General features: G+C 44.4%; 2 protein-coding genes across 2 annotated transcripts; both read left to right on the forward strand.

The window, feature by feature from the left end:
• The first annotated feature begins 2,110 nt into the window (after nt 1–2,110).
• emilin1a (elastin microfibril interfacer 1a) lies at nt 2,111–35,342 on the forward strand. The gene is made up of 12 exons (XM_085372010.1): nt 2,111–2,406; nt 22,649–22,765; nt 24,591–24,757; nt 25,083–25,182; nt 25,409–25,517; nt 25,601–25,771; nt 30,335–31,609; nt 32,121–32,535; nt 32,782–32,898; nt 33,677–33,694; nt 33,794–33,928; nt 34,027–35,342. Exons 1-12 carry the CDS (start codon nt 2,294–2,296, stop codon nt 34,344–34,346), a joined length of 3,057 nt encoding a protein of 1,018 aa, XP_085228136.1. The 5' UTR covers nt 2,111–2,293; the 3' UTR covers nt 34,347–35,342.
• Nucleotides 35,343–39,003: 3,661 nt separating this feature from the next.
• ankef1a (ankyrin repeat and EF-hand domain containing 1a) lies at nt 39,004–49,914 on the forward strand. Its single transcript, XM_085373275.1, has 10 exons — nt 39,004–39,193; nt 39,938–40,099; nt 41,954–42,153; nt 42,241–42,390; nt 42,582–42,705; nt 44,806–45,622; nt 45,860–46,086; nt 46,350–46,489; nt 49,463–49,618; nt 49,792–49,914. The coding sequence occupies exons 1-10, from the start codon at nt 39,004–39,006 to the stop codon at nt 49,912–49,914; spliced, it is 2,289 nt and encodes a 762-aa protein (XP_085229401.1).
• The last annotated feature ends 22,175 nt before the right edge of the window (nt 49,915–72,089 follow it).

Here is a 72,089-nt window from a genome sequence, read left to right on the forward strand (position 1 = left end):
ATGCTCCTCAGCATGCCTGGCTCTGCTCTCAGTGGGGAGTCGGCAACAGCGCAGCTGGGAGAGCTGATCTCATTTGTGGGTTGATGGGAGGGCTGCTGAGCTGGGCATTCTTCTGTGGCAGCAGTGGAGGAGATGCACAGCTTTCAGTGAGTGAAAGAAATAAACCAACAGACCAAGAGAACTCCTGGGAAAGAAAACAGCCTCCTACAACCAGTCTCACAAAAGTTGCTCATCAGGACACAGAAACTGTTCGAGGCTCTCTGAACATGAATAACCAAACGCGAAAAACAAACCCAGTGTCATGAACCGAAAGGTTTGCGAGGAAAGTGGAGCCAAAAACGCAGACAAACACGGGCGAGGAATGCTTTACAGCGATATTTATTTGGAACAGTGACCTAAAGTGACGAGGGAGGCCCAATAAGGCTAGTTGCAGGAATGGGGAAGAGGTCGGAGAGCCGGGGGAATTTTCTGTAACAGAGGGGGAGGGAGCTATAGTCTGAAGAGAAAACTGGAGCTTGATAACTAGAAACTGGAGAATTGTTTGCCTTACTGTGCCAGTCCGGGTTAGTATCACTGAGGGGAGGGGAGAGAGGTCCGTGGAAAGTGTCTGGAGGGTCTCAAGCTCAAGCGTGGAGTTCGGAGGGCAGGCGGGTGAGCAGGCAGGGAGACAGAGACTGTCCAAGTAAGGTGAAGCCAGGGTTGGAACTCCACGGAATGAAGGGAAGACAGAAATTACTCCAAGAGATAAATCACACGAGGAAAACCACGAAGGGCAAACGTCATTTACCACCGAGAAGAGTAGAACAAACTGGCGAGGAGAAGCAGTCGAGTCAGCTTAAGTAGGTCTCCCGCTGATTGCTCGCAGAAGAGGCTCAGGTGAAGCACTGCAGTCTCCGCCCCAAAGGGATGGCTCAGCAGCCACAGAAGGAAAACCCCTCCGGGTACTCCCACGGACCATGACAGCCAGTGTGTCCTTTCCCCCCTCTTTCGTCTGAATCACAGAGTGTGGACAATTAGAGTTCAGCAAATGTTTCCAAATACATTTGAAAGCACGGTACAAATAAAAACGACTGTTTTTAAACCGACTTTGGACACCGTGTCACTCACAGGAGAGCTGCTGAGATCGCAGCCATCTATATTTAACTGTTGGGCATGTTGGCCCACTTTGGATACGTATAATAGCAGGAAGAGAACTGAAGCAGGAAATGAAGAGCAGCGTAAATCATGGCATGAATAAAAGCTCTCTCTTGGCTCAGAGAGCACAAGAATATCCACAATGCTTCGACTACTTGCTGTCTGTGTGCGTTTGATTGGAGTCGCTCGATGTCATCTGCTTCTCAGACTGAAATCTGACATCAGCCTACGATATAAAATCCTTACTTTGAGTTAATCGATTTTCTATTCCAGGCTGGCTTAAAAGATGAGACTAAAAGTTTTACAGTTACAGCGTGTAAAACAAAGTAAAATAAGTAACTGGGACAATATCAGAAATAAATAAGCATGTTTCATGCCTCAGAGCCTTGACTTTAGCTCAGTGTGATTTATTTTAACGTGAGCACATATTAAAATAAATATACTTTAAAATGTGTCCAAACTGACACATTTTAAAGTATATTTTTGGGCGGTTTTAATAGTTCAGAGACAGGTTGTTGTTCTAACTCATCCATCTAGATAAGTTATGGCCATCTTTTCTATACAGTTTATCCACAGTTATATTTACACTGTGATTTTGGCGCAGGGCCTGAGAGCAGAGGAGTCTACTTCGTATTCTGACGATTTAGGTTATAACGTTTATTAAGTAAAGTTTAAAAATAACTTTACTCTGTGCGTGTGACTGTCTGTCTATGAAAAGCGTTTAATAAATCAACTTTACTACTTACTAAAAAGATAACAACACACTGAAAAGCGTCACGCACGTCGACATGAGTACACTTGGGAAGCAGAGTAGAAAGCGAAGTGCACTTCCAGTAAACTGAGTATCAAAGCGAAACAGACAAACGGGGGAGGGTAGGGGGCATGCAGGGAGGGAGGGAGCTGGCATGGGGCTCACTGAGCTCAGCAAACTTGCTTCTTGTTCCTTCGCTCTTCAGCGGAAGTCTGCCTCCAGCACGCTCGCAGTTTAGCGTCTGAAATGCACTTGACTGGACTCTGCGGGTCTTCATCATCCTGTGAAGTCATGGCTCTGCGTCTGCATTTACCGACTGTGCGTCACTGAACGGATCCAGCGGGCTTTTTCTTGGAGAGACTTTGGACCTAAATGACTTTCATTTGTCTTTGACTTACATTGGATTTAATGATGGAGCATTTATTTTACCTGCTTACCTTCTTACTAGCCCGTGTGTGTTCGGGTCTGGGATACGCGGAGTCTACAGTTCCAGCGGGTCAGAGAGCGGCGAGCAGGCACAGGTAAGGTCCACCGCGCGCAGAGATCACCAACCTGTGACTCGTTCAGTTTAAAACGTTTGTTTACCTAAAAATAGTTTCAAATTAAACTCTTTGGTTAAAAAAGTTTGCTTTGTTATTTTTTCTTCTCCAAAGAAAGGTTCGAGACCTGTGAATTTCCCCACTGGTCCGTTCATGGATGAACTCATGGATGCAACAATCTATTAGTCAACAACTGTTTAAAGTTTGCTTGTATCTGTTTAAACCATTCAAGCATCAGATGAATGGGCCGTTTATAAGCAGCTCACACGTGGTCTGAATTCTCATTTTCACATGAAATGTGTTATTGGTGATAAAGTCTCTTACGCAGCAGAGAATCGGGAATAAAGCGTGAGTAAGTGAGTGAGTGGGTGGGTGAGTGGGTGGGTGGAGTGTGATGATTCAGGGGCCCCGGAGCTGGACAGAGCTTATAGGAATTACAGACATTTACTGTTCGAGATCCCCAAGTGAAAATTTTTCAGGAGGCCCTGAATCTCTCACAGGCTTCAAGTGTCAGAGGAGGATTTATCATTCTGCTTTGGAGCTTGTTAAGTAGAGGTGAAAGGGCTCACATTGTTCAGGAGCTGTCTGCCATAAAGGATGTGATACAACCAGGGCTGCTAGGGAATGATGTGTATTCCCAGACTGGTTGGCAAATGGTTCCTGGAGGTTGCTGGCTCTGGCTGTCTGAGTTTACAAAGAAAGTGCTGCACAAAAATCTCCTAGGAGTTGCTTTGGTTGCCAGCAGGTTGCCACAGTTGCTGCTAGTTTTTATGTTTGTCTGCAAACACTGGCTAACTACTAATGAGCTGAGTAAAAGCTGACAAAGAGCCATGAAGAAGGCTCCTTCAGAGTAAAAGTTGTGGCTCAGCATTGCAGCTAGCATGTTTCAGAAGATGCAACTTACTATGTTATCTTTAGCCAGAAGTCACCATATTAATGTGAGAGGGTGGAATGCTAGGCTATCAGCAATGGCTAGCAAGCTTGGTTAGAGGTGCATTTCTGAACAGTACTAGTGCAATACCGTGTTTCTCAGTGTTTGTCTTAAGTTACAAATACTAGCATTTCTATTACTAGAACACAAAGATGATTGTCTTAAAGGGCACCATCACCTGGAACAAGGTGCTGTATAGTAGGTGGCTGTTGGCTACAGTGTAAAACGTCAGTCAATTCAAGCAGCCCTAGCTAGCTTCTTTAGCTTGGATTAACTTTCAAATGGCCGTGAAACTTTTATAAAAGGGAAACTCTCCATTAGGGCTGCCACGAATAGTCGACTAGTCACGATTACGTCGACTATCAAAATCGTCGACGACTGATTTAATAGTCGACGCGTCGTTTGAAGCTTTGTAAGATCCCAAAGGACGCAGGAATAAGTAGCAGGATTTAAGAGTGTAATAACGGACTGAAACAAAAGATGGCAGCACTGCATGTACAAGGATGCCAGCTGCCGTTAAACCCCGAAGAAGAAGGAGCAGTGTCCGGTATCGTAGCTGTCTCCAAAGTTAGCGGCTGCATCCTTCGGAGGCCGCATTTGTAGACCAATTACGTTACAGCGACACGGCGAAGCCTGTCCAAATTCGAAGACTCCACCATGCCGAAAAATGCATTCTTCATTTCCCCAGATATGAAGGATGGGTCGGGCCCAACCTATCCCAGAATTCATAGCGCAGCCCAGCTCAGTTTCCAACAATGGCGGCAGCTAGCTAGTTTTAATATTACTCTTATTATTCTTTCTGGGTCACAAAATACACGTTTAACATATTTTCAGGCGAGAATGTAGCTGTGTAAACCTCAAATATCTGCTCAGTTTATCAAGACACCGCATATTTTCAAAAGGGCTCCGACGTTTTCGGAGACGTCTGTTACCCGTCTGTTCTATCCTGTAAACATGCTTTGTAATTCCGTTAGTTTTTTTTTAACCTTTCATGTTGGCTTCATTTTTCAGAACTGCTGGTTCAGCTGGATTTGCACCATTCCCGTTTTGATCCTAAGACAGCTGCTTAGTAGTCACTGATGGCGTCCCAGCTCAGACCCGGCCAATGATATTGTTAGTGGGCGTATAATTTTTATTATCCTGTATCCACCCCGTAGGTTGTTATTAGCATGTAATTGATCGCCTCCTTCAGGGGCCCGTGTGTGGACGACCCCCTCAGACAATGCGAGTGACTTGTACGGCTGTAAATGGATGAATAAAGAACTGATCTGATGATGTAGGTAGTCGCACATGTGTGTGAATAAAAAGGTTCACTGCACTCACATGTGGTGTGGGTCTGCCTCGAGGCCTGCATGTGTTTGTAGTTAGTGTGTATGTGTCGGCAGGATAGGCCAAGCTTCTGGGAGCTGAGCTCCTGCGACAGAGGTTTCTATCAGGTTTCTGTGCTGCTGATGCTGTCTGTGACGAAAAGCAGCTGTTCACGTGTGCATTCAAGTTGAGCTGTAACCACAGACAGGAGGACACAAGATGGAGATGGAGAACGAGTTGATTGGTCGAGTGGAAGCAAGAGATAGGAAGCTAAAAGAAAAAAAATCAGACGGAGACAAGTAGGCATAAAACGTTCTCTGTCTCTGCAGGAGTAGAAAAAGTGGTATAAAAGGCTATCTGGAGTGAGACCAAGCAAGCGGGCATGGCAAAAGAGAGTGAAAGAGTGACAACAAGGCAGGGAGGGGAGACAAGACAAGAAAAAAGACAGACTGACAGGGGCAGAGGGGGGGCTTTGCTTCTTAAAAGGCTTCCTTTTGCTGCAACCAGCAGGCTATGAAGGAGTCACCATGGTTGGCCTGTGATGGACACACACATACGCACACACAAAGTGACGTATCAGGAAGAAGAATGTATTGGCCCATGACGGTGCAGTTTGCCCCTCTGACATCTGTTTGAACTCAAGTGATCTGTTTTGACAGATGTGTGAAGTATTCCAAAAGCGGCAAAGGCTTTGGTATGAACTGGAGACATCCAGCAGAGGTTAGATTGCGGGATCAGGAGGACCCAGAGCTTTCTGACACATCTCCTGCCAAAATCTCCAAGCTGCAGATATTGACTGAGGAAGAGCGGAGGAGATGTTGGAGATGGATGCAGGTGGACTGCAGACCTGTTTTGGCTCGTTGGTAGTTTGATGGACGAGGCATTAGATCACCACTGGAGGGTAGCAAGGAGCAGAACATGCTTACTGTCACCGTCTGTTAGTTATCACACTTAGGTTCCCTTATACATGGGTCACAAAGGGAGACAAATGCACTGTACACTTATTCAGACACTGGAGTAATCTGGAGCAAAATGAAATGAATGTGTAACTTTGTTGTACCTCCCTGTGCAGCAAATGGCTTTGGAATAAGTCGGTCGCCTCTCTCCGTACTCAAAAGTCTAAACTTTTTATTTTGGTGTCCTCAAACATGACACTGAGAACAAAAGTCTTGAATGCGGAGCCCTGATGGTTTTTGGTACTTACTCCTGTGGCTGAACTGAAACGTCAGTCGTAAACACCGAGATTTGCTGTCAGTCCTTCATAACTGAATGACAAAGGCTTCTTTGTTCTGGGCCTAAGGTTTAAGGATCCACTGAAAAATGAATCAAATGTGAAATTTCCAAAAGCTTCTTGACCAAAAGTTACCGGCAGAACCACAAGACTCTGTTTCACTTTCTAACCTTCTCATTGTGGTTTTCTGTTTAGAACGCTCTTCTTCTGTTTAAGGAATTATTAAGGAAACAGGAGCAGATTCGGATTGTTCAGCAATGTGGGAGCTGCTGTCCACAACTTAGCTTGTCTTAATTGCGTCTGAGCAAGCATCCGTTCATTAAGCATCGCAGAAGTTTAAAGGCAGCGTTCGGTGGTTCTAGTCCTCTTTATTTAACATCAATGCATGCAAAACCTAACTGACCACATCTGCATAAATCTACAGGGAACTAATCCTTAGATTCAACTAAGCATTAGCCCAAAATATCATGTTCACAACTGTTGTTCACCCACATGTGATCCAACACTTTGTGCTCTTCGTTTATAAATTATAAACACCTCATAAAGTGCTCCCTCAGCCGATCTTAATGCACGGTGAGACTAAACAATGAGGGGGTTGAATTTCTCACACACTCAAGTGCTTAAGTTTGGCTGTGTGGATGGTAATGCCTGCCAGCTGATACAGGCTGAATGATCTCAGCATTCGTGGTAGCTTTTTTTTCTTTTAGGACCACCGTGGAGTTCAAATTTGTGGTTTTGAGTGAAATGTCTCAACAACTTTTGGATGACTTGCGATGAAATTCCAAGCAGAAATTGATGTCGCTCTCAGGGTAAAAAGTAAACAGTGTTGTTAAAGAGATGTTTGCATATGAATGTGCAGAATCAGGGGGCATGGGTGCAGGAAGCTTTCACGTTTCTGTCGTAGTCCAAGAATTGTCGACCTGTAACATTTGAGTGAGTTTGTCTGTATGCGGGCAAACGGTCTGTGTGGCTGAAATCCAATCTCAAAATCACCAACTGTAGGCCTACTCAGATATTATTGCTTTGTATCACTTTATCAAAGCTGATAAGCATCCATAGTGTGAATGGACAATGATCTGTACACAGACTAAGAACCGGGCTGATGTGTTGGTTATCTTTATTTAAACCTGGTGGCTGACACCCACAACACAAGACAACACTGACTGTTGTCAGATACTGAACCCCAAATTGCTCTGAAGTGTTGTGAATGTGCATAAATCTCGGTGGTTACGTGAACGTAACATGTTGTTTGAATGCTCAAGTAGATTTTTAGGCCGTTTACCAATATGAAGCACTTTGGGGCAACCGTTGACAGTTTAAATTGAAGACTGTGTTAAATATCATCTCATGTAAGCAGCAGCTAAGAAGCTCCAATGAGCTTTCTAGTTTTAGCATGTTACTATGGTAACATCTGCTAATTTGCACTAAGCATGGCTATTACTTTAACTCTTGTTGCAACAGAATTGAAGAACATAATTATTTGATTTGTCTGACTGGCACAGAAGTGATTAGCATGTCCTCTATTTGTCTTTTTGGCACGTGTTTGATCAGCTCCAGCTCATCTCTGTCAGTGTAATATTTCCCTAACAATCACCCATCTATATGACACATCTACCCACAAAATTACTCAGAAGTGAGGGGCGTAAACTTCATTGTAAATTTAATAGGACTGCACAGTTAGAACATGTTTAACGCTGCACTATGCAGCCGGTGGATCAGGCTGTTTGTCTCCTATTGAACCAAAACTTGGAACGTGCTCAAATTCACTTTATCCGTATTTTCTGCTTCCTGTTAATTAGGTCAGTATAAAAAACATCTCCTTAAATATGCTAATGCCATGTGGGAACAGGGATGCTCTCCAGGCACAGCCTTTGTAACCTAATTACCATAGTTTCAGCGCGCATCACATATGAGGAAGCCGTCCTTTGTTTACATAAACCTACAGAAAGTTATAAAGACTGGGATTTCTTCCCATCACATCCCCCCACACAGCTCAACAGCTGAGACTATGAGCCTCGACTCGGGTCACGGATGCCATGACAGGACATTTGTACTACAAACAGCTTGGAGAGCTTTACCTTGCTATTCTGGGCAACTGTGATTTTAAGGCTTTGAGCACTTATGCTCTAAATGCGCACGCTTCCATAAATGGCTAAAATTCAAGTGGGTCACCAAAAATCCCCCGCAGACCTCCGAATGCTGATGTGTCTTAGCAATAATATTAAAGCAAATGGCAGAATCCTAGACATTCTCAGTATATCTTGGTGACCGTCAGGCTAAACAATCAGAGAGAAGTTTACATAGTCACGCACGTCCTGGTGTGCGTGCCAGTAAAACGTGTGCAGAGCCTGGAAATATGCGTGCGCCTGCCTTTTCTGTACGTTAGCCTCTCCAAATGGGATCGCTCAAGCATGAGTGAGTGCACTCGAGTCATCCGTGGCGATCCGTGTGCCTTTCACTGTGTGTACAAGGACTTCATAGGGACGCTCGACCTCCGGTTCACAGTTCAAATGCTAGCCTACCCCTTTCAACCCACTCATTCAGGTTGCTGTCGAGGCCTCTCCTTGAAGATAAGTGAAAGATTCCTCAACAATAGACGCCGCCAAAGGATTTCTTTGTTTAAGCATTAAACCTCAGCCCACTCTTTTCTTTCTTTCACTCCCTCTTCCGCCCACTCATTCGATGCGAATATTCTACTTTACCCGCACGTTCTCTGTGCAGGTCCCATGCAGTGATGCTGCTGAATATAATGAACCTGGAATGCGTGGGTAGAGATGTCAGATCACAACTTCCTGCTTGGCTGTGAAGTTTCTGTCTGCTGTTTTACAGGGAGCTGAAATTTATTGGGCATTAAAGCAAGGTTCAGGCAGGTGTAAGACTTTCACTCACGCTGAGTTATAGCTCTGTATATAAAGACAAGACGCATACGTTCAAAGATTCCCTGCTCTGTGTCTGCCAGAGAGCTAATGAAGGCATAGTTTGCATGTTTGTGACTGTGGGAGACTGACGACGTGGATGTGAGGATGTGAAGCCAGCATTCAAGGCCAATCGTTTGGTTACTTTCTTGCATTGCAAAGGCGCGGCTTTCCCGTTTCGTTGACTTAAAGCTGCTATAATCATTAACCTTCTGGTAACAATGACTCACATTACTGTTTACAAGAGAACACTTGTTCATAGCTACAAACTCTAAGCAATTTCCTGGTTCATCCTTAGAAATCAGCAACATCTTAAGGCGGCAAGGCAGCAGGTATGTCTTATCATGTTAAAGTAACTTTATACTCACCTTCACTTTACTCACCTTTACTCTACTTTTTAGCCCCTTTCAGTATTTTGTTTTGGTTTTGTGGTCTGTAGCTTTAGTGTTTTAAGTGAAATTGAATTCAGCTTTCCACAAAAGTCAAAGTTAATTTGTGATTTAACAGCTGGTAGCTTTGAACCCAGGCCCGACTTTACTGTGCCACCACATGAGTTATGAGCTAATCCCCGATAAATGGGTGTTTAAAAAAAGTTGCTAGAGAAAATCTTGGACATTTTTTTTAGTTTTTGAAATGAAGTAAAAAACCTGTCCCGCCTTTCTCATGCAGATGCTGATTTTCTGCAGTACGACCGGCAGGTCGACAGGTGATGGAAATTACTGTAGATGCTGTGAGTTTCTCAATCCCAGAACATTTCCAGTGTGCCATCGCTAATCTCTTTATTACAACTGTCAATAAAAACTAATCGGCTCATCACATGACCTCCTGCCTCGAAAAAGAAAAAGCCAGACAATACTGTTTGTGCAATGAACACCTCCAAAGAGCTGCATTTGTACGTCCTCTTATCTGACAGAAGTCTCTGTTACTGCTGATGGTTCAAAGCTGTGAGAACAAAGTTACACTTGTAAATGTGACAGTGTCTGAGGGAAGGAGCGGCTCAGGAAATACTGATACAAATGTGTGGATTTAAAGGGTTTTTAGCGCTATGATAAAAAAAAGGTTACATAATGCAATTTAATAAATGGATGTGGATTTTTGAAATGCCTTCTCTGTGTGTCCATTTGGATTACTTCCACATGACCCCAGCCTCAGTCACACCTTCTTCTGTAATTACCTGAACCAGTTTGTCCACTTCCACTTGAACTCTTTCCACTTGCACTGGCACAAGGAAAGCGTCTACAGACTCAGCCTACATAGTGAGTTTCAACTACAGTTCAGCAGGTTTAACAATGTTTGGTTGCACAATAGATGTTTGAATATGGATTGAATATCATTGTACTTTAGCTTTACATTTCTGGCTCTATCTACTACTGTCAGACAAGCATCCTGAAAATACACAATGTAGCCATAAACATCCTGAAGCATGTGCAGGAACTGCTCTGCACATGTGCAGTATTATACTGTGGAGCTGATATAGTAAAGGAAACGTTGCTGAATGGCCCCTGATGGGAGGCAATAGTACAGACCCATACATGGAGACCTGTGCATTTCAAACACGAGCGCTTTAATTCTCAGTTGCCTGTAATAACTCAGATTTTTAGCTTTTTAGCTTTACAAACTTCTCCAAAGTCCAAATGTCTTAATGTCATTTACTCTTAGACATGTTTAGAGTTTCAGTCGGTGAGTTATCTAACGGGATGTGAGTATTCGGAAACAATCCAAGTTTTTTTAATGCTTTATTAGTTTATCGAAGCAAAGAAAGGAAAGCTTTCTCATCATTAAAATGCATTAACAGCAGTAAAGCGTAAATTATGTTTATTGTAAGCAAACTGTAGAAAAATGATTCAATACTGGCAACAGCTGTGCACTTTAATTTGGGAGTACAGCAGCGTACTGGGATTCATGTGAAAGGTTTACTTTAAGAAATTAATGTAGCCACTACAGTGACCATCAAACGATGAAACAATATTAATATAAACAGTTTATTTTACGACACCACGAAACCAACGATAGCGTGATAGGACACGATAAATGTTTTTATATCGTTATATCGAACAGCCCTCGTGTAGACCTTCAGCTCTGATTCAAGGACATTAACAAAACTAATGCATGAGCTGTTTATGACAGCGGGACTGTGACCAGCATTTTAGGTTTATTTACTGTTTTTGATTCCTCATGATTTATTAGAGTAATTGGTAAGTTCTAGTGTATTATTAGTATGTCTTAGTTTCATCCATGCTCCCTTGTTCATGTGTTGCTTCCTGTTTCTATCTTCCTCTCCTTGTGTATCGTTCTGTCTATTGTGCGTTTCATGTCTGCGTGTTCCATGTCCCGTCGTCAAGCCTGTGTTGTCACAGTCTACGTCTTTCCATGTTTCCTGTTTTGTCTGAAAGTCTTGTGTTTCCATGTTCGGTGTGTTTAGTTTTGCTTCCCCTGTGGCGTCGTGTTCACTTGTATCAGCTGTGTTTCCAGGTGTTTCCACTTCCCTTGTTACCCTTCTGTGCATGTGTCCTCTGTGTTCCTCTCTTCATTGTTGGGTCGTCTGTTTACTTCACGTCGGGTCGCAGAGTCTTGCTTTCTACTCTTCGTGTTCGTGTTCTTGGCAGGTTTAGTTTACTTCATGTTCAAAGTTTTGCATGCTGCTGTTCAGTTTACATGTTATGTCTCACGTCTTAGTCGTCATAGTAAGTTTAGCTGCTCCCAGTTTAGTTTCTAGTTTAGTTTTGCCCCAGTTCGCCTCGCCTTTGTTTGGTGGTTTTTTACTATCAGCCAAATAAACGGCTTTTTGTTAAACCTTCATTTTCTCTCTCCTGTGTCTGCTTCTGCGTCCACTCCGCAAACACCCCGACTGTGACAGTTTATCAACTACAGCCATTTTTACACAAAGCCAGTTTTTTTCAGTAGCTCAAAAGTAACTGGACGACTGACCGACAAGCTCTTTTATGTCCAGGCGAAACCTGCTACTGTATTTTTCTAATGGTAAATGAAGCAGATCCTGGAGGTCTGGAGCTGATTCTGAGTGTTGAACTTGGTATGTTTTGGTGGTACTGTCCGCTCAAGCTCTCAGTACGAGGTTGAAGGAGATGTCAGTGCAAGTGAACATGCCCATCATTAAATCCAAAATAATCCCATGAGTGTAATAGCAAAAACTTAAGGAGCGATCAAATCGACAATCTTTAGTTGGTTACGAAAAACAAGTTCATAGTTGTGAACCGCTGGTTACACCCAGGAACAGGAAGCACAGGCTGGCCTTCACGGAAAAGAGCCAACACAGTTTGGACAAAACACAACTTTTTGGAAAGACGAAACAAACGAAATGTAGCAGATAGAAGGAAGAGAAAAATATCGTTGGAGGAAATGTTCTACACTTCACTCACTGACTTTCAACCAAATATTAAAACCATTCCTTCTATTTAAAATTCTGTTAGTTTGTCCAATTACTTTCGACCATCTGAAAATGGGGCACTATGTATAAAAACATCTGCCAATGCTGAACAGTTAATGGAGCAATTTTGTTAAACGGCCTGAAATAACGCTGACAGTTGGCTCTTCAATCACATCCTGCTTGTATGATTTAAAGTCCCCCATCGTGCTGGTCAGAGGCAAAACTACAAAAACGTGTCACTGTCCAAACACCGGCACTGTGAAATCCAAAGCAAGTATTTTAGTATCCATACGTCACGGTCTTGACGGTGTGTCCACGGAGGAACACGTGTTCCTGCCGTGTTATGTTCTGAGCAGTGATTTTAATGATGATGTTCACAATAGTAATGTGTGTTTGTGAAGAATGAGCAGGTGACACTCGGGTTTGCGTCTACCTTTGTGCGTGTGCTAGTGCTTGTTTAGGAATGCACAGCTGAGTGTGCGTGCAATTGTGTTTCACACTTATGGGCAAAGATGCCAAGTCTAGTTAGTGCACTTTCATCTGAGTGATTTCTCTGCAGCCGTTTGGATTATTGGGACTTTATTGGATTACGGCTGAGAAAGCCTAACTTCATGCTGATTAGCCAGAGAGGAGAAAACGGGTTTGCTGAAACGTTTCAGATGTGTCATCTATGCAGCACAGAGCCTGAAAACTTCAACAAATCCAGCAAAGTCTGCTTTTGGGACAGACATGCACTCAATGAGCTTTGCGCTTAGACTTCGTCATCATCTGACAAATATAAAGACGGCTGTCATCCCATGATGGAAAGACTGGAAAATGAGCCCACAGTGAGGGCGGTGTGTACACTAAGTGTTTGAAAGCTGCCAGATCGAGGCAGTTCTGGATGTATATGGATACGAATGCGTGTTTGCACATCTGTGTCTGCTCAGAAGTGAAAAAATGATCGATGGTTACGTTTATTTATATGAGACGTTCTGTTCTCTGTCAGAGAAAATCGGGCGGGGTGTTGCCAGCTCTAAGCTTTATCTGCTGTCAGTGAGCGGCAGCGCTGTCCCACTGAATCCCTGTGACGAAAACAAGTCAGCTAAAGTGCGAGAACAGGAGGATGAGCGGTGACGATTAACCACGGCTGTGTGACTTGAAACGCTCTCTTTTTACTCTTGCTTTGATGAACATGTTCGATTCCCATTTCTCAGTCATTTTAAGTAGAAGAGAGCAAGACCAGCGGTAACCCAGCAAACCACCACGAAGCATAATGCAGTGCAACCGACCACCAGACCGAGTTTTACAAAGACATTAAACACAATGTAACTGAGGAAAATGTAATATATTAAAAACAGCAATGCACAGCTAGTGGAACAAATCACACGAGTGTCTGTGCTGCATCTGTGGAAGCATATAGAGGCAGCTCCAGTGCTGTTTGGACGCATGGGCGCTGGGTGATTTCAGCCAAATATCATTCAGCGGTGCCGACTCCAGGCTGAAAGCTAATAATAATAATAATAATGGATTGGATTTATATAGCGCTTTTCAAGGCACCCAAAGCGCTTTACAATGCCACTATTCATTCACTCTCACATTCACACACTGGTGGAGGCAGCTACGGTTGTAGCCACAGCTGCCCTGGGGCAGACTGACAGAAGCGAGGCTGCCATATCGCGCCATCGGCCCCTCTGGCCAACACCAGTAGGCAAGTAGGGTAAAGTGTCTTGCCCAAGGACACAACGACCAGGACAGAGAGCCCTGGGATCGAACCGGCTAGAAACCACTTCACATCAGTGTGAGGCAACGTGATATGCTGTAAACGGACCAAATAAGCCACAAGTTTCTGCGCACGGCCTTTAACTGCCATCAATATTTCATGTGTTTTTCCCATAACCCCTCCACTCAAACTCCATGTCTTATTGGTGAAAAGAGAAACAACCATCACATGTATTATTAGCCTTTTACATGAAGGACCACGAACAGTGAAAACTCCTCTTTCAGTCTAAAGATGTTTAACTACACATTTAATCCTTGAGATGTGTCAATATGAGATAAAGAAGTAAAATCTCAACAGCACGTCTGAGTTTTTCTGCTTGCTGTGGTACCCTCTGTCTGAAACATGCTGTTAGATGTTAGATGCCTTACTGATCGATCTAACCCGCCACAGGATGAGACAAAGATCGGAGGTCAGAGCAGCTGTTGGGTTATTTCAGGTTGAATCAACATCTGCACAGTTATTTTCTATGGGATCAACTCGATTGACACGCAGATACAAAAGCTTCACAGACAGACACTAAAGATCTAAATAATTAACAAATACTTTTTGTGTTCACTGAAACAAAATGTATTATCCTCATGAAATTTCTCACCCTTCAGCTGACATCAAGCATCGAGTCAGCAGGAAACTATGGTTATGATCCACAGAGCTCACTTTCATTAAGCCACTGCTCTACCAAAACAGTGCGCAGGAACACTATAAATAATAATTCAACATCATAGCACACATCAGAGGGAACGTTAGGACGCTCCCTTCAGCCAATCCGAAAAGATGTTAATGAGGGGGAATCACAGGCGGATTTAACAGATGTAACCACTGTTTTTGACCCACTCATACATGTCAGTGATAATCTGTCATCACATTAAGTAAACCGTGGCTGTAGAGTGAGTGGTTTACACATGCACCTAACAGAAGACAGAACAGACACAGGTCAGTTTGTGGCTGCGTGAGGAGGGAAGCTGTGAAAACAAAACTAACAACAGCCTAATCGGTCACGTAGAGCCATGAACGTCTATGAACATCTATTATTGTGGACAGAAAACATAAAGAAGTCCCATTTAAAAAAGAGAGTAACAAATCTTACAGGCTGTTTCCATTTTAAATGAAACTTTAATCCCTGTGTGCTTTAACTTTTCTACTCTCAACAGAAGTTGTTGAAAAGCCTTTTTGTAAGTGTACAGTGAAAAGTAACAGTAACTACTTTAAAGCTCGGGGCGCTGAGCGGGCGGCCACGTGCCGTACGGCTGAGAGCATCCATCCTTTACCGCATGTCTTCCCCTCGCTCTGCCCCCGCCCTCCTGTCCTTTCTTCACTGTTGGACTGACGTCATGAATTTAAACCAAAATGTTGTCTGAGGTGCTTCTTTAACCATCACCTGGACCTCTTTGCTTTCTGCAAGAGAAAATTATGCTCAACGGTTGTTTTTAACTGTTTTTATTGATTATAATTAAATGAAGTGGATGCTGCTCCACATCGAAAGGAGCCAGCTGAGGCCGTTCGGGCATCTGACAAGGATGCCCCCTGGGCGCCTCCTGGGTGAGGTGTTCCAGGCATGTCCCACCGGGAGGAGGCCCCGGGGCAGACCCAGGACACGCTGGAGAGATTATATCTCTCGGCTGGCCTGGGAACGCCTTGGTATTCCCCCGGATAAGCTGGAGGAGGTGGCTGGGGAGAGGGAGGTCTGGGCCTCTTTGCTTAGGCTGCTGCCCCCGCGACCCGGCCCCGGACAAAGCGGATGAAGATGGATGGATGGATGAAGTGGATGTCTCAGATTCGCGACCTTGGCATATGTTACGGAGCTGATGGGCTCAGCGTTCGTATGTAACGCACAGGCTTTGGCACCGCGATCAGGTTGATGGGGTATTTGCAAATGTCCTGACCCAGCAAAGTTTCCCGAAGCAGATACAGTTTTTTCTCCAGAACTTTGGGAAAACCTTTTGGGAAAAAGCTCCAACAATAAGTAAAGTTTTTGAAAATTGACATGTTTAAGGTGTGGATGTGGTTGATTCCATCCATCTGTAGCATATGTTATGTTTCAGATCAACAAACATTAACAGCAGTCTGACAACTAATTAGTTCACTTTCCCATGAAGAGAGGTAATAGGTCATGGGGGTCAGAACATGATAAACTCTTCTTGTCAATGAAACAAGCTCTGGAATGAGGAGGGGGACAGTTTACGGGGTGAGAACGAAGGCTACAGGAGGAGGAAAAAAGGAAAGGAGACGAGTAGCAGATAATAAACAGAGATGGACAGAGAGGCGCTCGGGTGCCAAAACCTGTGTGAGACTGAACAAGACGGTAACACAGAGAGAAAAGTGACAGACGTGAAGACTGACAGACAGACGGATGAAAGGACGAGACAGAAGAGGGACTGAAGCTGCTGACTGACTTCCCAGGATGAAGGAGCTCCTTGTGTTCTCCAAATTTTATCCATACAACACTTCATAGTTCTGCGTAGATGACTCTGGGAGTGACACTAATTGGCCGTAATGACCACTGGAGAAATAGCCGCAGATGGGGATTGTGGGTAATATGAAAATGATGATAGAAAGTGACTGAAGGACGTCTGTGTCTCAAATCTATCTGCAGCCGTTATCAAGAGAGACATCAGAGGGTCAAGGGCGATAAGGCAGACGAGGACAAACGGAGTAGCCTGCAGACTGTGGGAGTGTGTGGGAGCGTCGTGCTATGAAAGCATGTTTATGGGGACGTTTTTTTGCTGTTTTAACAAATGTTTGACCGTCCACTTCATGGGAATTATTTTAGGATTAATATTTGAGTTGGCGTGAAAAGTATGGATTAAGTTAAAACCTGAACCTAGCATTAGAAAGCTGCTATAATGAGCATTATTTTATCAACATTGGATTTAATTTAGTGTGAAAAGTTCTTTTCAGTTAAGCAGCCAGTGTTATTTGAGCCACAGCGGGCAGCTGTTTCCACTGAAGTCACTGGCAAACAAAGTTAGCCACCAGCTCTTAGGAGCTGCAGTATTATTTTACTATTTTACTTATTTATTTACTTTTAACCTTTTATATTGTGTATATTGTCTATTTTGTTACTTAACTGTCTGTTTATTTTAATCTCTGTGTACAGCGCTTTGTGACGGCCTGTCTATGAAGAGCGCTTACAGTTTTTCTCGATTGCTAAAACACATTTCTTGAAACTATGCCTCATATTCTCACAACAGTAAACACAAATCCATAACATCTCACTCAATTTCCCAAATATCCTATTTTCAGGTCAAAATGAAGCTCTACACTCAAAACTATTCACTCTTGCTGAAAAACCAAACTTTGCCCTCAGACATCAAACACAAGCCCTCAAAAACACACACACTACAACAGAGTTTTGCACACTGGTACAATTAATTCAAAACAATAGTTCCAAAACAAATAGGTTGCTTATGGTTCTCCCCTTCAAAACCCTTGTCACATGATAAACACAAAAGACGCAACCAATGTATGTACAGTGGCACATTTTTATTCATGTACTATACAGTACAACACACACCAGAAACATTATCCCACCTCAGCATCTTGTCTTTGGTCTGGGTCAGGCCAGAGAATCTCATCCACATCACAGGCTATATTGGCCCCAGCCAGGCAGCGGGGGTAAAATCCTCTTGCATGCCTGATCCACCCCTGGCATGCATCTACTGATATGTCTAGGCAGGCTTCTTCCATGGCCTGAAGGAGGTGAACACGGACATAAGGTTCTCGGTCATACACTTTCCACCGCCATGCCGAAAATAACTCCTCTATCGGGTTTAGAAAGGGAGAGTATGCAGGCAGAAAGATATTAGAAAACCTTGGGTTATTGGTAAACCAGTCACGAACCAGAGCAGCGCGATGGAAGCTGACGTTATCCCACACAACAACGTAGTGAGGCTGCTCTGGCTGTGCTGGTTCCCTGTAGTCCAGCTGGAACATATGTTGTCTTAAACCATCAAGAAAAGCAAGGAGAAGCATAGTGTTATAGGGTCCTAGTACGGCATGGCGGTGGAGTACCCCTCGTTGGCTGATGGCTGCGCACATAGTGACATTCCCTCCACGCTGACCAGGGACATTTACAATAGCCCGATGGCCAATTATGTTCCTCCCCCTTTTCCTTCTTTTGGTCAGGTTAAAACCTGCCTCATCCACAAAGATTATTTCATGGGGAACAGGCCGTCCTTCAATCTCAAAGATTCTCTGCAAAACACATAACACAGTAGAGTCAATCGGTACCCTGAACCACAGTTCAAGAGTGCTGAAATGGCAGCATAAACTGCCATGCTGTGATGGTACACAATACTTTATACAGTATCAAAACTCATACCTGAACATATTCCACACGTTGGTTTTTCACTCTGTCAGAGTTTCGTTCGAAAGGGACTCGGTATGCCTGTTTCATCCGGAATTGATTCTTTCGGAGGATGCGGTCAATTGTGGAGAGGCTGATGGCATTTATGCCTCGAAAAAGATGATCATCCTCAATCACTCTCCTTTGAATCTCTTGCAGGCGGATTACATTATTTGCAATTACCATGTTTACAAGTTCCCTCTCTTGCCCCTCCGACAAAAGCCTTAACCTGCCTCCACCAGGTGGTCGTCTCTGTGTCCTACAAAAATAGAAGCACTCATTACTGTAACTGTCACACATTCTTTTTACAGGAAAATAATGGAAACATACTGAAACTCAAGAAACATAAGTTCAGTAACTTAAAAGTTACTGTACAAAGCAGTCTTACTGCAAGTACACCTACCTGTTTTCCTCCCTGAAGGTTCTGATGATGGAGGCAACAGTGAAGCGACTCAAATTTGGTTGTACTCGTTGCCCAGCCTCCCTCATAGTCATCCCATGGACAAGGACATGGTCAACTAAAGTGGCTCGAATTTCATCCGAGACTGACTGTCTTCTTGCCCTTGCTCTTCCCCTTCCTTGTCGCCGTCGTTCTCCACCTCCACCTCCTTCACCACGTCCTCCTCCTCCTCCACCTCTCCCTCCTCCTCCACCACCTTCCTGTTGTCCTAGACCACCTCCTCCTCCTCCTCTTTCACCACGTCCTCTTCCTCCACCACGTCCTCCTCTTTCACCATGTCCTCCTCTTTCACCACGTCCTCCTCTTTCACCACGTCCTCCTCTTTCACCATGTCCTCTTCCTCCACCACGTCCTCCTCCTTCAACACGTCCTCTTTCTCCACCACGTCCTCTTCCTTTGCATCTCTTTGGATCCATTGTTTCAAACCTGAATGAGCTGACTTTGGCCCTTTTATCTATCCATCGAAGGTTCTGATTGGTGTGTGATAAATTTTGACTCCTAGTGTTTCCACCTGGTTAATTGTGTGCTAATTGAGCTCAAGCTATGCTGACTTAAGTTAACATTATTGAATGCTAGTGCTTTCTAAATGACTACATGGTGTAAGCACTGAAAAATGTAGGGATTTGTGTGTAGAGTTTTGCAGTAACAGTTCACCAAATTTGACTCATGTGTCAAAGCAGGGAATAGTGTTTATAGTTCAGGGAAATGGGTGAGCTTTTTGAAAAATAGCGTTACGGTTTTGAAATTTTAGTTTAAAAGCCTGGTTATAGTGTTTAAGCAATCGAGAAAAACTGTAATAAATAAACTTTACTTACTTACAGTCCCCTCAGGGCTCAGTGAAGGAGGGGAAGTACATGACGCGAGTGAATACTTCACCGGGAAACATAACTCTAGATGCATGCTGCTGTTGATCTGTGATTTTGCTCTTTGCAGCCACTTTATGCTTGGTGTTGTGGTTTTCCATGTGTGTACTGTAGGATCAATGAACATCGTGCTTCCTTGAACAGGTGGGAATCGGTGGTTCAGAGGGTTGATCAGAGGGCTACCCTGTCAGCAGTGACACGTGTGTGCACCATATATAGTACACCTTGTTAGTATTAGGTCAGATTGGTCTAAGGAGCTTGGAAAGAAAAGCGTCTGGACTTCTTTAAGTTGCTTGAAGATGTTTCACCTTCAGTTTGAACTTCTAAGGAGCTTTCCAAGCTCCTTATACTACGATGATGACTGAGAACCTTCACAGACATTAGGTCAGATTCCCTTTAGCGTTCAGAACTACTTTCATTCTCGATGCTATAGATTCAATCAAGTGCTGTAAAGATTCATTGAAGATTCATGTCTATATTGACATGACAGCATCACACAGTTGCTGAGATCCATGATGTGAATGTCTTCTTGCACCAAAGGTGACCCAGTAGGATTGGGATCCGGTGACTGTGGGATTTGAGTGCAGTGAACTCATGAAACCAGTTTGAGATGATTGTACCTCTGTTACATGGTCCATTTTCCTGCTGGAAGCAGCCATTAGGAGATGGGTAGGTGTGGTCATAATTGGATGGTTGTTTAAATGAGGCTTAGTTCGTAGTAAGCGGCCCAAAGTGGCATCAAACGCAGTTTTATCACCAGCAGCCTGACGCATTAATAGAAGGAAGGATGGATCCATGCTTTCATGGTTTTTACACCAAATTTGGACTCTGTTTGAATGTTGCAGCAGAAATGCAGACTCATCAGACCAGGCAATGGTTTTCAAATCTTCTTTTTAATGAGCCTGTGCCAGCTGTAGTCTGAGGATCCTGTTCTTAGCTGATAGCAGTGTTCCTTTCTATCAGCTTGAAGTAGTCTGGACACTCTCTCTGACATTAACATTTGATCACAGAAAAATCAGAAAAAGTGTTCATGTGCGATAATCCCAATCAAACCTGTCTGGTTTAGCAGTTTAGCAGGTCATGTTGACCATGTCTACGCACCTAAGTGCACTGAGTTGCTGTAGGCTCAAATACAGTGAAACAACCAGAGAGAACACCATGTGGACAGTGAGGTTACTATCATAAACTAACTTCAGCTTTTTGTGTGATTCTTGTGTGAAGTCCACTAAGTAACCCAGTATTAGCACAACCAGCTTGTAGCTTTGGAACATCAAAGTTAACAAAGACAGGAAATATAGTTATGTTTGGAAAAACTGGAAACTGATGTTGCTGATATTTGTTTGCTTAGACGAAGCGACCTGCATCCCCGGGTTAACATTATGTGCTTAACTAGGCTAAACGTTTTCTTACTCTTATATTTTGTTATATATTCTTCCTGTTAAAAGGGAGTTTTTCCTTCCCACTGTTGCCGAAGTGCTTGCTCATAGGGGGTCATATCCCACATAGCAGTCAGGTCTGGCCCGGATCTGGTGTCAAGCTGACACTGCTGGCTGGCTTCTGGCATAGTAAGTGGTATGTCATCCAGATACGAGCCAGGTGTAGATGGCACTGTCTATGTGATGGCATGCCATATCTGGGCCGATTATGGTTTGGGTTATGTGGCCCAGGCTCATAGAAAACAGGTCTGGCCCAGCATCAAGCTGGCACTTCTGAGTGACTGGTGTCATGGCAGAGTGTGTGTCAACCAGATGTGGGCCAGGTCTGGCAATGATGACACTGTTTATTTTCCTATTTTAGGTAGAAGACCCAAATGTCATGTTGCAATACTATACTGCTATGGTAGCTAATGTTTCAAACGCAGGTTTGACAGGTTTGTGAGTGTACACTTTATCCAAAACCCAGTGAGGTTTCACTCATGTTTGCCGCTGGGTGGCTGTAGCTCAGCAGGTAGAGCAGGTCACCTACTGATCGGAAGGTTAGTGGTTCGATCCCTGACTCCTCCAGGATGTCAAGAGTGTGAATGTGCATGAATGTAGTTAGGAAGCACTTAGCTTAGAGCGAGTGTGTGAATGCTGTATGGAGCACTTTGAGTAATCTGTGAGAGTAGAGAAGTGTTATATAAGAATCAGTCCATTCACTGTCTGAGCAGAGTTTCGTCATGTTACTTTTGCACTATTATGTTCCGGCACATGTAGTTATTACATGGGTCGATTAAGGTACACATTAGGCTGACATCTGTTCTGGGCCATCACAGGGCCAGCAGCGTGTCTGCTGCTGGCCCATGCGTGGGCCACCTTTGGCAAACCAAATCTGGGCCACCAAAGGGCCGTCATTCTTTGAGGTATGTGGGCCAGATCTGAAATGAATATTTCTTTTATTTTTATATTGTTATCTGTAAGGAAAAACGCAAACAGGCGCTTTCATACTTAAAGCACATTTACAGTGTATCTACCTTCATTGGTTTATGAAGGTATTGCTTCATTTTTTAAAACTGATGTAATGAACTGAAAACTGTTTGCAGAGAAAATCTAATTTACTTTTGCAGTTACTTTCCCTGGTTCACGACTTCTCAGATTTGTGGAAAGAGATCATGCATCTGACAGGCTTTTATAAATGTTATGCTGGGCATTTGTGAATAAATGTAACTCTGTGTTTACTGCAAAGAGATGCAGTATAAATACTGCAGTGAACTTGGTGTGTTGCAGTCATTGTTAAATTCATGTACTTATCATACATGATCTGACTTTTGCACCAATTTTCCTGGAGTGCAGCACAGAACAATAACTGCAAGTCTAAGGTCTGAGATATTAATCTACAAAAACTCCAAACAGTGGAGACTCACATTCAACGTGTGACCAGAGTTTTGATTGTCATTCCTTCCCTGTTTTCTGTGCCAGGGAACGTAGAGCAGAACTGGAGTGAGGGCGAGGTGCTATGTTTGTGTTAACGCCTGACTCGAAACTCTGAGCTAACCGATAGCCATCACACACTCATTCATCTGCCATTTCCTTTTCCCTGCTTCAATAGGAACTGGTGCGCTTATGTGGTGACGCGCACGGTTAGCTGCGTGATGGAGGATGGCGTGGAGACGTACATCAAGCCGGACTACCAGCGCTGTGCCTGGGGACAGTGTCCTCGAGTAGCGTGAGTATCTATGCCTCGTCTCCGTGTTTCCGGATTCTACCCCGAGTTTAGCCTTGCCGTCTTCAAAGCCGCAGGAGTCCTGCACCCTGTATCCATCATTTTGTTCTATTTCCTGTCTGTAGACTTCACTCAGCTCTCTCAATCTTTTGTCTCCAACCACGAGGTCAGGAGGGCGCCTGGTTGAAGCTGGGCTTCCACATGATTGCAGCTCCGTACTGGTCTCTGGGTAATCTCAGTGATAAAGTCTCTTTGGTGCAGACGGGTGAATATCTACTATTACAAGTAACGGAGCACATTTACTAGAGATAGGACTCGCTAAATGGGTTTTCCAGTCGTGGATGTAATACTTGGAGAAAACATTAATCGAGCATTGCTGATGTTTTCCCTCCTTTGAAGTTTTCACTGTGTTGTCTAACCCTGGCCTTGCCGCTTGATCCCGATGCCTGCCAGGGGCCTCAGTCTAAACCTGGGCTATGCTAAGAATGAAGCCAACAGGAGTTCCAGGCACCGCAGTCTCGTCTCCTACCCTGCAAAAACAATCTTCTCTTGCTCTCTGTTTCTTCCTTTTATGATTCTCTCACTTTCACTTGCTAACTCTGCCCAGCTCTTGCTCCCATTTCTTCGAGCCCTGTTTTGTTTTTCTTCTACGAGGACCTTTTTTCTCACGCTCACAGAAAAGGGAGCTGGAAGACGAAATCTTTTTTCTGTGTTACCTACAGTAAAGTCACGAAAGGAAAAAAACTTTTGCAGCCGCGGCTTGTTAACATGCCTGTGATGGTAAATCTTTATGGAGTGCTTTGGCCAATTTCTGGTCTATTTATTGCGTTAGGACTGCAAATAAGACCTCTTCAGAAGCAGAGCTGAGTGGCACATTAATGATACGACTCCAGCAAAGCTTTCCAAATAAAACATGCTTTTCTTTTTTTGCAAAGGAATGCTCTAAGAACGAGATTTTGTACTGGCTCAGTGCAGTTCCTTTGGAAAATGGGAATTTAAAGTCCCTGTAATCTCATTCATCATCAGTAGATGATTTGCTGTGATTTTCCTCACATATAATGACCTTTGCACATGAATATCAGTGTACAGCACAATGATGATGTCTCATGCAGGGTTTAGGGGCCGCTGCAGGTCTTTGACTTGGTTACATTGCAAATATTAAATCTTGCAGTGTCATCACCGGGAACAAGTTGGCTGCAGTTTTTGAAGGCAGAAACGTTTGGTGCTGTATTAGTGATCTGTGAGGCTGTACTCAGGCATGGCTGCACCTTGAAACCAAACACAGATGATAGCATGCTGACAGGCTAATACATGTATGCCTATAGATTTTTTTCTAAAATCTATCCTGACTTTTCTACACTCCATACAATGATACCAAAAAAAGAGTAATATAAAGCTAAATCTGGCCATAGAAAATGAAACAATTTTTGAGCCACCCCATATGGAAAAGATAAATATAAATCTTATAAAGTTTGTATCTGTCTTGTGTGAAACTTGTATGAAAAGAGAGTGAAAACAGATATAAGATCCTTAAAAATTATAAAAATGAAACTTGTATGTTTTGGATACTTCCTAAAAGAATATATGAAAGTACTGAGAAAGTGGCCACGTTCATGACTAAATCATATCAGCCTTATATGAGTCACTATATGAAGTAGGCCACATCTGATGCAAGTCTTTTATAAGTTTATTCTATTTCTCTTCCATATGGGACACTATAAAGACGACCAACACAAACTAAAAACAATCGAGATGAAAGGGTCACGGGGTCGGACGAGTGAAAACACCAATCTGGATGTCGTTTCACAAACTCCTTTTTCATCCTCAGCTATCGGACGTACAGGAAACCGAGATATAAAGTAGCTTACAAGATGGTGACAGAAATGGAGTGGAGGTGTTGCCATGGTTACTCCGGGGAGGACTGCCACAGTGGACCACAGGGGACACCTGAGACTGGTGTCGCGGACACAGGTGGTGGGCAGCGGGGAGGAGAAGGTGAAATTACAAACAAATCATAAAATATTCTTTATCTTCTGAGTTTTGATACCTCAAGAATGAAAGAAGACGTGTGGCCTCTGATAAAGTAAAGGACGACTGCTTCAAATGGTCATAACATTAAAAAAAGAAGCTCAGGCTGCCGTATTATGTGCGTCACACGTACTGAACCTCAGTGAGCTGTGTGTTTCTGCAAAATGGTCCAAATCTGGAAACATGAAAACAGTCGGTATAAGTAGCTGACTGAAAAACATGTCGAGACATTTAGCAAATAGATTTACAGCATTAAGCAGCACATTTCACACCTTCCTTTCCTTTTGTCCAGGAGACACAGAGAAGATCAGACAGCTGGAGAACACCATTCATGGCCTGACCAAAGACCTCAGCAACATGCAGACCACCATCAATGGCATAAACCAGAGGCTGTACGTCACTGTTGTTTTTAACACACGTGCACGCTTTATTTCATGGACTGAGTTGAGTGTTAGTGAAACGCTGTTTAGTGGAAATAAAGAAACTAAAGTGTTGTTAGGGTCACGCATGGACGGCACACTTTCAATTCCTGTTTATTGCACTGGAGATATACCTCAGCTTTGGAGTGGATGAAAACTTCTCACACGCGAGGGAATCAAAACTGTTTCTATCTCGTAGGCACGGGCTGACTGGGGCCATTGTCCCTGCAGATTCAGCTCAACCACACATGAAGGAAACCATCAACAGCATCCAGACAAAGCTGGATCATCTCTATAACAGAACACAGGTAACTGCGGCTGTCCAGAAGTCTGCTGTTTGTGCACGCAAGCATGGATGATGCTCATTTCTGTGACTGTTGTGGTCGTTTAGGCACATGATCAGACGCTGCTCACGATCAACAACCACCTGGTGAATGGAGGAGGTAATGAACTGGATGGAGCAGACCGAGGAGGAGGTGGAGGTGACCAGCTGAACATCCTAAAGGAAGAGATACTGACAGAGCTGGAGAGGAGGGTGTCTCTGTCCTGCTCTTCCTGTCAGGTAAAGTCCAATATGTCCTCATTCATTATGTCATAATTATATCAATATGGCAACAATCACCATTATTTCCCCACCACCAATAAGACATGAAGGCGTACTTGTGGTTCGTTTACTAGCAGTTCGATGTTCATGCCTTTGCCCCTGTGGGAAGCGATTTCTTCTGCCCAAAGCAGTAAAAGATAATGGCCCCATGCTGCAGCATAAACCGCTGCACAAACAAACAGTAAAAAAGGATTACTGAAGAAAAAGATGAGAAAAGTGCAGCGACAATAAGGAAACAGTTTACCAGCTGCATTATCAGAATCAGAATCAGAAACTTTATTGTCATTGTCATGAGAACAACGAAATGAAGAATGGTCCCCGATCATTGCATCATCCCTAGCAATATCAAAATATAAATAAAACAATAAAATTCAATAAATAAAATAGATAGAATACTTAAAATACTAATAAGATATAACAGTAAAACATTCACATACATTCCCACACACATGCTTCAGGCCGTGCATAGATTAACACAAGAGTGGCGTGATGGACATTTTTTTGTAGTATTCAGATGTGTTATTGCAGTTGGATAACAGCTGTGTTTGAGTCTATTAGTCCTTGCTCTGATTGCCCTGTACCGTCTGCCTGAGGGCAACAGTTCGAACAGGGAGTGGCCAGGATGTGAGGTGTCTTTTATGATGTTTTGGGCCTTTTTAAAACAGTGGGCGTTGTGTAGAACTTCCAGTGTGGGGAGAGGGCAGCCAGTGATCTTTTGGGCGGTGTTAATGATCCCTTGGAGTGCTTTCCTCTGAGCCCCTGTGCAGCTAGTGTACCAGATGCATATGCAGTAAGTTAGAACACTCTCAATGGTGGCTCTGTAGAAGGACACCAGCAGTCTCTGTGTGATGTTATTCCTCCTGAGAATTCTCAGGAAGTACAGTCTCTGTTGGGCCTTTTTCAGCAGCTCGGAGGTGTTCACACTCCAGGAAAGGTTCTCCTCTATATTGACTCCCAGGAAGCGGAAGCTTGCCACCCTTTCTACACAGTCCCCATTTATGAATAGTGGTTGGATCTCTGCCTTTTTCCTTCTGAAGTCTATTATGAGTTCTTTGGTTTTTGAAGTGTTGAGGAGGAGGTTATTGGCCTTACACCATGACGTCAGCTGCTCCACCTCGTCTCTGTACGTAGACTCGTCTCCCTTGGAAATGAGCCCCACCACTGTGGTGTCATCTGCAAATTTCACAAAGATGTTGCTGTGGTGGCGAGGAGTGCAGTCGTGTGTGTAGAGAGAGTAGAGCAGTGGACTGAGCACACAGCCCTGGGGTGAGCCAGTGCTGAGACTCAGGGCTGAGGATGTGTGATGGCCAACTCTGACTCTCTGTCTACGGCCCGAGAGGAAGCTGTTGATCCACATGCAGGTGCTGTATGGAAGCCCCAGGTCTTGTAGCTTGGCCACCAGTTTGTGTGGAAGGATGGTGTTAAAAGCTGAGCAGTAATCCACGAAGAGCATCCGCACATAGCTACCATGCTCTTCCAGGTGAGTTAATGCAGCATGGAGTGCTGTGGCTACAGCGTCTTCCGTGGATCGGTTTGCTCTGTAGGCAAACTGGTGTGGATCCAGGCTGCGGGGCAGGGCTGCTGTGATGTGTCTGCGGACCAGCTTCTCAAAGCATTTCATTACCACTGGGGTGAGTGCCACCGGTCTGTAGTCATTCAGGCCGGTGATGTGGGGCTTCTTAGGCAAGGGGACTATGGTGGAGGACTTCAGGCAGAGTGGGACAGTTGCCTGTGCGAGGGATTTGTTGAAAATCCTGGTGAAGATCCCAGCCAGCTGTTCTGCACAATCCCTCAATATTCGACCTGGCACACCATCAGGACCCGCCGCCTTCCTCGGGTTAACAGCCTGCAGCATGCGCCTCACCTCGTGCTCTTCCAGGGTGAGGGTGGTGCTGCTATGGGTGGCGTGTTGCTGCTGTGGCTCCAATACCTCCGGTACCCTGGTCTCAAAGCGGGCAAAGAAGATATTCAGCTCCTCTGCCAGCTCCAGGTCACCGTCCGCAGCTCCGAGATTGATCTTATAGTTGGTTAGGTGCTGGATGCCTTGCCACACCTGCCGGCTGGTATTACTCTTCAGATGGTCCTCGATCCTCCTCCTATAGTCCCCCTTTGCCTCTCTGATGCCTCTCTTCAGGTTGGATCGGGCTATGGTGTAGTAATCCCTGTTGCCAGACCTGAACGCAATGTTCCTCTCCTTCAGCAGCTGCCTGACCTCCCGGGTCATTCAGGGCTTTTGGTTGGGATAAGCCCGGATCCGTTTGACTGCTGTAACAGTGTCTATGCAGTGTTTTATATAGCAGAGGACACCGTCTGTGAACATTTCCAAGTCCTGATGTTCAAAGATATCCCAGTTAGTCCTGTCAAAACAGTCCTGCAGCTGCTGAGAGGCACCCTCTGGCCATATGGTAATATTCTTTGTGATGGTAAGAGCAGTTTTCTTGAGGGGGGCATATGCAGGGATTAAAAACAGTGACAAGTGGTCAGACTGACCCAGATGTGGCAAAGGTCTGGCCCTGTAGCCCATTTTGATGTTGGAATAAACTTTGTCCAGAATCTTGTCACCCCTAGTGGCACACTTGACGTGCTGGTGGAATTTGGGGATTGCTCTTTTTAAGTCTGCGTGATTGAAGTCCCCTGCTACGATATGTACAGCGTCAGGGTAAGTGCTCTGTTTATTATTGATGTTTGTATGCAGGAGTGCGATCGCAGAGTTAGCATTAGCATCTGGTGGTATGTAAACATGTTTTTTTGTTGGGATTCAACATAAATCAGATAAAGTGAGTTTTCATTTGCCTCGTGTGCTGTCATGGCTCCCTGTGGGCGTCGACACATAAAGGGCCCCACACTTGCGCCCACCATAGCACAAAGCCACTCCTTTGTTTGTCCCAGGTGCTCCTGCATTGTCAGATCTTCACTCTGAGCACATATGACCTAAAATGCTGCATACAAAGCGTCGTAGCAGGGCGATTGTCTTAGTACACTGGGCAGCTTCTACAATGACACCTACACCTGTTGCGTAAACTAGAGGACGTTATATCGTCTTGCGTCTGTCGCCGTATGTACACTCTGCTCTTATTGGCACTCAGCGAATGTATTTACCTCAAAAATGAGAAAAGTTTAGCCTGAGCGCTTTACATCATCAGCAGGTTTTTTGCCCATGGTCTCCATGTCACTGTTAGTAACTTCCTGTGTGGAAGCTTCGGACACTTTTGGCTAGCTGTCAGCCCAACCACCCCGTGCTGACTGATACTTGATTTATATAGCACCTGTTTCAAAACAAGGCTATAAAGCCTTTCGCACAATAGAAAAATAGGTGGAATGACGAAGGTTTGTAAATATACTTTTTTATTCAGTATGACACGAAAAGAGTAAATGAGCCCATAAACCAAGCAGGAAAGTGTTTACAGAGGCACAAAGTCATTGACCCACAGGCCTACGTCAGTCTTTTTATAGCCACAGCTGTCGCCACCTGTTGGTCTTCAGATAGAATGCAGGTTTAAGGCACTAACGCATTAGCTTAGCCTCACTTTCTACTGTCTGTGTTTTTGCCAGCTGTGATCTCAGTCAGTAGGACAGGGGTGGGCAACTCCAGGCCTCAAGTGCCGGTGTCCTGCAGGCTTTGGATCTCACCCTGGGTTAACACACCTGAATCAAATGATTAGTTCATTACCAGGCCTCTGGAGAACTTCAAGAAATGCTGAGGAGTCATTTAGCCCTTTAAATCAGCTGTGATGGGTCATGGACACATCTAAAACCTCCAGGACATCGGCCCTCGAGGCCTGGAGTTGCCTACCCCTGCAGTAGGATATGATTACACATCCACCTGCAGCTTAGCTGGATGTGCAAATCTGCTGATGGTGAGTTTGTTAGCAGATGACATCATTTAAGAAAAAAGCTAGTTACAGGATCCAGTCTGGGATTGGATGAAGTAAACAAACATGGTTGCTCAAGACAAAAATATTTATCTTTACTATAGCCTCAGATTGCACTGTATACATAATATATGTAAAAATTCTTTGCAATATTACACAACGAGTGATATTTACAGGGAAACAATATTGAATCAGAACGTCCTTCCTTTTAACGGAGCGCTGTAACCTTTGATAAGAAGATGAAAGAGGGGTTTGGTCGTGGAAACCCCACCTCCACCATCCCATACTTGATTTCCTGGCCTGTGTTAAGTAAACAGTGATCCATAAAACAATAAAAATAATAAAACATCAGCACAAACACTTTGTACCAGGGGCTTCGTGGGGTGACTCTCCAGGGCTACGCAGCTTTCCTGTTGGTGTGTAGATGGCTCAGTGCTTTTCTCCTATAGAGTGAAGTAATACAGATGGTATTAGTATAGAGATACAATCACTCCTGCTGAGAAGCAGAACAACAAAGCAAACCTACAGTTCAGGAAAATGTACCTTTGAAACCCTTAGAAATCACAAAAAAATCAAAGTTTCAAGGACGCTGAAAAAATATGAGCCTGACATCATGACGGTTATGTCTCGTATGTCTCGTTATCACCAGGTCGGCGTGGAGGACATGAGGCGCCAGCAGCAGCAGGACAGGGACCGGATCGCAGCCCTGGAAAAGAGGATCAGCTCCATAGACCAGCACTTGAGGCAAAGCTTGGAAATCTCTCGCAGCGAGACCGAGCGCTCACAGGCCTGCTGCAACACAGTCACCGAGCTGGGAAGGAGGCTGTCTGATGTCGAAGTCCGACTCACCTCCACTGCAAACAAGTGTGACGCTATTAAAGGGCGGCTGGATAAGGAGCTCGGGACGGGTGGAGGAAAGGGAAGAGTGACAGAGGACCGGTTGAACGGCAGGCTAAGAGAACTGGAAAAGAGGATGAATACCACAATGAGGAAGACAGAGCAGAGGTGTACTAACACCGGGAACAACATGAAAGAAACTGTGCAGAGAGACGTCACTCAGCTGCGAAACTCGGTCCTCGTTCAGCTCGATGACCACAGCTACAAGATCGGTAAAGTAGAGCTGGATGTGGCTGTTCTTGCAGACACGGTCAAGGACCACAGTCGACGTTTAAGCAAGCTGGAGAACATCACGACCTTCCTCGACAGACGGCTAACATCGACCACAGACATGTGCAGAGACACCTGCGGGCCGAACGCAAGAGACCGAACAAGTGATGAAACTGTGAAAACTTTAGAGTGGAGGGTTGTGGCCAACCAGGATGAGATCCATAAGTTTAACACCAAGCTGAACAACCTGTCGGTGTCAGGAGACTCGCTGCTTGAGAGAGTGATTAACTTAACAACTGATGTGAAAAAGATAACAGCTGTGACCGGGAAGGATGGCGAGAACTTCAACAGGATCTTCACTGAAGTGGAAACTTTGGGCCGCGATTTTAAGGAGTGTTTGATATGCAGCACTGTAGAAAAGGACCTGCTCACATTTAAAAACTCCACCACGATCAGCCTCAACAGATGCCAGACAGCACTGACGGATCTGCGGAGAAAAGTCGACTCGGGAGAATCTGTCTGCTCTCAGGTTTGCTCCAACCTCCAGGAGGAGGTGGGACGACTCAGAGAGGACGTGGAGGAGTGCACGGTGCAGTGTAAAACCAACATAAATGATCTAAAGAAACGTCTGGAAGGTCACACTGTACATAGTGGAAAATTAGGAGGGGATCTGAAGTCTATCCAAGGAGAGCTGGCTGAGGTCATGGATACTTTTAGCTCCATTAATGACACTCTGAAGGGCCTGGGAAGGACTGTGCAGACACACGGGCACACGATAACAGATCTGACCCACATTAAGGACAATATCATCGTTGAGGTAAGAATATGTGATGCAGATAATAGCCTAGTTATGCACACATCTGTTTGACATGTGAACCTTTTAAAGCCACTAAAGGCTTTTTCTGCGTTGCATTGTGGAGTGGCTATAAAGTAAGCAATGAACCAAAACAAGGAGGCTATATCAGTGTGACTGTTGGTAGCTTGGATCAGCAGGCATAGCAGCGGAAACTGCCTGGAAAAACAGAAAGAGCAGTGTTGGGCGGGCTGCGCAGTTGTTCAGTTCAAATGCACTGCAAGTCAAGAAAACACCAGCAAACAGAAAATGATGCAAAAGCACACAAAAGAAAACAGAAGTTCAATAAAAAACAAGAGAAATTCATAAAAATTTCCAAATGCATCGTGGTTACCTTTGGAACTGTTTTCATAGAATATTTATACAGTTATGAAAATAGGATATTACAGATATTTGGGTTTTCTGACAGATGATGTGCTGACCGTAGGAGAATAAATTGTCTTTTCATAGTAGAACTTTCAACACTCTTTTCAAGGTGAACAACCTGCAAACGGTCGTGGCAGACCACGTCGCTGACTCAGACACTCGATTCAGCGATCTGGGCAGAGAGATCCAAATAATCAGGAGCAACCATGTGACTGAGATCGGGGAGTGCCGGAGGTCCAGTGACGGCCTAGATCGAAGGCTCTCCAACCTCGAAAAAGTGTCTGGGCGCTTCGACTCGGTTTCTGGAAAGCTGGAGGGCATCAAGGAGGGCTTGGACCGACACGTGTCTGGGCTGTGGACCTCTGTTAATGGACTCAATGTCACAGTTACTTCTCAAGGAAATGCTATTGAAAATATCCAGAACGTCCAGCTGCCTCACATCCACTCCAACATACACAGGCTGAACTCTTCAGTGGTCGACTTGGTCAGAGACTTCCACAGATTCAAAACACGGGACTTTAAGGGTGAGTCACAGAGGGCAGATGGCGTGGGATTTGAATGCTGGTCGAGAGATAGTTGCTCCCAACTGAAGGGAAGTACGTTTGGACTGAGGGAAAAATAGATGAAAGAAAGATTCCAGGCAGTTGTCATAAAATGATTTAAATGGTGCTCTCTGCCTAAAAGCTAAGTCCCACGAGTTCTCTTTAAGGATAGTGTTACTGGTACTGGAGTGTTTCCTGGCTGTCTCACCAAACATTGCACTCCTTCAGGTCCACCTGGTCCACCTGGGCTCCGAGGAGAGCAAGGGCCCCGGGGTCCGATGGGACCCGAAGGGAGGATAGGACCTCAGGGCAGAGATGGCGAACAGGGACCAATGGGACCCCCAGGTAAATACTGTAGGCCCAGTGTTGGAACCAGAGTAGTGATCATCTTAGGCCAAAAAGATGGAAGTTAAGCTTAATCAAGCTAGCTAAAGTTAGCTATGTTATTTAGGAATGTGCATTTGTACCGTTAGGATGTGACTCCTGGTAAAACCTTTCACCAAACAGAGGCTTCTTGAACAATCTGTTAACACCGCAGCAGCAAATCATTTTTATTTGGCTGATAATTGGCATTATTCTCAACTAGATGATCAAATTTAGGTAGTTTTCTCTGGGCTTATTTTTTATTTTTGTGTGTGTTTGTTTGTTTGTTTGTTTGTTTGTTTGTTTGTTTATATCTCTCTATGGACATACTGCAAATCGATTTCCCATTGGGGACAATAACGTTATCACCATTGAAATCTTAAATCATCACACCAACTAAAATGCAGTAGAATGTGATTTGCTCTAAATTTTCACTCAAAAAAACATAAACTATAGAACTATGAATTTCTAATGCGACCCAGCCATGGGACAAGGCACATGTGTGAGCCGTCTCCCACTGGGACACAAACTTCAGTACAGAAGAGTAAATTTAGGTCAGAGTAATGACGAATACCATAAATTGACTTCTGCTTCTTACTAGTTTGAATTTACTTTTTATATAAATAAACGTGTATTAACAGACGTATTTGGTGCATCTTTGATGTCTCTTCATTAACATGTTGCATATGTACAATATAAACATGAGGAATGGTATCGCTGGGTCTAACTCGCTGTTGTTGTCTTTCATCTTACTTTCCAGGTCTCAGAGGGGAACAGGGTATGTGGTGTTCTTATCAAACAGCAGATCAAAGTGCGACTAACTCTTTGATCTCGAATCCACGGTAACACCTGCTCTTTGTTTCTGCTCTATCATCAGGTCCTCCAGGCTCCGATGCCCACGTGCCACGCCTTTCCTTCTCTGCCGCCATGACCCGCCCGATGAGGAACACGGGAACCATAGTGTTCAATGAAGTCTTTGTCAATGAAAATAACGCCTACAATCCCAAAACAGGTGAGTTTCACTACAACGGACGTTTCAATAGTTTTAGGTTTTCTTTATTTCAACTTGGTGTCTGCAGTCAGTCATTATGACCTCGTCCTGTCCCTCAGGTTATTTCACAGCTCCTGTGCGTGGGAAGTACTTCTTCAGTGGCATCCTGACAGGCCACAAAAACATAAAGATCGAGGCAGTGCTGTCCAAGTCCAACACTGGTGTGGCCCGAGCAGACTCGGCCGGATATCAGCCTGAAGGCCTGGAGAAGCCCATGGCTGAGGCAAAGCACATCCCTGGAGCGTTAGCTGTCTTTAACATCATCCTACCCATGGAGGAAGGGGACACGGTCTGTATCGACCTTGTAACTGGGAAGCTGGCCTACTCCTCCGAACCTCTGACCATCTTCAGTGGGATGCTGCTCTACGAAACCATCTGATTGGATGTGTAAAAATCCTGAGCGTGAGAGCTTCTGATTTGTCCAAGAGACAGTGCCACTGAGAAATGCAGATTATTGGACTGGATCTATTCAGCAAGACAAAAGCTTATGTTTGACCTTCAGTGCCAGGAAGGATTTCAGAAGTCCTTTGTAACCACAGTCGTTTGTTCTGTGTTTCACAGCTTTAAGGAAAACTATTTTAGGCAAGAGCCATTGGTGTGTTTTTGTATCCTGAAGAAGCCACTGCACGGTTATCTAATAATGTCACATGTTTTCACTAATATTTTCATATATATCTACAACCAATCCCTCCCCCAAAATTAAATTAAAAAAAATTGGCACATCGTGTAAAATGGAAATAAAAACAGAACACAATGATTTGTGTCACAAATGTCATAAATCCACCTTTTTATTCACAATCGAATACACAAAACATGTTTGTGACTCTTATCACTATATCCCTCATCTTTAAAAAGCTGGGAGTTAAGGAGACCAGATGCTGGACTTTTGGGAGAGGGTTGTTGTCCCGTTGGTGTCTGTTAGAGGATCCAAGCTGCTCAACAGTCCTGGCTCTTCTCTGTTGCACTGTAATAGATGCATTATGCAGCTTAGCATTGTCTAAGGCCTTCCCTGAAAAGATGTCTGGGTGGGAACTCGTTCTGATCTCCCACCTGTATGTATTTCATAGGTACTGATGCGCCTCCACACCATCAGAGAGGCAGGACTTGAGAGCTGCTGACAAGCCGAATGGTGCCTCTTCCCTTTTCTTTAGAGGACACGGCGTCCGTGTTTTCCAAAAAGAATTTCAAATTTCAGTTCTTCCAACCACAGTTTTCCACTTTGCCTCAGTCTATTTTAAATGAGCTTTGGCCCAGAGAAGTTTCTGGATCATGTTCGTGTATAGAGCTTTATCCTGCCTTTGTGGATGTCACGGCGGACTGTAGTCACAGACAATGGACCTTACAATTAGATGCAAAATGTTCCTCCAGCTGTTTCTTTTTAGTAACGTTAACTTTTCCAAACTTTTTTGAGATTTGCTGATGCAAACCAAGTCAAGAGCTAATGTTTTTTTCTCAAAATAATTTCAGCTTAAACTTGTAAAAATATGGATCCATAACATTTCAAAATCATTACATTCTGTTGTTATTTTCATTTTACATGCCATTCCAACATTTTTGGAACTGGTTCAGGTAGTTTTTTTTCTACTTTTAGCTCCGTATTATGTCACTGAGAATGGATATCCCTTATATGGGCACCTTAGTTGTGTAGCCAATAGGAAGAAAGTTGGCTCAAAGTGGGGCGGGGGAGCTGAAATTGCTTCTTTCAGACAGAGGATGAACTACGGGGCTACGCCAAGGACCAGTGTAAGATAAAAAAAGGGTTATTTTTAACCAGGGATCCTTCAAAGCTACAAAGCTAAGCAGAGTTCAAGAATGAAAACATGGAGCTGGAAGGGAGCACCACCGGTGCCATTTAAAGAAAGGTTATCTTATAAAAAGATGATTAATGTGAGGGCTTTTTGTCCCTTATCCACCCACAGCATACCAAACGATCAGAGGTTATTACACACACTTCCTGAATTATTCCTTGGAGTTTCATTCTTACCACAAGTAAATTCCCAGAAATACAACGCAGAGTGCCAATTGTATTGGAAAAAATGCAGAGTGATGAAGTCCAAACCACTATCACTATTCTTTAGGAGGAAATGCGCAAATGAAGTCACTGATAGTTTGGTGGAGAAACCACAGGATTTTATAAATCATACAAAACAATAAGAGCATTGTAGGACATTAGCTGTGCCCAGAAACACAAGAGGACGTGGAGGACTGCCAAGGGCAAGAACAGTTCTTCTAAAGGACGTTTGTGAGAGTTCAGATGGTGAAAGTTATGTCGCTGTTACTATCAGTCGATCTTACGCTGGAGTTTTTATGCAAAGCAAACAATAACAAATACAGAAGCTACACTTATCCTTATATCAAGTATACAAAGCCTATTTCTTTGATTGAACACACACATCCTGCCTTTGGTTGTCTGTTTTTCAACTGTGTATTTTGAAAGGTGTTGTACATATTTTTAAATGGCTTGCACACTTGTTTGCAGATTCATAATGCATTTTGTACATTATGGCTTAAGAGTGTATTTTCTCTTTTTTCGTATCATACACGTTTTCCTTTGCAAGGAGGACATGTTTGTCATCAACTCTAGTGTGGAAATATAAGTGTATGTGTCTAAGCATTGTGTAACCTTAACAGACTGTACATATTTTTATGATCTTTAAGAACTGCCACTTCACCTTGCATGGTACTGTATACGTTTTGTATGTTTTGCCACGTGTGCTACAAATACAGATACCCAGTGTTATACGGCTCATGTTATACGGCTCACGTCAACAGTATCGCTCTCATCTGGATTTGGTTTCTTTTATTAAATGAGCTGGTATGCATCAGGTTTTACACACTGCCCCGCCTGCTTTGGACTTCACTTATTTGATCTGGCACTTCTTTGGCCTTCACAAATACACACAGCTGGGCTGACTTTTGTTTCTGGCTCCTACTTCAAACCTCTATCATCTCCTCCCTCGACTTCAACAGGCTAATTTTAGCTTAAGACAAGACAAGGAGTCTGTTAAACTGTTTTTCTTTCATATGCTGCACTGCAGTGACCCCTAGTGTTCAGGATATTTACTCCAGCAGCTGTTAGGAAAAGCTTAACAGTCAAGATGCTCATTACTTATCAAAGAAAAGATATGTGCTCTTATTTGTGTTATGTTATAGCCTCATTCCAAAATGAAATTCTGCACAAGTGAAAAACATTTTTGCTGGAAGTATATAAAATATATAATTACATATTACATGCCCATAATTACTCACAGACTTTGCTCGACATCGTGTTGAAGCACCTTTAGCAGCAATCACAGCCTAAAGTCTTTGAATATGATGCTACAAGCTAGCACTCTTGTTTTTGAGCAGTTTCTCTCATCCTTCTTTGGAGAACCACTCAAGCCCCACCAGGCTGCGTAGTCATTTTTGGCTCTCTGTTCAATCAGGTCCAAGTCTGGCCTCTGGCTGGACATTCACAGAGTGAAGCCACTCCTTTGTTATCTGGGATGTGCACTTGGGGTCATTGTCCTGTTTGAAGATAAACCTTCGCCCAAGTATAAGGTCCAGAGAGCTCTGGAGCAGCTTATCATCAAGGACTCTCTGCACATTGCTGTATTCATTTTTGATTCCTTTCCCCTTGATCCTGACTAGTCTTCCCGCTGCTGAAAAACATCCCCACAGCATGATGCTGCCACCACCGTGCTTCACTGTGAGGATGGTGGTGGCCGGTTTCCTCCAGACATGATGGAGGACATGAGTCAGGCCAAAGAGGTCAATTTTCGTTTCATCAGATCAGAGAACTTCAGACGTGCAATCATTCGCCTCTTACTGAGGAGTGGCTTTCATCTAGCCACACAGGCCTGATTGGTGGAGAAACTTCTGGTGGTGCAGAAATGGTTGTCCTTCTGGAAGGTTCTCCTCTCTCCACGGAGCAACGCTGGAGTTCTGTCAGGTTCTCTAAAACCTCTGACTAAGGCCCTTCTACCCTGATTGCTCAGATTGGCTTGATAGCCAGCTCTAGTCCTGCTGGTTCCAAACGTCTTCTATTTACAGATGTTGGAGGACAATGAGCTCAGTCAGACCTTCAAAACTGCAGACCTTTTTCTGTAACCTTCCCCAGATCAGTGCCTCCATACAATCTTGTCTCGGAGGTTTGGGATTGTCCAATTCCTTGGACTTCATGGCTTGGTTAGTGCTCTGACATGCACTGTCAACTTTGTGACCTGATTTATACAGGTGTGTGCTTTTCCAACAGAAAACATCTGACAGATGATCAGTGGAGACAGGATGAACATGATGCCAACCTTGAGTGTCATGGCAAAGGCTGTGAATACTCATGTACATGATCTGTTATTTTTAGTCAGTTTGCAAGAATTTCAAGCAAACGATTTTAACTTTGTCATTAACTTTTGACAATTTTGAAAAAATAAAATAATCCATTTGGGGAAATGGAAGCAAAGTGGTGACGCTTTCATTTACGACAATTTCAGTATTGCCGAGCTTATCGAGAGACCCTGAAAGCAGCATCAGACGCTGCCGAGGGCACGAGGTCCTGCCCGGGATTTTCGCGCGTTCCGTTGCCATGGAGCCGACTTTGTTTCCTTCTAACGGCCCGCACAGAAAAGTGAAAAGCCTGGGAGGAAAAGCAGGTACAGACGGGACCCTCTCGCTGACCAAGCCTGGGTTTGTGGACCACAGCAGCAAGTGTCTGTCAAACAAGGGGAGCCCGTGTAACCCGTGCGTGTCTGCGTGCAGGTGCGTGATGAGCTTGAGGGTTTATGCGTCTGTACTGACAGATTTTTAACAATACTCGTGACTTTATTTTTCATGTACTGTGGTGATGTTTGTCTTAAAGAGACCAGAAAAAGCACTGGGCCACTTTGTATGAAAGTCGCCATTCACATGGGTAACATGAACAACTAGCTTATTTAAACTGCAGTTTTTCAGAGGAAAAGAAAGCACCTAAAAATTGTAATTCAATTAAAACATGTTAGAACCAAATATTTGCGTGCATGTTAGAAAGCTCCTATTTCATACCAGCATTCAGTGAGTCCACAATGAGCAGCAGAGTGGCAGAGGGCCGCCTGCAGACCCTGCAGATCTACCGCCTGCTTCAGCTGGTCCATGAAGGGGATACGGCACAGATAGAGAAGATGGTGCAGCTCGGGGCGGAAGACCTCATCAGTCTCACAGAGCCGAAGGACGGCGTGGGGGTGCTCCACGTGGCAGTTTCAGCCAACAACCTAGGTAATGTATGCCTGTGGGTTGGCTGTGGCAGACTCATTCCTTTGCAACAATCAGACACATTTGGTTGGACGAGTGCTATGTTTGTTCAGCTCAAATACTGTGGGTATTTACAGTACAGGTTATTTCATTGGAGATAATGTATCGGAATTTCAGGAGCGGGACCACGCCTCCAAACACGCTCCTTCCGGTTGTCATCTGTATAGGTTCCGCCAGTTCTGCAAACTGTTCATTGTCGTTTACGTGCCCCACCGTCCCTCCCTCCTTGTTCTCAATTCTTTAACTTCTTCATTTCTATTTAGTCCACGGGGATCTGCCAGGCCCGGGAGCCGTCCCCTTCGAGGCCTTCCCCAAACTGCAGCTCAATTCATGTCAAAGCATCACTTTTACCTACTAAAACGCTGTCAAACCTAAAATGAGGACGTGGGCCCAGCGAGTGAATTTAGTCTTTGTGTCTTTGTTTGCATGCCGCATTACTTGCCAAAGAAAATGTCCACAGAGATTTGTGGCAGCATGTAGAGTTCTCGAAAACGGCAGCGCAATGGAAAATGGATGTTATTAAGTTTGCTAAACATCTTAATCACTGCCTGCAGTAACACTGGGGAAAGAGGACATGGGGTATAAACATGTATTTCCAGTTACTTTTAAACATAATCTGCATCAAGCCCAGTTGGTCTGAGAATTTACCACAAGCCCAAATATGATCTGTCTCCGGATTGTTTCTGCTTTCTCTTTTTCTCCTCGCAGAGCTCGTCACCTTCCTCCTCTCCAAGGGAGCAGATCCTAACGTGCAGGACAAAAGGGGCCGCGCTCCGATTATGTTAGCTGCTGAGCTGGGCAACCATCCCATTGTGTCTCTTTTGGCCCACAGCGAAGCCAACCTGAGGCTCCTGGATGTAGAGGGCAAAAGTGAGTTCAAAACTAAAGGCATTACTATTTATAATCTCTGTGTAGGTTTAGCAACACTGCACTGACAGAACAGTTACGGGATTTCAAACACACTAAAGCTTCGTGGCATGAGTTTCTATGGCCGATGGTACAGGTGTAGGCGGCCCACTTTTGTTCATGTAGTGTGTATATGGTGGTAAACAGCAGGGTTTTCTTCAGATGTCTAGTTCAGAATTGCAGCTGTCACACAATTCAAATAAGTTTTCACAATAAGAACCCAGAGGCATTTCAAGGGCTCAGCCCAATGGCGATGCTCACTTTTAGAGGGACATTGATGCCTATCTTTGTCTCCCTTAGCTTTAACCACACAGTGGGTGATTTTCAACGACTTGGCAACTCGAGAGAAATTCAGTCACATCTGGCGACGTAAAGTGACTATGGGTGAAAAAACTATGGCAATGAGAAAGAAGTCTGAGTCTTTCTCAACTTCAGCTGGCACTGAGAGCACAGGATGCTGGTGGCTGACAGCTAACAGGGAAGTAAATACATTAGAAGTTACTTAGGTGATGGGAGTCTGTCCGTTAACAGCCGACTGTTACCTACAAAGTAAGGTTTGGGAAGCTAATCGCTTCCTGTGCGGATGCAGGTTTATCCCACGATCGTTTTAAACAAAGAGACTCTAAAGCTGCAGCTTTTTGCTTTCTGATTAAATAAAGTTTTGAAACAAAAATATTTTGTAGCATTTAACAGCTGCAGAATGATCAAGGCTGATATTATCACAGGAACACGTGAGAGTTGAATTTCAGAGCTTTTTTGTTTGCGATATGTCATATTTGTTTAAAAGTTCCTGCACAAATGAAGCTCATTCATTGTGTGCCAAGTGTATCAGATGGTTTGCTTTAAATGTATGTATTCTCATTTGAGTCTCAGTTTCCCAAATGGGGGCGTTTCCATCTCAAGTTAGGTCAGCTGGATCGCTTGCGGCGTCTTTCCGCTCATGAACATGCAGAGTTTGTCTCTTTAGATATTGATGAGGAGGTGGTATCCCAGACAACTCCAATCAGAGCGCACAAAGGTCTTCTGAAGGAGCTCGTTGAAGTAATCGTGATAATGACCCCATTACAGTGTGTCTGTGGTAGCGATTACTCTAACTGGCTCTCCTTTGAGAGGTAGATCAAGGCTGAGTGATTGAATGCTTCCTGACGTGTGCATAATTTACATACTGTATGATGTATGTACACATGTGTGAAGAGCCATATGAGGTTTTGTTTGTGTGTCATGCCACATGGACACGTCTAATTACAGATCAAGTCCTAATGATCGTCTCCTGTGAAACACGCTGAGCAACTTGATACGACCCAGCTCTCCCTGGGGTTTTGTTCAGCCTGGCCTCAGTGCTCACAGCAGGCTGAGCTTCAGTAGTCACACACACCTGTTTGTGTTATCCGTCGTGTCAGGAATATGGAGTAATGTGGGAATAATCAGAGTGGGGAAAGTAAAACACAGCATCCTGCCCTCCCTCCTTTTACAGCAGTTTGATCCACCAGCAGTTAGCAGCTGTGCTCGGTGCTGGAAGCGTGGAAGCTCTCTGTCAGAGCAAAGTTTCCCGAAAGTTTCCTCGCTTTTAATTTTGCAGTAGAAATGAAGATGGCTTGATTTGACTTGGCAGAGTTAGCTCGCTGATAGCTGCGAAGGACTGCAAACACTGGATTAGACGGAGGGTCCACATTAATATTTGAAACAGCATTTAGGTCTTAAGTGCTTAGCTATCAAAGTAGTCTGATTACACTGATGTACAGCTTTATTGTTGACGCTTACTTGCTTCTTCTGTCTCATGAGCTTTTCCTAAACTTTTGCACCCACGCTGTGACTCAGATGTGCTGTTCTACTGCATCTACCCCACCAAACGCCACTGCCGCTGCCTGCAGGTGTTGCTTAAGTGCGGAGCCGATGCCAACAGCGTGTCAGTGCAGGGGATGCATGTCTTTCAGCTGATGTGTGAAAAGGCCCAGGAGTGCACCCCCCTGTGCCTCATTATGCTGAATGCCGGGGCAGACCCCAATGCGGCACACCAGGTAAACAACAGGGACTGTGAGACCTGCGTTTTGAAGACAGTCTGTTGGAGCTGAAGCCTTTCCTCTCCTCTCTTCCCCTCTGCTCAGAAAACTGGAGTCACAGCGTTGATGGAGGCAGGCAAAGCAGGGTCCCTGCCGCTTGTTAGAGCTATAATCAGGATGGGCGGAGACCCCAACGCCTCTGACAGGAAGCGGCTCACAGCCGTCCACTATGCTGCCATGGGGGGCTTTTTTGAGGTGTAGTAGCTGCTCATATATAATAGCTGACATCTTTTGAAATGGCAATAACATGCAAAGTTAAGCTGTATCTATTAGGTCTTATTCTACTTTGTCCTGGAAGCTGAATTAAAATGACAGCGACCCACTGTTAGTGTAAGCAGCACCTCGGATTTAGGCTCGTCTAACGTGTTGCTCTGGGCTGTGTTCAGGTGCTTCAGGTGCTGTCTGCATACTCAGCAGACATGAGTGCGATGAGCCTTAAGGACTGCACAGCCTTACACTACGCTGCTGCCTCGGGCAATGCAAACTGCTGCAAGTTCCTGGCACAGAGAGGTACTGTACTCTTTAAAGTCTTCTTCTGTGATGAGGCCTGTCACTCCTGCTGATGCCTTAATAGGAGCCCGACTGTGCAGATATTTAAAGCTCATATCAACATTACGTTCAGTAATTTCAGTCTGATGTCACTTGTAGGCTAACGCTGAAACGCAGGAGGAGAGCACAGCAGCTATTACTCAAAATGTACATGAGGAGAAAGCTGGTCACAGAGCATTGCAATCGGCTCCGAGTCTTAAATGTGTGTGTTGGTGTTTGACAAACAGGGAAACAAACTGAATACTTAAGTAAAAAGGGCTCATCGTAATACTTACTGTTGAACGAGGTAAATGTGTCTCAGCCTCGCAGCCTTATATAAAAACCACCATGACGTGTGCTCTGCTCGAGCGTCTCGGTCATTCCTCAGACCTCTGATGCCTGGAATCTGCTGGACTCGCTGTTCTAGCCACTGGGACCACTTTGGACTTGACCTTTCACATCTCCAGCTGTTCTTTCCGCCCATCGGACTTCTTCCCAATATTACAGTAAGCTAGGATTGTCGCGTCTGCAGCCTTGTGCTCTTTATCGGCCACAGCTCTGTGTGGTTGGTCGTCAGCAGCTGTCTGTCTGCGCTGCCATGACTCTGTGGAGTCCTTTAGGCCGAGCTCTTCTAACCTCTGGTAGGATTTATTGATGTCAGCCACCTCCTCTGTCTAGCCCATGCAGGGGCTTTGTCCTCCTGTTTCTCCTCCTCCTGTTAGCTCCTCAGCTACCTAAGGCACTGTTGTAGCAGCTCATCTTGTGGGTGGGGGTGGGGGCCATGTATTCATGGTTGCTTCTGGCTTGTCGCTCTGATCCCCTCCCTCTCTCTCGTAGAGCCCAAAGGTGCTGGACTGCGTTCCCAGGGTCCCACCTAAGCATCTATGACACTTATGTGGCCGTGATGATGGCCGTACGTCTGTACTGGCTCACATCTTATTGCTGTCTTCTCAGCACCTGCCTCACCTTCTGTAGGCGTCGCCTCTGTGAGTGCGTGTTCATGAGGCTGTCACATTATTGTTGATCACGGTGTTTTTGAGGTATTGCTACGTAAGTATTGTATACCCAAACTGTGTAATGATTCATATGCATGGCCTGTGAGAGGAATGCTGACGGTTACACTGAATATTTTCAAGTTTAAAAGGGGAACAGGACTCTATTTGGAATATGGGAGTTTCAGTTCGTTCCAAAAACTGCTCTACGGTACCTTTTTACGGTACGATGATTTCAATATGTTACCCTCCGTTTGTAGTAGTGTTCGTATACATGGAAACGTAAAGGAGCACGCTCCACGTTACTGCCAAAATGTTGAAATGTCATTTCATTTACACGCGTGTGGACGCTGGAAGAGTCGAGCACATTTACACGCGTGTGGAAGAGTCGAGCACATTTCTGATTCTGTTCTGGTTTCTTTGATACACGAGCACGTCTCGTTTGATCACACACGGGGATTTCCCAGCTGCTATAAATATGGATCAAACTGTCGTTTTATGATCAAACGCACAGTCGTTTCAGAGATTAACATAATAACACAGTCCCCCTGCTTTTTTCATGTTCACACGTGGAAGTATTGTCCATAATTACCAGCTTGTGCACGCCTGCTGCTCACCACACCTGTCATTGTGTGTTGGTTTTAGCACGTTGTCAGCTTCCTGTGTGATCAGAGGTCTTTTTGGACTGTTTGCTGCCCAGCTGGGGACAAATCTGTCCCATCACTCATGTTTCTTAAGCTGATTTGGAGACATTTCTGTCCTTCAACGCGCATATTAAACCCTCTCTTGTATTGGAAACATCCCACGTTCATGCATTTGTGACTTCTAGGCTGGACTTGTGTAATTTGCTGTTATCAGGATGTCAGACAGTACATTTGTCCCATGTTGACGTCTCCTCACTGCTTGGACTGGGTTCTGGGTAAACTCCAGAACTGAATTTCGAATTCTTCTCCTCAGTATTTTTATAACAGATTGGAGGATCAGTGTTCTCCCCTCTGTGTCTGCATATCTCTGGTATGATACTATAGCTGCAACCACAGTCCTGAGGACATTCTGCCGTGTGTTTATATAACCTCTGCTCTGTGGTCAGGTTGTAACCCTAAACTGAAGAACCGGGAAGGTTTGCTGCCGCATCAGATTGCCAAAGATTGCGGTCACAACGCAGTAGCCAAGGAGCTCCGGAAGGCGGAGAGGAAGCAGGGAAAAGGCAGCGATCCCAGCGGCACCGGGCAGATGTCAGAGCTCTGGGCACTGACTCTCCACGACTGGTCTCAAGAGTATGAAGCCGAACTGTGGAAAGCCTTTGGCGACAAATCAGACACAGTTACTGCAGAGAGGTTTATTTCTGTATTAGAGGAGCTACAAGCTCCAGTTGAACCAGACCGGATCCAAGCAGTCATCTCAGCCCATGGAGGAGACGTCAACATCAGTGACTTCATCAGAGGAGTCAAGTACATCAAGAAACCGTTCCGCCTCTCCTTGTATATGCCTAAGAAGAAAAAGGGGGGAAAGGGAAAAAAAGGGGGCAAGAAGAAGAAGAAGGGTCCGTTTGTTCTCCCCATGCCCGTTTGCACCCTCCCACCGGAGCTGAAGCCCCGACGAGCAGACGGAGGCCCACCCAGCTTCATGATCAGCTCCTATTTTAACTGCTCGGACGTCCTCCGATTCGACCTGGCTCACCCGCCAGTGCATCCGGTGATGAACGACTCAGGATGGTACATACACAAGCCACCGCCGGTCTACGTCAACGTGAACTCCTGCGTGAGAACCAATGATCTGGAGTCTCTGGACCAGGCCTTCAGTGAAGGGGTGCCGGTGGACGTTCAGGATGAGTTTTACAAGACGCCGCTGATGGTCGCGTGCTCCACTGGCAGCTATGAGACGGCTCAGTACCTCCTCAGCAAGGGGTGAGAAAGTTCATGTTCTGATTTCAGTGCCGTTTGTTTTTTCTGTGGCTTTACAATAAAAGCCAAATTAATATTTTCAATATTTTTTACCCGTTTCTTTAGCTTTGTATCACAAAGCACGCACACAGAAGCAAACTGAGTTTTTCTGGTGTTTGAGAGATGACTGCTGATCCGAGCCAAAGAATGGGCCTAAATACTAATACACGCCTTAAACCCTGACATCACTGTCTGTGACAGGGCTGATGTGAACGTGTGTGACCAGTTCTTCTGGACCCCCCTCCACCATGCGGCGTACGCCGGGCAGCGGGAACTCATTGAACTTCTGGTGAATGCTGGAGCTAACGTCGATGCCCCGGCCCTGGGCGGAGCCACGCCCCTCATGAGGGCCATTGAGACGTCTCGAGTGTCCTGTGTGGATTTCCTCATCGAGGCGGGTGCCAGTGTGCTTGCAGAGAACAAGAGAGGTGTGACGTAGTTCAAAGCCTTTGTACCTTTTTCTTATAATGCCACAATGGAAACACGTGATTTTGTATAATTACTCTTTAACTCTAACTCTCCATCAGCATTTACTCTACAGGTCTCCTTTGTGGCGATGTATAACGTACCAGCATTCATATCCTGTCTTTATAGGCCCATTGACTACAACCCTACATCGTAGCACTTTCACATCTATGGCCACTTTAGAATCACCATGTCTCGTTTAACTGCCGATTTTACTTCTGTACAGAGCAAAGCTGCCTTGATGTTGCCAGAGATTTTGCAAACCCTGTGATAATCGACGTGGTCAAACAAAAGATGGATTCTCTGCCTAAACCAAAGGACAAAGCAAAAGGAAAGGAGGCCGAAGCTAAAAAGCCTAAAGCCAAGGTACACAAATAATCTACGACTTAAAGGAGACCTTTGAAACACATTAAAATCGTTTGCCTTCAGACTTTCCCTGTTATCTTTGTTTCTCTAAACTGTATCTAATGTTCACTCTGTACTATAGGAATATAGCAAGTCTTGGTTCTGATATAGTGCTTTTCTCCTCTGTTTGAGCGTTCACAGCATTTTCACCACACAAGTGCGTTTTCCTGGGCCTCAGTGCTCTTTCACACTCCCACGCTGATGTATGCAGCAGGGGCAGCTCTGGGATCAGCGTCTGGGCCACAGAGACAGCCCGCTCTGTCTCCTGATCCCCATCATGACCTCTAAATCATGTAAAAGGACACACGCTGGTGTTGCTCTCTTCTCCCTCGTAGCAGCAGGGAAACCCGAGCCTGCAAAGGGAGCCGATTACTTAAAGCTGGGCACTCGTACGCAAATGACACCACATGTGTTTGGTTACAGCTACACCGAGCTGGTGTTTAGCTTTGTATTCCCTGTAACCAGGTCACAGTCGGTTCAGATGTATTGATGTTGTCATTAAGACCCTGAAAGCAGCAGGTGTTTGTGACGCGTTCATAAATAATCAGGAGTATTTATAATTCAATGAAAATATCTGTCACACAGCGAGCCGACGAATCACGGAGCGTTTTTCTCTGAGCTCGGTCGGAGGCGGTATGAGCTGCTTTCACTGTTTTCTACAATAAAGGGCAATAATCCTCATCAGGCCCACTGGAATTCACAAACTCTCTGTAAATCATGCACCTTCAGCACTGTGAGTGATTCAGAAGAAGCCCTGTGGTCGTCCTACCCTCTAACCACAGCCGTGGGAACATGTGGGGGCTTCTGTGGGAAGTACACCACTCTCAGTACCCGACTGCATGTTGCTCTTGTTTGTCTTTAAAAATTAGTTACATGTGAACAAAAAAATTAATGTTTGTCAATGAAAGAATAATTACACTAAGAAATATAGGACGCACACACACACACACACACACACACACACACACACACACACACACACAGAGCAGCTAGGGGATGGGAAAGGCAGTTTGATGCCAGCAGAGCCAATGATTACCTGATAACAAGCTCACACAAACAGCACAGAGCTCTGCAGCGTCTGTGGTGAACGCCAGAACATCCTGATGAGAACATCAACACCCGTGTGATCGGTGATTAAGTTAATAATGGGCCTTTGTGCAGAACGATTGGTGTAGCAGCAAATTCTTCCCATGACCGCGCCTCACATGTAGACGGGGTTTTACAAAAACAGCAGCCGTCAATATCCAGCTTAGCCACAGTCCTGGCCAATCAGATGATAGCCTTTTTTGACATGCAGTTGGCAAAGCTCAAGTTTCACATCCTGCAGCCTGCAGACAGTTTTCCTGCATATGCTTTGACAATGCCAGTGATAAACATTCATTATTGCGATGACACACTGACACAGCGGTGGCGGCAGATAGGCTGAACACCTGACGATGATGGCCGACAAAAAGAAACACTCGAATCGATGCAAATTGCTTAAAGCAGGCCTAGATGATCTCCAGCTGCAGCTTCACAGGACCTTCAGTTCAGTCTAACTTGGTACCATCCAGAGGCAGGATCACATCAGCAGCAGGTAGCAGTGATGCAAACATCTGGCAGGAAGTCATATCTCGTAAAGTTCACAGTTCTGTGGATAATTATTTGCCCCTTTCCTGATTTCTTATTTGTCACAATAACATGTTTTCAGATCATCAAACAAATGTTAATATTAGACGACGATAACCTGAGTAAATATTCATTCAACTAAATGATCCTACGTGGAGCTGTGTGGAAAAGTCATTACCTCCTAAAGCTACTAAGTGTCAACCGTGACAACAACTGCAGTCAGTGATAACGAGCAGTGGATCCTTCACTGTGGATCCTTCACTGTGGAGCAACAGTCGTCTTTGTTTTAATTCAGCCACAGTGGAGGGTTCTTGAACATGAATTACCAACATGCTGGTGTGTGTCAGATCGTTGTCCTGCTGCAGAAGCCAAGCGCACTTAAGCTGCAGCGCACGAACTGATGGCCAGATATGCTTCTTCAGGATTTTCTGGTGGAGCTGAATTCAGCAGGTTTGACAGTCGTTTGATGTTCTTTTCATGGAAAGCCGTGCTAGTTTTATGCCGGCATAACAGGACTCAGACGAGAGCTTTACCTCGTCGGTCCACAGCGTATTATCCCAACAGCTTCATCACAGTGTTTTTTGGTAGATATGAGCCTTTCTGTTCTCTTTGGTCAGCAGTGGTTTTCTCCTCGAACTCTCATTTTTGCCCCGTCTCCTTCTTACTGTTGAATCATGAACTCTGACCTTAACACACACAAGTGAGGCCTGCGGTTCTTTGTTGCTCGGGGTTCTTTTGTGACCTCCTGGATGAGTCGTTGATGTGTTTTTGGAGTCATTCTGGTACGCCGCCCACTCCTGGGAAGGTTCTCCATTTGTGTACAGTGGTTCTCATCGTGGTTCGCTGGAGTCCCAAAGCCTTACAAGTGGCTTTGTAACCTTCTCAAGACGGATGTCAGGGACTTTGTTTCTCATCTGAAACATCCGAGCCATGTAAGTGTGACATATATGCAAAACTAAGAAATCAGGAACAGGGCAAATACTTTTTGTAGCACATTTATATACACAATAAGTTTTGTTACTGATGCTCCTCAGATTCCTTCACCAGGTTTTCTCAGTCCAAAGTAAACATTAGCTGTCCGGTGCTTTAACAGAGTACTTCTGTTTCCTCGGTGCAACAGCTAAATCTTTGGATTACTCTTTATCCTGCCTCTGCACCGTTACTGAAAACCATTGAGCTTTAATCCTCAAACATAACGTTTATTGTTAGCGACCTAATCTTGTGCATTTGGACATCTCTAGCTGCCTTTAACCAGCCTGAATCTGACACTTTGTATTGAACACAGCGAGGCTGCAGAAGCTTTGAAAGTCTTGGTATTCACTACAGGTTGCTGCTGCAAAAGTCGCTGTGCAAGCAGAGACGTCGTCTGCAGCAGCAGAGAAGACTCCACCCCAGAAGGATTCAAATAGCGTCGTCCTGCAGAACACCAGCATCACGACTGGGAAAACCAAACTCGTGGACATCACCTTTGTGCCAAAGACGGTGAGCCTCTCCACCGTTTACAAGAAGACGGCTTAATGTGTCTTCTGCTGCCGGCTAGTTGCAGCAGTCACAACGTGCACAAACCAACCCTGCATTAAGCCCGTTAGTGCACACATGTTCCTGAAGAAGTGACTGTGTAATTCCACTTCTCACTCTGACTGTTTTTGTCTCAGGTTTGGGGGAAGCCGCCCACCACCAGCCAGCTGATGTCAAAGACAAAGGTGGACAACCTCGTGATGCCTTTCAGCCGCGACCTCCAGGGCACGATGCTGGAGCTAACAAACAGCGCAGAGTAACAGGCAGCGAGGTTAGACAGAGGCTGACATCTTGGACTGAAACTGGCCACTTATCATAATTGTGGATGTTTCATCTTTTCCACATGGCTTCTTTCTTCTGCCTTGTTGGACATCGTGCTTTGAATAACGTTTCCTTCCATCGCATCAGGTTCCTGCTGCTTTCATTACGGCTCTGTGCCCGTGACAGACGTGGTCACAGGTTTGATGTTTCCAGGTTGTGCGTCTCTAATCATCGATGTTATAACTCAGGATTACCTTAAGAATATTTTTTTCTTTTTTAAGGAGGCACAAGCATCCACGTGGACTCAACGATGAACCGATTGGACATAATCGATTCACTTTTATTGTTTCCTTTTGGGAAAATTTGTCATTTATCACAGCCAGGTGATTAAACGCAGACAGCACTGCACAGCAATATGTGGCAAAGAACAAAGGGCTTGTGGCCCTGATAAACTACATTGCAACTCAGGAAGCACTGCAGCAACATGGTGTATGGATAACATTATATCCACAGGGTCAAAGGTCATAATGTTGTTTGGCAGCATGACTCAGAAGGATGAACTGTGAGCCGATCTGCTGTAGTGTTGTTGAACACGTTTTACAAACTGCAGCTGTTTTTCGGTGATACGCATCATCTTTCACTGCTTTTTCTGCTGTCATGGCAACAACTTTGCATTTCATGAGAATGAACTTTATGGGCCAAATGTGTGATCGCTTATTTTAAAAAACTGTTTGTTTATTTCATGAAACAACGTTTATTTAGCTTTTTCTTATTTCTGCTCATATTTCTGCTGCTATAATGGCTCAATGTGGTCATCTCTGACACGCAGAGTGACCGGAACGATGGGTTGTCAAACCTGAGGTCTGGGGGCCAGAATCAGCCTGGCAAAATCCCCTACTCGGCCCACTGGATGTTTTAGGACTTTTAACTGTATTTTCATTAAACCTACAGCTGTCCTACTAATAAAGACTCCCCCCACAGCTATTCATAACACAATAATGAAGATAAACAATTAAAAAACAGAAAAGTTCCTGTTTTCTCACTATCGACTACAAAAAACATCTTCTTTTTATACAATGTATCCACAGAAAAATGAATAAAAGGAGACATTTTCTGTATAAAATATTCCACTCAATGGCAATGAGCCCCTGGAACCTTTTCTCTAATTTATTTCTTGCAGTTTCAGAGTTGTGCTGGAAGATTTCTTTCATTTATTACAGCAGCATTTTTGATCATGTAGAAAAGCTAAGGAGTATTGTTGCAGTTGCACTTTATTTTTCTTATTCTGAGACATCTCGGGGGTTGGATGTGCAACTAAATGAGGTTACAGTTACAGATAATGGGGTATTGATGTTTTTACATGAATTTGTCTTTGCTGGTTTAAGAGGGGGACAAATATGTGGTTTCAGACAGTGGATGAACTGAGAGGGTGCAGCAAAGATAAAGAAGAACTTATTTTGAGTTGTGAATCATGCAAAGCTACTCTAGTGGTCTGCAAGAATAGAAAGATACAGAGCTGGAAATTAGCACAGTTCGTGAGTGAAATAAAAGTGTGCAGATGCTGCAGATGGTTCAGATCCTGCCAGCTCTGCAGTAACTGTGCCTGCAGTGAGAGAAAACAGATCAAACCACACGCTTAAGACGTCACACAAAGAAAGAAGTCATCATCGCAGCCTGTCAGGGCTCTCACGTCGCCTTCGTGTCGGGGTGATTTGGTCCTTCAGCCCTGTGCAGTTCCATCTTTGTACCAGCACATGGCGCTGTTTGCCAGGTTTTCCAAAGCAGCGGTCTGGTTGTTTATTAGAACAGAAAACTTGGAGCAAGCTCTTGTGTTTCGAGCACAGAAAGGCATCAAAATGGTAGCCGTTCATCTTTGCCCAGATTACCTTAACGATACTGTGTCTGAGCCCTGTTTGGATAAGGCTTGTGTTTTGGATGTTTGCATGAATGCAGCTACAGGAAACAGACATTTCTTCTGCTTTAAATGTCGCATTGAGGCACACTCCCATCATCATCGCCACCTTCACCTGATAAAATTAGATTGCAGCGTCCTCGAGGTCCATGGGGACGGAGTTATATAATCAAATATATCAGCAGAGAGGGGGGGTTCGAGGTTCTCAATACGGGCCCGGGTTTGTTTAAATATACATAAGCACAACGCCATCGATGACAGTGGAGAGAAAGAGGGGGATGGATGGAAGCAGTGAGACAGGCAGAAAAAGGCGCGCATGTATGTAACGATGCTCAGAGAGACGAATGGAGACGGTGAGCAGGGGAATGGAGAACATATCACTGAAAGCCCAGCAGTGCCATTCATAAAGAGACCCGAGAGATGAGGGAAGGTGAGGAGTGACGGCGAGGAAAGGGAAGGCAGAGGCACACGGGGGGGGGGGGGGAGAGCAGCGGAGGGTGATTCAGAGGATGGGGAGGGAGCACGACGGAGGAATGGGAGTGGGCGGGAGGAGAGGATGAGGGCTTTTCTAGCACAATCAGTGGCACACAGGTTAGAGGGAGTAAACAAGGCTGTGATGCAGCACGTCTGTTAGGGCGTCGGCTTGCAGCATGTTTGCAGAACCACTCGGAGACACATGCGAGCGGCTTTGAGTTAATGTGTCAGCGCAGTCAGGAACAAGCTCTCCTATTTGAACTGTCTGTGTGAGCGTACCATGAAAGCGTGCCAGCTGAACATGCCTGAGAGTCGCAGCCTGTTTGGAGCCTCCCTCCTCCCCTCTGCTGAGTATCAGTCTGAGCTGCAGGCAGCAGCACTGCAGTCTCTCAGCTCGGGCCCTGCTCCGCTTACTCAGCACTTCAACCCTTCACTTCCCCAAACAGCCTCTGGGGACAAACACAAAAACACACACTATATTATATTATTGCTGTTTGTCACATTAGAGCATTATTGATGTGTCATCATTTGCAATAATCGTGCCTTCATAGAGACACAAATGTGCTCACATATGCATCCAGCATCCAGTAATGACATACATGCATAACCATGCACAGACTCATTGTGCACATGCACGACGTGCAGTTGTGTCTGTCTGCCTGTAGTCTCCAGAAGCATCTACACGGAGATCCACATAGACACATAGGTGTTAGCTTAAAAGCTTTGATGATGAACAACATTTTGGGTTAAAAAATCTGTTTTTCTCCGATTTCAGGGTGAGATGGATCCAGTGCTCGTGACTTTTCTCACCAATGTGACACAACAGGAGAACGTACAGTAAGCTCTGCCAGCAGCTTTTGTCTTTGTTTAGCACCTGTGCAGGTTTACTGTGTGTGTGTGTGTTGCAGTGATTCATCATTCATTAGTGCAGCGTTGGCAGTGCCATAGATCTCTTTATCTTTCTCAGCTTTAGATTCCAATTTGTTCCAGGCCTGGAACTTTTATTATGAGAGTATTGATCTGAATTTCATAGTGAGACCAGTAAGGCTGGGTGGTAAACAGAGGATGGGGTCTTGGCTCACATAAGCAGAACAATTCCTGGGAAAGACACCAAAAGCTGGTATAATAAATATCTCTCAGGATGCATTGCAGCTGCAACCATTTCACTGACTGTACTTTGATTTAAGAAAAACAAAAAAAAAACAGTATTTAATGGTATTTTAAGAAAAAGAGAATAACAGGAGGCCAAAGGAGCAATATTTGATATTACCAGGTCACTATAATCAAACATGGGATTTTAAAACACTGACTCTCTACTTTAAGATCCTATTATACAGAAACATATTGTTTCTGTAAGGAACACGCTGGCATTGGGCTTTAATCAGCTCAAACTACAGGAACAAATTTCCTCTGCCCTGAAAACAACTCATCAGCATTGCTGGCAGAGATCATGAAGACCAGAGCGGTCCCATTAGACTTTAACTCTGCTGGCTTTCAGTCTTCAGTATGGTTTTACAGCACACTGAAAATATACCAAAGTCCAAATAAGCGCCTCCACGAAGAAGCAGGACTGGCACATAATAAGTGTAAAGCTGAATACATATCATAATAGTTTAGTGTACTTAAGAAGACATGATATTATTAATTTGACTTGGGAATGAAGATTTATGAAACTGCATTAAAAATTATATTATCTAATGTAGGAGAAAAAGGAATGCGACACTGCTAAAAGTATTACATATATGATTGGGTCTGGGTGTAAAGAAGGGTGAGTATTCTACTTAAAGAGGACCTACTGTGCTCATTTTCACCTCTATGTTTTTATTCAATAACTTTTAATGAGGTTTTCCATGATTCACTGTACAAAACAATCCTCCCCCATCTTTTTCTGTGGAATGGTACAGCCCCTTATTACAGATGTTTCCTGAAACAGTCCTATTAGCTGTTCCTTTAAGCCAGCTTTCTACTGATTGGCTGCCTGTTATAAACAAGCAGGTGGGCGGGGCTGCTGCGTTCACAAACAGAGCAACTGCTGTCCTAACAGGTAATGCAGTACTGCACATTTTGGTATTTATTAGTTAATAAGTCAGTACAGGCGCAGTGTTGCTGATACCAACATATACACACCGATACCAGTATGTGAGACGTGGACTGTGCTTCCCTGCAAACAGCACGTTGGATCAACCTCAGGTCTTTAAATGTGCTGTAGGTTTTAAATAAAGTAGACAGTCAACACAAATACGCTCTGACATTTTTCATACAGCAGGTTTAACGTATATTTTTTAATTTCCAAGAAGATAATTTCATACAATTCAAGAGGTCACATAATGATATCAGAGACTAGAAACAAAGTATCAGCTGGTATCAATCTGATACCCATACCAGCATTATTGATATTTGGATCAATCCACTGACCTCTAATGTCAGCTTTCCCTGACGTCACCTGGAGCCACGAGTAGAAACATGTTAACAACAGGAGAGCTTAGAGCCCACAGGTTCCTGCGTTTCTCCTGGATACATGAGACCAAATCTGATTAACACGAGTTCAGTTTCATGACTTGACCATGTCAGTGTTGTGCTTTTGTTTTCAGTGGGACATTTTGGATTTACAGGACTGATAAGAGCACTTTGATGTCCTGTGTCCGAGCCTTTGTGTGCACTTGGATCTTACTGCAGTGTCAGCTGTACTCCCCAAACTGACCTTTGAAAATACGAGGAGAGATGGTCACACACACACACACACACACACACACACACACAGACAGACAGACAGACAGACACACACACACACACACAGTTACACACACACACACACGGAGTTATACACACACACAGTTACACACACACACACACACACACACAGTTACACACACACACACACACACACACACGGAGTTATACACACACACACACACACAGTTACACACACACACACACACACACACACACACAGTTACACACACACACACACACACACACACGGAGTTATACACACACACACACACACACAGTTACACACACACACACACACACACACACACAGTTACACACACACACAGTTACACACACACACACACACAGTTACACACACACACACACACACATACACGGAGTTATACACACACACACACACACACACACAGTTACACACAGACACACACACACAGTTACACACACACAGTTACACACAGACACACACACACACAGTTACACACACACAGTTACACACACACAGACACACACACACACAGACACACACACACACACACATACACACACACACACAGTTACACACACACACACACATACACAGTTACACACAGACACACACACACAGTTACACACACACACACACACACACAGTTACACACAGACAGTTACACACAGACACACACATACACAGGGCCTGCTCAGTGGCCAAGAGAGAGACGTTTTAATCAAACTTCAAAAAAACAGCCATAAAATATAATATAATAATAATATAAAATCTAAATGTTATATAAGGAATTGTTAGCAGGGCTTCCTGATAAGCCTGTAAATAATACAGATTAATGTTATGTAAAAAAAAGCCACTCATGCGTCAAGACTGTGACTGAACTGTTTTAGTTTTGCTGTCATGCAAACACTCGTTTTATTATCTAATTAGGAGTCTGAAGAGTTCTTGTCATTATGTTTCCCATTAGCTTTATTTCCCCTAAAGCCCCACACATCACACACTTACCGCTGCCACTGCACTCTCACTCTGAATGGTAAGGATACAGCCGTGGCTGTGGAGCACAGGATGCAGAGAGGAAACAATGAACCGAATGCCAAGCATGCCTGTGTTTCTACAGTGTTCCTGGTTTTATCGTGTACGAGAGAAATGTGCTTCAGGGTAGAAGAGAAGGAGAAGGTGAAGGCTTGTTGTTAGGCAGCCGGTAGGTGATAAAGAGGAGGAGCGTGAGAGGACTGAAGAAGGTCTGCATGGAAGTTATGGCAGGCGAGGAAAATCACTCAGACACAGTGGAAGGTGAGGATAAGTTTAGCGGTGAGTAAAAGTGGGAAAAGGGTGTCTTTCAAAAAGAAGGTGGCCTTTAATGAAACTGCAGGTATCATCGTGGGTGTCAGTACAATAGGCTGTATTTGGGTGTGTCGATTCAAATATGAGGACGCAGCGATCGAAGACAAAAGAGAGGTGTTTTCCCCAAACCGTGTAGCCACTGCAGAGCCCAAAGCTGAGCGATTTCTTTTCTGCAAGAGTTTTGCTATGCTGCTGCTGCGCTACTGAATCGATGAGGAGAAAGAGGAGGAGGAGGGTCAGCCTGGTATAGGGTTGTTTTACTGCAGTGGAGGCTCTCTCTCTGACTTCACATTGATAGGCCCCATATCTTTCTCTCTCTCCCGTCATTCTAACTGGAGTCTCATCTGTCTTTGCTTGACTCGCTGTCTCTCCCTGTCCTTCTGCCCGGTTTTCCCCCAGGCAGGACCTTGCTCTCTGATACCTGGCGCCCCACTGTCCACAACTATTCTGGCAGCCTTGGGTGAAGTTGTCTCAGATTCTTGCAGTGTGCAGACATCCAGCATCCTGCCAAGATCCTACACTTTTCCTTATTAGCTGCATCAGCGTCTGCCCTGTACTAACTTGGCACATTTGCACGAAACTTATTCTTCTAGAGTTTGTTTGGAAGGGAGTTTGTAGGGGGCAGTGGTAGGGATACACTGATGGATGGGTTTTTCACCTTATCAAAAACACTGTCGGGATGATCTACGATGAATAATTCAGTTCAATTCTATTTATACAAATCACAGCAACAGTCGCCTCACAGTGCTTTATATTGTAAGGTCGACCCTACAATAACACATACAGAGAAAACCCAACAATCACATGACCCCCTATGAGCAGCACTTTGGCGACAGTGGGAAGGAAAAACTCCCTTTTAACAGGAAGAAACCTCCAGCAGAACCAGGCTCAGGGAGGGGCGGGGCCATCTGCTGTGATTCATTTGTTTCTTGTTGAGAGCGTTTTGAGAGAAAGTGTCTGTTTGCATCCAGCTGCCTGTTATATTGAGACACTGGCTGAGATCGTTACAGAGTAAGGTGTGCATAGAGAGGAGGTCGGGGAGGACAGGCGGGTTAGTACAGTGTCAGACGTGGAGACGCAGGAGACCCTTTTTTCTTCCTCTTTCAATCATGTTTTTCAAAGTATGACCACAATCATGACCAAACTGTTTACACAAATATTATGCTATTATAAAATGTAACACAAGATTACAGTTTCACTCACCAAAACCAAAGTGACACAGCAAATCATTTAGTTAGACAAGTCGAGTAAAACTGGTGTTAAAGGCACTGAAAGTGTGGGGACCTTTAGTGAAGTGAGTGCAGATTTGTCATAGCAGACAGCTGTCAGCTACACCACATTGTTTCTGCACTAACTTTAATCTATTTCATGGATTGGTGACTATCTGATAGACAGTATGTAAGACTGGGCAGGGCTCTGTCTGGTTTAATGATGTGCAGTACAGGAGCTCCACTGTGCTGTCTCCATTCCTGCTCACCATGTACACCCCAGGACACGCAGAGAAACACTCTGACCATTCTGCAGTGGTTGGATGTCTGGAAACGCGGTGTCTGCCAGAGAGTAATTATTACTGTATTATTGTTGTTATTTAACATTTGCTGTAATAAACGAATTCCCCGTATATGGTATAAATAAAGTAGTTATCGTTTCTTCTCCAGGATGATATAAACATTCCCTCCCTGTCCAGCTGTCATGAAGTGGGAACGATCAGTAGAGGCTGTAAATGTTTTTTGTATCTGGCTGGAAGAAGGTGTATTAATACTGTAAAGTTGGGCATTTTAAAATTGGGAGTCTGTGGGACTGAATCAGTTTTGGAGAAACTTCAGGTTCATTAAAGTTACCACTTATGTCAAAGAAACACATTAAACACAAACTTTGTCATTTGCACCCTTCTCTGTGTAGATTAAATTAGATAAATGAGCAAACGTTAGAGTTGCTGCTTCTTTTCCCAGAGCCAGGCTAGCTGTTAGCTGTTAGCTGTTAGCTGTGTCATAAAGTGGGAAGGCTCCATCGGTGCCCTGTTGGTTCGTGCAGTAGGGTTTAAGTATCAGCTCTGTATTAGGGGAGAGAAATTCCTGTAGGTACTATTTTCACAACAGGGTTCGATGATGAGTAATGCCGATGCTTTCAGTGTGCGGCGCTCTGTTCCTCATCGCTGATTCATAAAGAGCGACATCTGTTTGAACCGCAAACAGCCGCTGATCAAAGCTCAGCTAATTCTGATTAAGAGCATCACACAGGAACTCGATGCTGCTGTTTTCTCTACAGTGCTTGTATTCTGAAATGTGTACAGTATTTTATGTTTTTGTCTCTGTTGAGGTGATCCCAGCGGTGTGTGTGTGTGTCTGTGCACTGCACTGTGCAAAAAAAGGAATTCATTTAGTTAATGCACTTAAGGTTTTTAGTGTGTGTTTCTCTTCCAGTGAGTTGTTGGGAGCGAGAGCGTCAGAGACAGCAAAATCTGACAAGAGAGAGCAAGAGGGAAGCTGATGGAAGGGAGCAGGAAACCAGACCAAACATGGGCACAGGTGACGCACAGAGGATACCCAGTTTCCATAGCAACAGGCAGGTGCAAGACATTGGGAGCTAGTTTTCGATCTGCTGAGGTGAAACATTTGCATGCACTTTGCAGTGTGATTAGAACGACGCTCACACGAGTGCGATGGCAGAGCTTCGTGCATTTTCGGTCATAGATGTGAGAAAAGCACACGTGTGAAAATGGTCTCCGTCACAGAGAAGACGCGATTGGCCAACCAGCACCGTGACTTTGCTGACCCTGTTCTGGGAAATGCCTGACGCATTGGCGAGGGAAGGGGAGGGGGGTGAAAGGGGAGTCGACAGGAAAGGGGAGAGGAGGAGAAGGATGAGGCAGGAGAGTGAGATTAGAGAGGAGGGGGTGCTGGGGGAGAGAGTGTTGATCTGTACCCTGGAGCTGCAATACATGATGAAGAGGAGGGAAGAGAGACAGAGAGGGGGATCGCTGGGCTAGGGTGAGGACAGGGAAGGAGAAGAAAGCAATTTCAAAGAATGAACAAGAGAGGGGAGAGATTAGAGCAGGACGTGAGGAAAACTTTAGAAAAGGCAGATGCATGCAGGGTGTGCTGCAGAAATGCTGTTCATGCTGTAAAGAGCCACAGCTCCTTACAGCATGAACACTTCTGAGCGCTCGTTTGCCTGAATGATGGTAAATGGTAAATGGCCTGTATTTATATAGCGCTTTACTAGTCCCTAAGGACCCCAAAGCGCTTTACATATCCAGTCATCCACCCATTCACACACACATTCACACACTGGTCTGCTGTGTTGCAGTGGAGGCTATACCAAAGTGGCTGTACCACAACAGGACTTTACACTGTGATGTCGTTGCTGTGTATCCTGGTGCTGTGCATCAGCCTGATGTCACCCATGTAGAGGAGGTGGCTGACGGTTGCTCCGTTCTGTAGTTCTCACTGAGGGGTTCAGGCCTATGCAGAACAGCAGTGGGCAGAGCATCTTGGTAGATCCCACACTTGATGGTGACTTGTGAGCTTTAAGTTGGCCTTTAGTGTTGTCCACCACATCCCCACTGAGTTCCCAATGAAGGCTCTTAGGCTCCTGTTTTAGGCATGCCAGGATCCAGGTGTGGGGCATTGAGTCATAGGCCTTCACAGTGAGGCTGGTTTTGCAGTCTCGGGCAATTGCTCTGTCTATAAGTAGGTGTAGTTTCGCCCCTCTGGTATTCCTGCCCATCCGTTTCTGTGCCCTGCTCATGTGTCTGTTCATCTTAGCTGCTATGATGCCTCCTTCCACATGATACTGAGGCAGGTTATTAGCTGGTATTTTGATGGGACCGGTCCTTTCTGGGGATTATTGAGGATCAGGACACTCGGGGTGTGTCTTATCTACTAGCAGCTGATTCATTTGTGCTGCCAGACTCATAGACTGCAATCAGCTTCTTCAGCCAGTAGGTGTGAATCATGTCAGGCCGGGTGCTGTCCAACTCTGACCCTTTCTTGGATGTCTGCCGCTGTGATACTTGCTGCATCCTGTTCAGAGACGTTGCTGTGGTCTGCTCTTAGATCCAGTAGCCACTGAGCATTGCTGTTATGGGTGCGTCCTTCTCCCATGTGCTCTTCCAGTCTTGGTGGTGCTGTTCTCATATTGTTCCCCTGCCACTGAGAGTACACCTTGGATGGTTCAGTGGAGAGCAGCTGGTTTCTTCTCCTACTTTCAATCTCTCTGGTTTATCTCTTCAAGATAAGACTGTGAGTCTTTGCTCGGCAGTTTCCAAGGTGTGGGGATTTTGCTGTACTTGGCATCCCTTTCTTTATCACACCTTTCCACTTCCCTCTGCAACGACATGAGGGCCTTTAGTCTCCTTTTCCATGGAGGGTACTGCTCCAGATATTTGAGATTCTAGTTGGACTCTGAATGTAAGTACTTATCGTGAATTTTGGTTTAATGTAAATTTTACTCATCACTGTTAATCATCACCCCCCCCCCCCGTGGAGCTCTATGCCAACCAACGCCCCTCAATCAACAATTTAGCCGAAGTAGAAGTTGACACGAAAAAGTTCAATTCATATTTAACTTTCAGGAAAACATTTTCTTAAATATTAGAATTGTGTTAGCAATATAGCATGTCCATGTGTTAGTATGTCCATGTGTTAGCATGTCCATGTGTTAGTATGTCCATGTGTTAGCATGTCCATGTGTTAGCATGTCCATGTGTTAGCATGTCCATGTGTTAGCATGTCCATGTGTTAGTATGTCCATGTGTTAGCATGTCCATGTGTTAGTATGTCCATGTGTTAGTATGTCCATGTGTTAGCATGTCCATGTGTTAGTATGTCCATGTGTTAGCATGTCCATGTGTTAGTATGTCCATGTGTTAGCATGTCCATGTGTTAGTATGTCCATGTGTTAGCATGTCCATGTGTTAGTATGTCCATGTGTTAGCATGTCCATGTGTTAGCATGTCCATGTGTTAGCATGTCCATGTGTTAGCATGTCCCGAACAGTGTGAACTGTCCAAAAACTAAAATTGTTTCTGTGCAAAACAGCGAGAATATCATAGTAATGCACCAAATAGTTGCAGGGATATTTAAAATGGACTGACCATCTGGAAAGCTCAGCAGCTACCGTGGACAAACAGGAGGTTGCATCAAATAAAACAGAGCATTACCAAAGAAAACCTGCGCAATATGTATGTGCAGCCTATTCTGCCATTCTTGTCATTTTTCACTTGTCACTTTTCAGCACAGCTTTAGTTTTATTAATGAACACTGAAGCATCACAAAAAATCATTCTGGTCTATTTGAAATTCCTGCGATGGGCATTTATCTGCATTTGTCTTTAAAAGCAAACAGAAACGTCTTGATCTCCATATCCTGACGAAGCTGATTGCATTTCTCTGCTCACTGGCCCTAGTCATGCATCGGGGCAGTGTCAGCTGTTCAAACATTACCACACATTTATATGCAGTTTCATGTATACACATATGCACATATGGGAGAGAATTCTGAGTTTATTCGACAGTAATGTGCCACTTCCTGTGAGCTAGCCAGGAGGGACTTTAGATTCTGGGCCAGTGCACCCTCATCACTTCTGCTCCTTTTCTGCTCTCAGTTCTGTTGTAACGTTACATCGCGTTGTATTACGTTACATTTCCTTACCTTGTGTTGCTTTATGTAACAGCGCTTGTGCATTTGTTATTGTGTTAGTTTGGGACGATATCTTCCATAACCTGCTCTGTCCAGTTGTTCCGCCTCGGTCTGTCTCTGCTCGGTTGGAGTGAAGTGTTTAAGGACAACGCTTCTATGTCGTTTCCTTGTTTGAGTCACAAATACCACATACCACTCACAGGATGTAAGCCTGTTCTACATGCTTCATCCCACACTAGCAAAAAACAGAAGACAAAAAAGAAGGGGGTGGAGTGGGGAGGTGGGGGTTGCAAATAGATCCAAAGAGGAGATGAAAACAGGAAAATGTGGGGAGAGCTGGAGCAAACAGAAGAGAGAAAATACCAAAGCTAAGGATAGAAAAGGAAAAAGAATAAGGCCGGGGAGGCGTAGCTGTGCGGGTCGATTCACAACCATTCTCCCTCTAACGGTCCTCCTCACCATCGGATGCAAGACCTCCAGTCTCACACTCATCAATGTCACCACTCATTCCTGATTCATCAATACCTCAATTATCAGATTGAATATCACTCTCCCCAGTGGGCTGGCTGAGACTGAGAGCTATTCTTCATGCACGTCCCCGTTGATGTATATTTGCTTTAGCTCCAGTTTAACCTCCTAGGACCTGCGTCCACATATGTGGACGTCACATTTTGGGTTATTTAGACCAAAATACTCAATTTTGCTTAACAAGGGCCTGATATCCACTCACGAGGACATTATGCTGCTACTGTTCTATCAAAATTTTAAACTAATATCCTCATAAGTGGCTCTCATTTTTCTTAGAAACAAAAATTAGGTAAAAAAAAAATAAATCTGGTAATTCTTTGTTTTTACATTCATCAGGTCCCAATCAGCCCAAATATCAAAGAGAAATTAAAAATGCTGCTGTGGAAGAGTTCAGGCCGTTAAAGGCTAAGCAACATAACAGGCCTGCACGCAAACCGTCAGAGTCAACACACAGAGCTGCTACAAAAGATGAGACTCAGTCATGTTTATACGATATTAGCAGCACTCCACTGAGACACGAGTTCTTCTTAGAATAATGCTGAAACTTACTACACGATGACTTGGTATCTAAATCACTCCTCATGGTGACACAACAGCACACGTGCTAATGCCTACAGTTGTGGTCAGATGTTTCAAATACACTCATCATGGCATGAATGTCGTGGTAATTTGGGGCTTTTAATGTTTTCTTTGAACGTTACCGTTTCCAGGGTGGAATGGTTGTACAATGATTGCATTTTTCTCTAATGACATTTAAAAACAGAAACTAGGTGCCACAGAGAAGAAGCCCTCGCTCCAAAGTCAGCACCTTCAAGCTCAAGTGACATCTGGAGCTCCCCACATGGACAAGCCAGATGCCTTGTGGAGAAAAGCTTCATAGTCAGATGAGACAAGAATGGAGCTATTTGTCCACAGCGACAAGACGTATGTTTGGAGGAGTAAAACTGAGGCTTTCAAACTCTGTATCAGCTGTGGAGCACGGAGGAGGCTGCATCCTGCTCTGGCACTTTGCTCCCAGAGCTACTGGCAGGTTGTAAAAAATAGATGGAATAATGAAGGAGGAGGACAACCTTGATATTCTTAAATGTCACCTCAAATGACCAGATAGAGGGTTGCATTCAGACAAAGTTTGATGTTGCACCAGGATAGTGATCCCAGATGGAAAGGATACAGCAGGCTAGCAGTCCTGAGCTTTGTGATGGACTGAGCAGCGAAGGAAACTTAGGCACAGGTTAAAGTCCAAAAAAAGGATTTTTTATTTAACCCCAAAATCATAATTGGTTAAATCCTGCAAAAAGAATCAACATCTTGGGCCCATAAAAGAGGTCAGAATAACAGAACTCTACTCAAAGTTGACAACAACACTGATAACGCAAACAAACTGACCTAACTTAACAAGACAAAGGGAAACTTAAATAGTGGCTGATCAGCCCACAAAAAGGGGTAAAACACACAAAACCTAACTGAAACTAACATAATGAAGTCCAAATCCCCCCCATGGTCCCGAGTTATGGAATGAGCCAATTTGCAGCTTTCCATCAAGGCTTGCTCCGCCCCTTTTCCACCTCCTGGCTCCTCAATCAAGCGACTGGAGCAGCTGCAACTAAGGTAACTCAGAAGACAAAGATTAAATCATACATAACAGTGTAAACTAAAATGTGCGCACTTATTTTAGAATGCAGTGTTATGTAAAAGCCTCTGCACTAATATGGTGATATTACCACTGTGTGGCTGTAAGTGCAGCCATCACACCTCAATCCCTCTGAAATCTGTGCACTAGATCCAAGATTCAAAGTGTTTATGTGTCACAAGAGAAAAGGCATTTCTTTGTGCAATGAAATTCTTTCTTTACTGTCCACCCACAGATGCCGAATAATATATACAATAGAAATAGAGCATATAAATACAAATAGTACAAATAAATAGCTGAAGTCAGAAAAGGAGACAAAATATGGAGATTTGAAAAAGATGTGTGCAAAAGAGCTATAGCTCAATATGTAAGACGACCAGGCGTGCAAAATGGGTCAGCTGTTCAAGAGTCTGGTGGCAGTGGGGAAAAGGAGTTAGTGAGTCTGGATGTTCTGGACACTTCTAAACCTTCGTCTCAAGGGCAGAAGTGGCTAGGCTAGGCTAGGCTAGGCTAGGTCCCTATTCAAATGAAATGTAAAAATCCTGCTGAGAAGAGCAGTCAAACATCCAACCTGAATTATGCCAGGAGCTTACTGATGGCTACCAGAGGTGTGTGGTCAAGGTGCAACTACAAGGTCAGCTTTGAAAATCAGTAAAAATTTCATATTACCTACAATTTTTTACAGATCGTCTTCAAACTTAACAACAATATACTAGGCCTTAGGGAGCATAAGTACTCAGATTCACTAAGCATTTGACTTTCATAGTTAGCACCTGTGGTCAAAGTTGACCTGGAAAAAAAAATCATATAGTAGCATAGAAACACAACGATGCCAATAACAGGCTGACATCATCAGATTGTGATAAAAACATCATAAAACATGAAGGTTTTAGTGTAACCATTAGCCTTTGGTAAGAGTTACAGTCTCTGAATGCTCTTGTTTCCCATCAAATCACAGAAAATATTTTTAAAAGCCTTTAAAAAATCAAAAAATATCCTGTGTTGTTACTTGCTTTGGTTAACATGCTGCTATATCCAGCACCAACAGTCATGATATGAGTAAAACAGAGGCTTTCTCTTAAACAACCCTCTACAGTACATGTGTTTGTTTCTTGGCCTCTCTGTGTTTTTCTCACCTCCCCTCGTGGCCGGTGGCTTCCCTTTGTTGGAGGTCTCATCCTGTTAAAAGGGAGTTCTTCCTTCCCGGGGTCACCAAGTGCTGCTCGTAGTGGATAATGTGATTGTTGGGATTTTCTCTGTGATGCTACAGTCCAACCAGGGTAACAGAGATCACAGCACAATCAAAATTATTACAACCGTGTGTGATAGAATTGCAGACTTGTTACCTTTGAAATGGTCTCTTCAAAGACAGGGATCTGTGACGACTTGCAGTCAGATGCACCAAAAATCACCTAGTCTGGTAATTCTATATATATTACACTTACATATTGAATTAAAATGTTAAATGATAAATATAACCATAGGAGTCTGAGGAACGGAGCAACTGAAGGAAATCTTGGCAGTTTTGCATTAAGGTGAAAAAGGCCAGTCGCTTGAAGAGATGCAGCAGAGAGATATAAGTAGGAGAATCAACCAGCTGTCCTCCACTGAACCATCCGAGGTGTACTCTCGGTGGCAGGGGAACAATACGAGACCAGCACCACCAATGGGAGAAGGACGCACCCCACAACAGCAATGCTGAGTGTCTACTGGATCAAAGAGCAGACCACAGCAACCTGCTCTTAGATCCATGTCCAAGAAAGGGTCTCCAGCACGAGGAGTTGGCCAGCACCCGGCCCTGACATGCTTCACGCCTACTGGCTGGTTTTGCTGTTCACATAGATTGTTGATATTGTTCGTCAGTTTTCACACCCTGAAGCTGAAGATGGCCTTACAAGTACTGACAGTAGCCACCCACTGTTCAATAGTCGAATCAAATTGTTATGTGTTCACTGACTGTTATATGAAGTGTGTGTCCTTGTCTGGAAATAGCCTTGTAGGTGTTTTCATTTCTAATTTCAAAACAATGCAGACTTTCTTCTAATGATCATCGACTGCACTGTTAAGTTTAACTAATAGAGTCTTTCATTCCTTGACTTAATAAACTGATTCTTCAGCTACTCCTACGACATTTGTCCAGATAAACTTTTTGCTTTTTTGTTGTTTTTACTGTGCAGAATATAAACGCAGCACAAGATGCACTGAAGGAAATAAGCATTAACACGACAATATAAAAACACTGGAGTCCCGTTGATGTTGTGAATGCGTTATCCTGTAGCAACACATTTAAACATTTTAAAGACCATTTTGTGTACTAAGACTGTTAAATAAAGTAACGAGTAAATGAGGATGTTTTATGAATTGCAAACAGAAAATATCCTTTGAACTGTATTAACTGTAAATAAGAGCTGGGCAGATGTAAATGCTTCATGTGGTTGAATGCTCAGGAACACAGGCAGCTGTAATCAGATGCAACATTAAAATAAAAACGCATCGTCGTGACGAGCTCTGAACAGACGGATGAAAAGCGGTCTAATTGTGTGCGATGGCTAAGTACGATGACTAAGGGCTGATATTTGAGGGAAATGAAGGGGGGGGGGCAGAGTTTAGTGCTGAGTCACAGCACGGCTGCTGCTGCCGCTGCAGCGCCCTCCCCCACACTGAACTACTCAGCCTGGCTGACTAGCTTCATCTCTCATGCTTCATCCTGCCCTCTCTGTCTTCACAAACACACGGACACAGAAACACGTATATAACATAATACAGAGATGCAGCCTCTCCATCCATCACTCCATCGCTGCCTCGCCTCATCTCTAATCTCATTCTTCTGCCTCAGTTGATTTTGTCACTTGCAGCTCTTTCGCATCTCTTTCTATGTTTTTAGGCCGTAACTATTGTGGGTTTGGTTTTTTTGCTTCGTCACTCTTTCACAGCTCACCCCCATCCTCTCTCCTCCGCCTTCAGTTCCTCCAGCCTCCCACCTTCCTTGTGAAGTTTGTGTGAGCTTGTCTGCTACAGGGCTGATAATGCTGCAGCTAATCTTCCCTCCACTTGCTGTGTTTTGCTCTTTGACTGTGAGACAAAGCACAGTTACAGCAAAAGCTCCATCGCCCGAGTTCCCCACACACACACACACATGCACACGTACATGCATATGTGCATGCACGCACACGTACATGCACACACACACATACACACATATGCACACGTACACACACACAAACATACATGCACACGTACACACACATACATGCACACACACACACATATACATGCATACGTGCACACACACACATGCACACGTACATGCACACGATGGATCAGTAAAGACTTCATTCTCTCACTGAGAGCTTTTAATTCATGTCTTTATCATGATAACATCAGAACTTAAGGCGTGTCTTTATATTCAGATGCTGAACAGAAGAGACCAGCTCGCCCTCAAATCCACAAGGAAAGACTTTAGACCTTGCAGCCACAGTTTGCTCTGTGGTGAAGAAACTGAAGCAGTGCCAGGGGGACGTTTCTGGAAATAGGCTGGCAGTGCATGTTTCAGACAACTGATAAATCTGTCAGATAAAAAAACAAATAAATAAAAATGTAATTCTCATAACATGTGAAACTGGATTAACCTGAATCTACCGATGATAATAATACTGTCGTCCAAATCTCTATGACAACAAAATCGTCAATGATTTTTCTGAATCACTGGACGACAAATTCAGCTGTTTTCTACATTCATGCTGTAATAATGACGTACTGCTGTAAAAAACATTGTTAGTATCATAGTCCCAGTCTACCCAGTGTCTGAAGTTTATATTCCTGACTCCTTTTTCTTACCTTCTGGTCATATTTTTGATGGTATTGTTCTTTGTGTATTTTGCTGTTTAGTCATGTTCTCAGTTCTTGGTTGTTTACAGTTTAGTTCAGCTGTTGTCTTACTTACTCACCACGTTTCACTTCCTGCTTTATTTTAAGGATTTGTGCCTCGTGTTCAGTTTACTTCCCCTCCTCACATTTTCCCAGATTGTTTGCGCCCATGTGTTTCACACAGCTGTGTCCAATCCCATTTTCCCTCAGTGTGTATTTAAGTCTTTTGTTGGTTGTCAGTGCGTTGTGATCCCGCGCTGCTCTCTGGTTTTCTTTGGTTTTGTGCTTTTGTGTTTTTCCCAGATTCTTGGATGTAGTTTCCTCTTTGGACTTTATTTTCCCAGCACACATACTCATTAAAGGCACACTTTAAGTTTTCATTTGGATCGAGTCTATTTAATCGTGGAGGCAAAAAAACACAAACAAGAAAACAACCAGCAGAAGCAGAATGAGACTTAGCGTTTGTTGCAGCTTCACTGAAACCTTTCGATTTTGAGAATGTAACCATCTGCAGGTTTAAATGAGAAGTTAGATGTGCCCGAGGTTGGATTACCCACATGTAATTCCCCCAGGACACCAGACTCCCGGGGGCCTGTGAGTTTCAGGTTCACTGCATGTTTTTTGGTACTTGTAGCTGCAGATTTGGTGGAGAAAGCCCTGCATTGTTATCTAATGCTGTGGGTCTGTCATTGTGAAACAGTAACAATCTGAACCTTTTTAAATTCAGGGTTTTTTGTGCTTGCTGAGTTCACGTTACTCAGTCTAGTCATTCAATCTAATTACTACCACTGGACTAATGGGCAAAAACCTCCGGAGCTTGTAGAAGCAGGAGCTAAACAGCTTTGTATTGATCCAGATGTGCTTATAGACACGCTATAGATGGATTGTTTATCCTGGTTTTTCTTTTCTGTTGTCAACAACCATGTGAAAACTGTTTTAAAAACAGTTATGAATTATTGTTTCATAAGGTGTTTTTTAATTTATCATTTAAAAGAAGCCTTTCTCAGATGACACTGGGCCAGGTGCACCCTGGACTGGTGACCAGTCTGTCGCAGGGCTGACACAGAGAGATTAACAACCATGCATGCTCACTCCTGCAGACCTACAGCCAATTTAAAAACACTTATTAATCTAGCACACTTAACATTCAGCTGCCAAGCTAAATACCAGCCTCGGCTGCACTTCTGTTTAGAGCCAATGGCTAATGCTAGTGTGAAAATAAGATGGCAAACCTTAAATATTATGGCTGCCAAATATTAGAGGGTAACTGTTTGGAGCAAAGTTGCTTGGAGTCGTCCAACGCAGCATCTCTGCTATGCGTCGGTCAAATAAATGAATTGTTCCTCCTTTTCTGTCTCATCTTGCGTAACAGTAAACATATTGCAACTCAAAACTCAGATTTATTCCTACGAATATTCAGAAAGTAAAGACAGTCAGTCCATAAAACATTTCCTAACTGGGACTCCTATTATTGAAATAATGCTGACAATAAGTGGTGTGTGAGATTGTTGACCTTAGTTTGCTCGAAGGTGTGTCCTGTACTGCCAAACAAGTTCAGTATACTCGGGCTGTCTCTCCCCTCATGCAGCTTCAGCTCCATCAGCAGTCTCACAAAGTGTTTCCACTAAGTAGTTATCAGCTTGATAGATCCACCCAGGGTTTCCCAGTCTAACTATGCGCGTTCCCATCAATGAGAGGCCGTTCGCCATATATGACCAATCACAAACATGACTGCTTGCAGCATTGTAGCATTTCATTTTTCATAGAAAAATAATCCACAGTATAGAAACACTATTAAAGCTACATGGAAAAACAGATGCCTTTAAATTGTTTTAGACCAGCAGTAAAGAGGAAAAAGGAATAAAGTTTGCTTTGCTGGCAGTCTGCTCATGAGGGATGTCTCGCTATAATATCTGAGCACACAGGTCGACAGGATCCTCCAGGAGTGGTGACGCTGTTGTCCAGAGAGTTGATTGGACAGCTAGTGGTGTTTTTGTGTTGCAGCATAAGTTAGGCAATAAAAGTGAACCAGCTTTGTGACCGAGTCAAACCCGAGCTTACCTCTTTAGGTCCTGAACCCTGCTCTGTAGTGCCGGCCTCACAGCCTCTGATGCTTCTGTTCAAACTCTAAATCCTTCATTTCCATCAGAGCCTAATTTTGTTTGCCGTGCTCCTGTGATGTTGCTTCAGAGCAAAATGAATGAACGTGAAACCTGTAGATACATCCTCTTCACCCTCCACACTCAAACACACATCTGCAGCCACGTAACAGCCCTCAACACACACACACTCCTGATTCCCGTCCTCTCTCCTCTGGCTCTTCTCTCCAAATGGATTTTTCGTACAGAGTTATCATTATCATTCATTTAGGAGACAGGTTCGCTTCAGAGTAATTGAAGACACATTTGTTACAGTGCAGAGCAGAGGCAGCGGCTGGAGGGGAGGGGGGCATTCCCACGCCGCTGAGTCCACAGACGAGCTGAGGAAACATCAGTCGCTGTCTTTGTGCACGTTTCCCTCTCGTCACGTGATTGTCGTTCAGTATTTTTTCATTTGGAGCGGAGATGACGTCAGTGTCATGAAAGGCGACCTGTCAAAATGCAATGGCCTGCATGTATGAACTCTGAGGGGGATGTTTAAACTGTAAGGGACAAAAAAGTTTAACATATAACGACGTATAACAGAGTGAAACACTGCATTCTGTGGGATTTTTGGCACCTGTTCTCCTTTAGTATCATTATGTTGACTCTACATGTAAACAGAGACGACGTCGTTTTTTGTTTTTTATTTGTTTGCGTGTTTCCATGAAAGAGAATCAGAGAGTGACGCGTCTGGTTCTGTCTGATATCAGGCAAACAAACAAGGTGCTAAACTTGGAGGGTTGGATGACCCACAGGTGTACGTGCCGCTCACTCAACAGAAACAGACACATATGCAAGGACACGTTATAGTTTGTTGTGAAGCTTCTGCTCATGGAAGACTCTTTACTTCACACTATGTTGCTTATATTTGAGTGTTTCTCTGCTTTCCTTTTCTGCGATGCTAGTCACACAGCTGGTTTCCTGTGAGCTTTAGGACTGGCGTACAGTTGCCTCCAGTCTGCCCACTATCTAACTCTGTGCTTACTTGACAAACCAAGAAATCGCCAACTGCTACCATGGTTACAGCTACCAGAGGATTATTGTGCAATTAATAAGTTACTATTGGGGCGACCGTGGCTCAGGGGGTTGGGACGCGTATCTGTAACCGGAAGGTCGCCGGTTCGATCCCTGGGCTCTCTGTCCTGGTCGTTGTGTCCTTGGGCAAGACACTTTACCCTACTTGCCTACTGGTGTTGGCCAGAGGGGCCGATGGCGCGATATGGCAGCCTCGCTTCTGTCAGTCTGCCCCAGGGCAGCTGTGGCTACACCTGTAGCTGCCTCCACCAGTGAGTGAATGAATAGTGGTATTGTAAAGCGCTATATAAATCCAATCCATTATTACTAGGCCTCATGTTCCTCTCCATCCGTGTTAGCGAACGTTCTTCGGTGTAGGACCTTCGACATCATGCCTGTTTTGTGTGTAGTAATTTGATGAATACCTTATGATATTGCAGTAGCGTGTGCACCACGTCGGTGCAATATGATAAGGTTTGTTTTGACACCGAACATTTTGGCTTTGGCAGCTGGTCGCTTTGTCCACTCTGGTGACCACAGATCGTGATTACTCATACTCGTGGGATTTAAAATGATAGTGTAGAGCCCCACTCACGTCCCACTGACACCGAGTGAACGCTGTCAGTGTAACAAACCGACACCTCTGAGGCTACAAATGCTCTAAGGAACTTGTCGGGTGTTAACTGACGATGCAGGATCATCTTGCATGAAGAGAAAGGCCTGTAGGGATGTATGAACAGCTGATGTGTTGAATCTATTTGGCTTCCATGTGCTGGGCTCTATGAATCACACAGCAGCAGCATATGAAACCATCTAAACAGATGATAAGCTGCTGTCCGCGCAGCTGCCCGTTATAACAAAGACTTTTTGAAGTCTCTCTCTCTCTCTCTCGATGACAGTTATCTA

Source organism: Diplotaxodon limnothrissa, linkage group LG15 (genome assembly GCF_057381915.1).
Source record: "Diplotaxodon limnothrissa isolate DT_005_m linkage group LG15, D_limnothrissa_male_GT1.1, whole genome shotgun sequence".
Lineage (NCBI taxonomy): Eukaryota > Metazoa > Chordata > Actinopteri > Cichliformes > Cichlidae > Diplotaxodon > Diplotaxodon limnothrissa.

Excerpts from the sequence above, each read along its gene's own strand:
- emilin1a (XM_085372010.1), top strand. The coding sequence starts at position 2,294 with ATGATGGAGCATTTATTTTACCTGCTTACCTTCTTACTAGCCCGTGTG. Across the intron at positions 24,758-25,082 it reads TGGGCAGCGGGGAGGAGAAG|GAGACACAGAGAAGATCAGA; the intron begins GTGAAATTACAA and ends CCTTTTGTCCAG. Across the intron at positions 31,610-32,120 it reads AGGACAATATCATCGTTGAG|GTGAACAACCTGCAAACGGT; the intron begins GTAAGAATATGT and ends ACTCTTTTCAAG.
- ankef1a (XM_085373275.1), top strand. The coding sequence starts at position 39,004 with ATGAGCAGCAGAGTGGCAGAGGGCCGCCTGCAGACCCTGCAGATCTAC. Across the intron at positions 39,194-39,937 it reads AGTTTCAGCCAACAACCTAG|AGCTCGTCACCTTCCTCCTC; the intron begins GTAATGTATGCC and ends TTCTCCTCGCAG. Across the intron at positions 40,100-41,953 it reads CCTGGATGTAGAGGGCAAAA|ATGTGCTGTTCTACTGCATC; the intron begins GTGAGTTCAAAA and ends GCTGTGACTCAG.